Source organism: Convolutriloba macropyga, chromosome 2, assembly GCF_964194025.1.
Source record: "Convolutriloba macropyga chromosome 2, txConMacr16.3, whole genome shotgun sequence".
Taxonomy (NCBI): Eukaryota; Metazoa; Xenacoelomorpha; order Acoela; family Convolutidae; genus Convolutriloba; species Convolutriloba macropyga.
In genome coordinates, this window is record NC_134469.1 from 61397247 (window position 1) to 61469335 (window position 72089).

Consider the following 72089-nt stretch of genomic DNA (forward strand, 5'->3'; position numbering starts at 1 on the left):
CTACGGTCTGTCCTAATTGTGGCAATGCGTGGTCCCCTATTTATAATCAAAATTACCGAGCTGGGGGCAAAACACGCAAAAGTTTTGGCATTAAAAACCACTTTGCCAAAGTTTGTCGAAAACAGAGAAAAAATAGAAAGCCGAATTCTCGAGTGAACAATGTTGATGATACCTAATCTGAAGCTGCATCAGTAGGAATATCACCGTCTTTTGACAATTAGATCAATAAAATAGATAATGTGCTAAAACAACAAAACCTTTATGATGCAAACTACCAATCGGACTACGATGAGAAGAGGATGGTTGCGTAATTTTTTAAATTCACCAAAATTCCGTACGGTGGAATCAATCAACATACAAATACTTTCATGAATTTTCAAGAAAAGGCGCTAGTGGATTCCAGCAGCGTTTGCACGGTTATACACAAAAAAAATTTCGCAATTGCTGTGGCCAGGAATCATGCAAGACCGACAGTCAAAACTCGGTAACAAAAAAAGGATTTGCGGGATGTTTCTGACAGTGTCTTCACAAAACAAAGAAATGTAACATCCAATCGCTCTACATTTTTAACAACGAGGCAACTCAAAGGATAACCTGTAGAAAATTTCTATGGAGTTTTGAGTAAATTTTCCTATAACTGTGATCTCGTTAAAATCTGAAGCTGCATTATTAGGGACATCGCCGTCGGTGCATGATAATTTAATCAAAAAGAAAATATGCTAGAAAATCATAACATCTATGATGCAAATAATGATAAAGATCACGATGAAACCGAATGCATTCGCGTAGCAGTTTTCACATATGACCTCAATCTCAGAGAGGTAGAACCAGTCATTGTACAAGTCACTTTTGTAGTTTTGAGAAAGAAAAGTTTGTTGTTTCTGGCAGCGTATGCACGTATATATAAAAGCCTAGCGAACTCAGTGGTTTTGAACAACAAGAAGAGCTATTGGGAAAAACCGTCAGCAATAGACGAATTATCAACATTTTCAAATGACCTAACAAAGATAGTTCGTGTCATTATCACTACTGTGAAATGCATCAAATGGAGGGGCAAGGATGTTCAAGTTACAGTATTAGACAAAGGACATAAACAAATCACTGGAAGATCTCTCCGCTGAATTAAGATCATCTTTGAATCAACCAAATTTTATCTTGAATCGCACTAGAAAGCGGACGGGTAATAAACAATTTAGAACCATTAGTCAAAACTGAACTTAAAGAGCCAATTGAAGAAAAACCCATCATTCCACTTAATAGTTGTTGCAATCAAAATTTTATTTCTCGTTTTTTATTTACAGTTAAACGAGATAAAACTATAAAACTTGCTCTACATTCTAAAATATTAAATAAATCTATTCCTAAAATTTAGTATCAGATGACTAAAAATGAAATTTTATTGGAAACTATTCAACAAAATTTTAGCGCATACGCGTCAATAGAAACAGCACATTTCACAATGCTGGATTTGAAATACGTTTACTTCCAAACAAACTTAGACCCGGAAACTTCCCACCAAAGCAATCTCAAAAAAACAAGTGGCGACTGTACAAGTACTTACCGTTTTATATATAGTTTATATGGTCTCACTGACATACCGGCGGCATCCCAAAAAGTAATGGATCTTACGTTCACTGGATTAAAAAACACTTATTGCTTCTTAGATGATAATATTATTGTCAGTAGAGAATCTATGGAAGAACACCCAAAACTAGTTTACCAATGCCTTAAAAACTCGACGAGGATAACCTCCAAATTGACGTTCCAAAATGCCGCTTTGCCAAAACAGAAAACGAACGGCTAGGCTATAAATATAGTCAATCAGGCATCTTTTTTGTTTGAATCAAAAACATCAGCAATTCTCAAATTCTCAGCAACTAAAAGTCTTAAACAATTACGTTTCTTCTTCGGCTCAGTGCATTATTTAGCCCAATTCATTCCCAATTTGTCAAAATGAAAATAAAACTGTCCTTTACAACTGCTCTTATAAAATAACACAATGTTGAAAGGGATGATGAGTTAAAATCACAATTCCAACAAATTCAAAAAACAAGTAGCAAATACAACCGAGAATACACATCATAATCCACATTTGGTAACCCGCATCAAATGCCACCCGTCACGTTCAGGTTTAGGTGCTGCATTAGAGCAATGATCATCGACAGGTTGGCACACCATAGCATTCACATCACGTTTCCTTGAAAGCAATGAGGAAAATTTAGTGTCATTAGATTTTAAAACTTGGCGGCAGTGTGGTCTCTTAAAAATATCAAATATTAGTTTTTTGGGAAGTCATTGACTGTTATCACTGATCAGAGAGCAATATTACCAAATATGAAAGAACAGCAAACTAATAAATCTTATATTAGTCGTCTAACACGAGTATTACCTTGTGATTTTAATATTGAACATATACCAGGTGCCAAAATGGGACTGATAGATTACACTTCTCGCCAACCAAACCAAAAAGCAAAATTTACAAAAAGCAACAGTGACAAGAATATTGCGGTAGCAGCAGTCGCCCGCATTTGTGACGCTATTTCATCAAGTTAAATAAATATCGCAACATCAAATTTCCAAACGCTGCAAATTAACGCGGTAATTAGAATGCATTTCACTCGTGCCCTTAATACGTAGCAAATAAACAATTCTGAATTGTTTTTGCCGTAAATCGTTGCACTGAACAATTGCTGCGTTCTCTCTCTCTCTCTCTCTGTCTCTCTCCCTGCAAACACAGCACTAATCCAACCACAAAAAATCAAAAACATGTGCAACAATATTCCAGCCCCACAGACTCCATCAACGCGTAACCTTTTAATCAAACCCAATTCAGATATAAATACATCTTGTTCGAACGAGGAACAAACCACGTCGTATCTGGAAATATCAAAAGAGGAATCATCCGGAAACAACCTCAACCAACTCCTCACGAAAAGCTTCCTTGCGGTGTTGACCAAAAAGATGCTGTACCGAAGGATGTTCTTGATTGCATCTTGCAAATGACGAGCAGCGTTACAAAGATGTCACCACGTAGATGAACTCTTACTGGCGTGGATTATATGTAGAGTCAAGGTGCATGTGCATTGATGAAAGGGTAGCTATTCTGATATCAATTCAGCAGGCGGTACTGAAATCCCTCCGCCAAAACAATCCATGAAGCAGGGGTGATTTCTTTTGGCCAGAACGCATTCTTGCCCTTTATACACCGTGAAAATTTATTTAAAGCGGCCCAATGTTCGGATATATGCTAGAACCTTTAACCTGTAATCCCTGCGTCAAAATGGAAACCACAAGAAAATTGTTCTGCACCTCATGATGAAACACAAATAGATTTCGGAGGTCCTGTAACTAATGGAGAGATCAAGATAAGCATTTTGTAGCATGTATCGATTGCTTTTCCATTTGTCCAACAGTAGAAGTATTCGAAAAAACTAATGGTTCTAATGTTGTTGAATGTTTAGATGAGTATATTCAAATTCATGGAGTACCACGAAATATTTGTTTAGATGAAGCCCGAAGTTTAATAGGAAATAAAGTTTAAAAGCTTTGTAAAACTAGTAATATTAACATAATCACTTTATCTGCAACCAATCATTGAGCTATTGGATTAGTATAACATTTGATATAAACCATTAAACGATGCTTAAAATGTATTAAAATAGCAAGTAAACATGAAGCAGTCACAATTAAAAAATCAATAAAGTCGCATTACACAATAAATACGCATTTGTAAACAAAAGACAACAAACGTAACACCTTTTCAAGCATATATTAGCAGAAAACCAAACGAAACACTAAAAACATAAGTACAACGCTCAATTTAAACAATTTAACATATGCATGGATTTTAAATCACTATTAAGACGCAGAAACAGTTCCGGCTACCTTGGTGACAACAGATGGCTCTCTGCAGAACGAAGCGATATCAAGATAGAGCAGGCTATGAGGTTTGCTCAGGTAGACGCCGGACGCAGCTACAACGGCGATCAGAATAAATCAGCGTCGTTTAGTTACACCGCAATTTAACCAGCCCTTTTCTGTGCATGGAAAATCTTTTGGAGTTAAACCTAGCTATAAAAGTTACCAAACAACCCAAGAAAGATCTCCGTGGTTTTTGGGATACCCCTGCACCTAGTGGTGTAGTGACACATACATCAACAACAACAACAACAACTGTAAATCAACCGCCCGTAGTATCCGAAGTTACGGTACGGAAGCATGACATAGCTGAATTCATTACCAAAGCTGATTTCATGACCAAAGCGTTCAACGTAGACCCCTCCCGTACAAAAAACGACGGAGGAGATGATCGCACAGCATATTGCAAATCTCAAAAAGCAGTATAAAGTAGGTACTGAAAAATTTCAGAGATGCTGACAGTCATTTGGGACTTTCGGCGCAAAAAGCAACATTTCAAAGGCAATCTCGGCCCGATGACCTACAAAGCCACATCCACTGACCACACGTGGAAGAATTACCCCCTCCTATTACTTTTGCTGCCTCTCCCACCTTTGCACCATCCACCTCGACCGGTAAAAGTACTAGAAGAGCACCTACATATGACGGCTTTGAAAATTCAGTCTGTTCGGTTAGTGAATCCGAACCAATTTCTGTTCCAAAACGACAACGAAAATTCGGTGATAGCAACAACCATACAGGAAGAAAGCAAACAACCACCAGCGGAGGAAACAAAATTCTAATTTCCCGTGGTCTGTCCTCCAGGCCCACGAATCCGGCCAGCCACTTCTCCAATTATGATTATTTCAACTATGAAAGGGAGATTAGCATGTCAGTGTTTGACGCCTAAAACCAAATTTAATTTAATCAAAGACTTAAAACTTTTTCATTAAACTCATCAATTAAATCTTCAATTTCATTAAAGCTCAGTTCCTTTCATATTGACTCCATTCCATTGCTTATTTTTTCCATATTTCAATCGTAACAGTTTACCTTCTCATTTCGTTGAACCTCAAAGTGCTCCAATTTGAAGTGTTAATACTACAATTCGTTCAATTAATAGTGGATATTGACCACAATTCCGTTAACAGTTTCTATATGTGTTCTTGTGCCAAAATTAGTGTTCACCAAAAATTACCATCGAGAGCAACACATCAAAATTGTTCTCTATCACTAGTTATGATAATCAGCAAATATAAAGTTCTTATATATAATAACAAGTAAATGTTGGTACTAACTTATACGCATATTTTATTTAAATATTGATGAATTCTTAATACTTTATAGATACTCATATTTCCATTAACCAATTATTGATACTCCCGGAATTTTGTTAAAGCGTTGGATGTGGTACGATTGGGAAAAAATGTACTAGACATTGACCTCAATGCACTGAGGCAGGATATAATCATTACTTGTTCACCTGATGCCATTTTGCCTCTGCCTAGAAAGGATGTATATCTGTTCGTACCGCCCAACTTTACTTAATTTTTCAATCTTCTCTTTAACTTAATTCAATTCAGTTGCTCTTCTCCAGCTCTTATTTTGAGCCAAAAAAATTTTGAGTGCGAACGCACCACGTTTTCAAGGCGAATTCGCATAGCGAAATTGCATCGGCTTTCCATTACAACCAACCTATCTAAACTAACGTGTGATTGTAAAACAATTGTTAGTCTACTCATAGGGCATTCAAACAACTAATGGTTTTCATTAATGCTCAGACAACAAAAAATGTGGATTCAATTCCACATTTGTTCAAAAAGTCACCGTCAGACCGATAATAGGTTTGCAGAGTTAGACACCAAAATGACAGTAAAAGATTAGAAAAAGACTCTGAAACGTCGAATGTTGAGGTTCTATTAAGAAAACAATGACTTTTTGCAAAAGGATGAGTGATAACACAATTGAAGCTTTCTAGTGATACTATATCAAATCCTCTCTAAAAAATTTTTTTTGATCGACTAAAAATCCAAGTTAGGCATATAGATCCTCCCACAAAATTGTTGTGGGATAAGTTATTAAAAAAGATATCATTGTTCCGAACCCACTCAGTGGCGTTAGGAACTATATTCTCAACTGCTTATTTGTAATTTTCTCAATTTTCGCCGATCGTTATATTTATCGTGCAGTTTTGTGAGTTGTCTTATTCGAAAGCTTGTCAGGCAGGGAATTGGAAAATAACAAGATAATTTTTGCTTTTTTATCAAGGTCTACATTTTTTGTGAGCAATTGAAATTTTGTCCCGCTTTAGCTTAGTTTTAGATTTTTTCAAGTTTTTTTTTAAATCAAAATATTATTTCAAACTATTTTCACCACTCAAATAGGTATTAACTACGTTCTATTTATAGACGAATTTTAGCTTAATCTTAAATTAGTTCAAGATTTTTTAAATCAAAATGTGAATTCGAACTATTTTTAACACTCAAATATGGATTAATTATATGTTATTAATAGACGAGAAGAATTGAAAAGGTTTCGTTTAGATCTCACCGGAGGTTTTCTTCCCATCAAAAGGATTGGCAATCAATTGGAAGGTTGTGTTTTTAAATCGTTTCACGCCTTTTCAGGTTTTTGTTTTCTAATCTCAAATGTTGTCCCGTCAATTTTGTTAAATTAAAGTTCGATTAATGCCTTATATTTACGTTCAAATGAGGCCCAATATAATTTGTTTTCTGGGAAAATTTGTATTCTTAAGAAATTTGTATTCTTAAACATTTTGATTGCGAAAAACATTCCTACAACTAGCTCGCATATTTCACACAATCGTTTTTGACAAAAATTGAAGTGTTAGGAAGCTTCACTCTGATGACATACTAAAAATGTTAAATATGTAAATGTGATAGAGCCAAGACTCGGTTCTCCAAAAGCTGAAAAATGCTATGAGTACTTCTAATAAAGTAGAAAAGTAAAAGAAATTTAAGTGTAAAAAAGAAAAGTGCTGTAAAAGCTGAAACAATTTTCGTGATCATAGCGCCTAAAATCAGATTTTGGATGTAAATTTTTGGATATTCTTTCCGAAAATGACATTACATGCCCAATAAAAATTTCCTACGACTCCAGAAAATTTTTAAATTGTCCCTGCTTTTGGTATGACACCCCTTTGGTCGCATCAACCAGAAGAGCAGCAATAAGGGAACAGATAATGAAGCGACCGCACAAAGTACAATTCGAGTCTTCTCAGAAGTGAAACATTGTTCCCAGTTCAGCCAGTGTATTGTCAGCCAGGTTTTCAGAAGAAGAGTCCAAACGAAAGCTCCACTCCTGTCATTGCTTTTCCGCTGTTTGGCCAGCTAATTCATCACTTCGTAATTTTATACGGGAGAACGGTGGCGAACAACATCCACGAAGATGTCAAAAATATAACAACTTGACAGTGTTGAAAACAGACACTGGTGATTAATGTGCAGTACCTCCATGAACATGCTGCCCCAAATCACAAACGCTTTCCACTATTTTGATCTTCTAATGTGGCCTTACGGCAACGACAAATCAGAGGGTGCCCAGTTCAAGGTTTGTATGCAACAGGAGAAACGTTGTACTCGGAGCTTTGAAAACGTTTGGGCGTATTTGAGCAGAATAGGCAACAATTACCGAAAAGAAAAAAACACAATGATGATGCGACAATCGGCAGAGCGCTGCACTTCACTGCCGGCTGCCGAGGAACCTCAAGACTTAGGAAGATTAAGAAGCTCGAAGTTGTGAAAAAGTTAAAAACTTAGAAATTACATCGTTGGCAATTGCAGGGTCTCATAAGGAGTGCACCGACGGTGGTTCACATATTTCACACAATCGTTTTTGACAAAAATTGAAGTGTTAGGAAGCTTCACTCTGATGACATACTAAAAATGTTAAAAAATGTAAATGTGATAGAGCCAAGACTCGGTTCTCCAAAAGCTGAAAAATGCTATGAGTACTTCTAATAAAGTAGAAAAGTAAAAGAAATTTAAGTGTAAAAAAGAAAAGTGCTGTAAAAGCTGAAACAATTTTCGTGATCATAGCGCCTAAAATCAGATTTTGGATGTAAATTTTTGGATATTCTTTCCGAAAATGACATTACATGCCCAATAAAAATTTCCTACGACTCCAGAAAATTTTTAAATTGTCCCTGCTTTTGGTATGACACCCCTTTGGTCGCATCAACCAGAAGAGCAGCAATAAGGGAACAGATAATGAAGCGACCGCACAAAGTACAATTCGAGTCTTCTCAGAAGTGAAACATTGTTCCCAGTTCAGCCAGTGTATTGTCAGCCAGGTTTTCAGAAGAAGAGTCCAAACGAATGCTCCACTCCTGTCATTGCTTTTCCGCTGTTTGGCCAGCTAATTCATCACTTCGTAATTTTATACGGGAGAACGGTGGCGAACAACATCCACGAAGATGTCAAAAATATAACAACTTGACAGTGTTGAAAACAGACACTGGTGATTAATGTGCAGTACCTCCATGAACATGCTGCCCCAAATCACAAACTCTTTCCACTATTTTGATCTTCTAATGTGGCCTTACGGCAACGACAAATCAGAGGGTGCCCAGTTCAAGGTTTGTATGCAACAGGAGAAACGTTGTACTCGGAGCTTTGAAAACGTTTGGGCGTATTTGAGCAGAATAGGCAACAATTACCGAAAAGAAAAAAACACAATGATGATGCGACAATCGGCAGAGCGCTGCACTTCACTGCCGGCTGCCGAGGAACCTCAAGACTTAGGAAGATTAAGAAGCTCGAAGTTGTGAAAAAGTTAAAAACTTAGAAATTACATCGTTGGCAATTGCAGGGTCTCATAAGGAGTGCACCGACGGTGGTTCACATATTTCTTACCTAAGATCAAGTACGGAGAGCAGTTCGCACGCGTAGATCAGAGAATTATAAGAAGTGTCCATCACGAGAGAAGTCATGTTTGTCAAAAAAACGAAAGGTAGTGACCAGTACTTATCCATATACACAATTGAAATCATCGCATGATATTCGGTGTCGTCGACTGCGTCGCCACAGACTGTTCAAAAGCCAACTTATTTGTATGTATAGAAGCATAAAAACTTAACCTCATGGCTGATTGCAATGCGCGACATGCCAAAACTTTTCATGGCCGTCAGGTGGTTTTGCTGCTCCTGGCGTTGTGACTTCGTCTCTGCAACCTTAAGTTTTCATAGCGCAATTGAGAAGTCAGATTCTGTCATTAAAGCAGCAGAGGATTGAAAGAAATGTTCTCAGCAAGAAATAACTTTGGTGTCATTGGCCGTTCAAGCGCTGGGTAGTTTGCCTTAAAAAAGTATAAACAAATCGACATACTTGGAGACAAGACGCTATCAGTGAGAGGGATTTTCTATTACATTACACATGGTGGGATTGGTGCGCCCAGTAGCCGCAATTCGTAGATCTGCTATGATGATGTTAGCCCGCCTAACACTAACAGTTATCAGACTAACAGTCACGTAACTGTGCTCGAAACGCGAACTTTGTCACTAAATAGGAAAATCTGCCGTTCTAGAATCTGGCACTACAGAGATCTGGAATTTTATACGTTGCACGCGTGTGTTGGAAGAGAATAACATGGTTCCGATACCTAGAGAAATCTAGACCTGGAACGATCAGACATGCCCACCTTACTTCAACATGGAAGCCTTAATGGCTAGTGAGAAGAAGCTTCCGTTGATACAGCTGATAATGACTGCAATTATCACAACGGGGATGCCGGCACTCCCTAACTGGTTGACATACGCTCTGGACACGAAAATACATTGACTGAGGGCGCTTTAGATCACCAAATTTAAATTAGCGTGACAAATTTAACAGAAGTCGAATCGGTAATCCGAAACCTAATCAGATAAATGCTTAATTTAGATTGACATGTCCCAATTTTAGTATTGCTAAAATTCATTTGAAGGTAATAAAAACTCGTATAAAACAATTCTATACTCAAGAGTCTATAAGCCGCTTCTAACGGCTTATAAAAACTTCTACAAAAATTTTGTAGGCTGGACAGCCATGGCAAACATTGCAATCGATAATTGAGCTGATTTTCTTAGTGGGAAAATTTTGCCATTCGTTAGTGACCTTTATCAAATAATGTCCTCTAAATTATGGCGTTAATAAATATTTGGACACGACCATTTATCTGTAAAAGGGTAACAGCTCTCCATTCGTGTCAAATATTTTGTTCCTCGCTCGATTGCGCTGCTAGGTTACGAAGAGATTGTGAAATTTGAAAAAGAGTGGATCAAATAAGAGTTATTTTCAACTTCAGCATCAAGTGAATAGAAGAGTGAACTATGAAAATGTATTTATTCCTATTGCACAAAGCTTAGTATTCGGAAATGTAATTAGAGTAGTGGTAATGTTGTATACTATGTGTATATATACGTAATCTATAGTTTAGGAACTAGTTCTAGTTTTATCTATAAGCTAACATCTATGGCGCAATAATACTTTTATGCTTCCCTCACAGCAACTTCCCAGGCATTTTGAGGAGTGACGTAGGATAGTAGTGGGTGGAAGGAGGGCATCGCGGCGAGGGGTACGGGGAGGGGTTGTGGTGGGTTATGAATGTAGTTGTGGTAGCAGAAGGAGGTTATATATCAATATGTGTGAAGAGTAGATATGCAATGCAACAAACGCTAACTAGTTGGAGCGGTCCCCCCTCTCCCCTGGAAAGAACATGACCTTCTCCAACTCATTTTCATAACCTCATCATATATCATGGGTTAACTCTTATGACTATTACCACCTATTATTGTGCTAGAGAAACCATTATCAGTGAATATGAAAATTCATTTGTTTGTTCACAGTCTAAGAAGGACAAATTTTCATAAGGGTAGGAGGAAACAGACCACTCCAACCATTACACCGCAGAGGTATACCCAAATCGTCACGGGCGTGTAAATGCCCGATGCGTGTATCTCGAGTTCGTTTTTACTATGTTAATAGGAGGTTAGTAGGAGGTTGGGGTATACCTCTGCGGTGTAATGACAGTGCCTCCAGCGGGCAAAAAAGGATTCCAACCCAGGCATGGTGATGTTTAACTAAATAAATAGTCATTCATTCATTCGTGAAATAGTTTAAATATTACTCTCAAAAGCATCTCAAAATGAATGAACAAACAGCTCATAATTATGAATACATAAATCCAGCGGTTAGTTAATGTGCCTGTGAATGTATTAGCAATTAATAAAACAATGTTGGTAAAAAAGCACAGCAATGAACGCAAGAGCATCTAGGTACAAGATAGAAAGTCTGTCTTAAACACAGGACCACCGCACTTAGTTTCAATTACGTGCGTAGTTTGTTCACGTCGCACTGCAAATTAAACAAATTTTAAATTGGAGTTTTGATTACACCAAGCTGACTGGTAGCTCTCACGTAACGAACTTATTCAAATTGTACTTCAAAGAGACAAATTTCCATGGTCAGTCAGAGCAGTTTAATTTTTCTTTTAATGCAAACTGCATGAAACAAGCAAAATTTTCTATCTCTCAAAATCATCTAGCTGGTCTATAGTTTGTGGGAAAATATTTAAAAAAATGTTAGCTAAACTACACAATCTAATCCTCTACCCTAATTCGAGATGGCGCTCTTTCTAGGGATATCATTCTTCGACTTTCAGTAAGCCTTCTTGCATACTTTCAGTTACAGGAGAGCACGAAAATAGAAACTAATCAACGGTCCAATGTTTACATAGCACTAGTGTATTAAACAGTCTTGTCAATGAAATCGAGGAGCCAGTATTTTAGTTTTAATTTACATAGGGTAATAGATACGCGGGAACACGTCGTACTTTCCAAGTTGATTCAGTTCTTCAGGCACAAAAGGTAATGAAGCTGATCAAAGCAGCATCCTTGTTCAGAACACTGATTCTTTTGAGTTACCTTCTGCCGTGTTCCTTTGTATTAACCAGAACAACAAAAATCCACAAATGTTATAACTAAGGTACGTGAGGTCTATTAAACTAAACAATGCTTTAGATAAGAGCTTCTCAGGCCACACTTATTTGGTTCACAATGAAGAGAAAACAAAGCGAAAATCGCCAGAAGGTTGGCAAATATTCTATCAGTTTTTTTAATATGCGCTCCATGTTATTTCTGAGCAAAATATAATTCAAAAAAAGTTTGAAGTTTTTAATGACATGCGCATGTCAGCATATCTACCACCAAATTAACACAGCACCACGTTTCAGTTCATATTCCTTCATTTGTATTAATTAATGTTGCCCTCGCTCTACATTTGTGTCAGTGGCGCATATTGCCTCTTTAGTACTGATAGGAGATTTTTTTGCCATATACTCCATCTACTGTATTGTGTTGGTGAAGAGTGCAGTTCTGCTGCGCGTCCGATTGTCAATAACGTCATCCTGGTGATGGTGGTGGTGGTGATGGTTACTCTCATCCTCGTCCTCTGACTGATTCATGGAGCTGGCCATCAGTCGGTACCTCTCCAGCCAAAGGTCGTTCATGTGGTGCACGAGCGGGTGCGTCCCCGAGGAGGGACAGGGAAGTGGGGTTGTTGTAGGGTTGTGAGGATTGTTAGAGCTGTTACTGGACAAAAATCTGGCCACAAGTATCCCACCAGGGGTCACTATGCAGTCCAGCATCTGATTCAACAAGATGTCTTCCTGGCCAGCCTGAAAACAACTTCAGTCATAAGTTTTTGAATAGATGTTTACTAGCCAATGACTTACCTACAGGCCTTACATGTAACCTTACATGTTTCAGAAAAGCTATTTTAAACTAATCCGGTTTCTAACTAGTTGAAATGTTGTTTCATGAAGCTTCATAGATTTAAACAATCAGTACTATTTTTTGCTGAGGCGCTTAAACGCGGGACATCGTCTCACGAGTGTTGGCCCACGTTAATAAAACTCGTGGGCCAATAAATAATGACATTGCGAATTTGTTGCAGCAACTGTAGATAAGTAATGAAAGCATAAATCATCCAACATCAGACGAATTGCTCTCGAACAGCAGGCAGGGCCAATTTAATTTAGAGGGGGGCTAACGTTTTATGGACGCAAAAAAATGAACCCACAGGAGTTCCAACCATTGACCTCCAGGTTGGCCGTCTGCCACCTTAACCACTAAGCTACAAAGGCTTTGATCCTCAACCCCTCTCATAATTGCTTTTATATTAGCAACAAACAATGAGAGCAAATGAGATCACTAAAACTGAAGGCAAAGTGTGAAAAAGTCACTCAAAGTCGAAGAATGTTCTAGAACAAAACCGCAAAAACGATCAAGCAAAATTTTGCAAAAAAGACCAACATGAAAACTCTGACATACCAAAACAATCAGCAGTTCGGATACTGATTCAATATATCTTTTTTCTTTCGTTCTATAGCAAGGCACTATCGGGCAAAAACGTAAGCTCCAACAACGTATTAGCATTAATATAAAAAGTATCAGCATTATATCTGCGCTAGCAGCAAGAGATCTCATCTCAGACAGTTTGTTCCAGGCTTTAATGGTTTTTCGTCTGATGTTATTGACGTCAAAATCAAAATCGGTTCATAATCGGCCAAGAATCGACTAGAAAACCTAAAAAATATTCAATCGAAAACCACAATAATCGTTATATATCGTGGTTATATTTCTAAAATTAGTTCAAACAAACTTTTTCTGATCATTCAACGTAAATTAGAACGTAATTTATTCTTAATTGGAACGATTTCTATACGTAATTGTTATTTAGAAAAACTCGACTCTGATTGGTTAATATTCGTTTATTTACTCAATAACATCCTCCGGCCTGGATAACGTTTGGCAAAACGGAGAGTGCGACGCTATCGGACCGTAACGGAGTTCAACAATCCGAGAGGTTGGGTATCAAACTCTAGGGTGGGTTTCCTCAACTACCGAAACCAAGTCACCGGTCTTCAGGCGTTGCCCGGCATGCGTCTGCCACTTACACCTTCGGTTCAACGTCGGTACGTAATCTGGGATCCAACGCGACCAAATAGCGTTAGGGTACGACCGAGCACGCCGGTGATATTTACGATCTTCAAATTCATTGCTGCCAACAGCAGACCGATACCCTTGGAAAATTCTACCAGAATGTGGTTTGGCGTTACAACAATCAAATTACTAGGATCTGCGCTTGCGGGCGTTAGCGGACGCGAATTAAGGGCATGCTCCAGAAAACAGAAGGTAGTGTAACAGTCAGTCAGTCGACAAGTGCCGAGAATAGTTTAAAACAAGCGCTTGAAACTGCGTAAAAACCTCTCCCAGATACAACCCTGATGTCGTGTGCTGGGGGCTGAACCTTCATTTCATACCTGTGTGATCAATCTCAATTCCAAAGTTTTACTTTGCAATGTTTTCACGGAGCTTTTTCTCCGCTCAAAAAAAGTTGGTACCATTGTCAGACCAAATCATGGTGGGTGTACTCCTACGTGACGCACACTGCTCAACTCCCATCACACAAAAACTGATGTCTATTGACGTAAATATCTCAACATGAACAGCGCGACTAGTAAGACAAGTGAAGAGGAATCCCGACCTTTTTTCAGTAGCGCGGCGGATAGCAACGCAAAACATCCCAAAGTAGTCAACGTCAGAGTTTGTGAAGGGAGACTGATAAGCAAGTCTCTTCATAGGTAAGTCAGACATTATTGGTTTCAAATTTACGAATTGGAATTCGCTCTACCTCAGGCAGTGTGCTTTGATGGAGCCAAAGATGATCTTAGTTTTAGTACTGCATAATTTATCATACGTTTTCAACGCCCTAATTGTAATGCTTTCCATGAGTTTGTTCAAAGAACAATTTTACAAACGGATGACGTGCATCTATGACGATTGGATAGTATACGTTAACACCAAATTCCTTTAACCGCTTGATGCGGCCAGAGTAACGGATTAGTCCATTTTAACCAAGAACGGCGAGTGGAGAGCGACTCGGCTATGCGTAACAAATCTTTTGGTTTTTCATTCAATTTCAAAGGACTCTCTTGTTACCAAGTACTGGACATGACGCTCAGCTTCGTCGAGCTCAGTAGGATCAGTACTGATACCACCAAGCTTAAGGTACCCGGCATGTTTCGGCAGGAGCCGGAGAACGTATGCGTCAATGCACAAATATTTTTGACAAGTACTAAACTTATCAAACGGGAAGAACGAAGGAACTGGAGTTGTCTGTTTTTAATAGATGTAGCCAGAGATACAACCTCTTCGATAGCGAGTGCTTTGTTGGAGCCAAGTTTGATGTTACTGATGACTTCTTTGATCGGTACGAACCAAAAAATTGAGATATTTAATAAATGTGGACTTTTGACCCAAATGCTTAAATGCAGAACTTCAACGGAAAATTTAAGCGTACAAGATTCTGCTGGATTTTCCTTAGTTGCGACATGGTTCCACTGGTCAACGCTGGTATACTCCAAAATTTTGCAAGCGCGCTTTGTCACGAAGATTGGTTGATTTTCAATAGATTTAATCCATTGAAGAACAGTCGTGCAGTCAGTCCACGTGATTATTGGGTTAACAGTTACATTAGGTTCCCAATTATAATCTCTTTCCAGCCAACCGGCATTTAGAGGTGCTTGCAATTCCAGTTTAGTTACAGTCATCACCTTCCAGTTTAGTTAAAGCCACGCGCGCATTCCCCCGTACAAACGCAAATTCTGTTTTTTTCCTTGCCAATAGGAGTTGTGGCTCGCAGCAATGCGTCGTCACTGAGAACATCCTGGGAACTGTCACCGAACATATGAAACTCTCTGTTATCAAGGGGTCGGGTAAAATAACTTCGGGGCATTCTGATGTCTTCAGGTTCTCATAAGTCCGCACGCCAAGACACGAGCCTTTGAATCTTGTCCTGCGGGAGACCATCATCCCAATGTTTTTCTGTACACAGCAGATGTCTTTTCAGAGCAGTCTAGCATCAGTGGTAAACGGAGAGACAACACCAATGGGGTCAAAGAACTTCAAGAGAAGAATTAGGAAAAAGCGCTGAGTGACTGTCTAGGTAATAGCACAGCTGGTACCCCTACTCACAATTAAGGTGTCATTCGTGTGGTCGAATATTAGCCCAAGCACGTGCGATGAATCCTCCTGGCATGAAACAACAGCCTTGGAATCAGTAGATGGAGGGGCACCATCAATTTGTTCAGCCAGATTGGACTCATTGCTGACAAACTTAGTAAGCTAGAACACATTGAGATGGAGAAGATGTACCAAATCCTCCGATCTATTGATCGATTTCTCAGCAGACTCTACTGAGTCAAGGTAACCATCCATGTAAAAGTTTACGGGGACGGCTTTAACAGCGTCGGGCTGAAACTTGTTATTGTCCCGCGCAGTGCGTTGTAGCACAAAGTTAGCGCAAGTGGCGCATATTGATACACTTTAACGTTTGTTGTGAGGTTCTTCCGCCACAAAAAACTAACTGATGGCTGATCCGATGGTAATACGCTAAACTGTAGAAACATTCCCTCGATGTCGGCAGAGATGGCGGAAGCAGAGTTTACATAAATGATGTTTTGGAGCAGATCAGAAACAGTGATCAAAGACTTAATCAACGAGGCACCTTAAAAATTTGCTGCTCCGTTAAGCACCCTCAGCACATGTCCCGGTTTGTTCGAGTTTAAAACCGGACGGTGTTAGGTACCCTTGTTTATCGGACCGGTTCTGACTGTGAGCGTACGGAACCTTGCCTGCGTACCCTTTATTTACATTTTCCCTGATGTTTCAATATACTTTTCCCTCCTGATCTCAATCATTGGCCAGTCATATTCCCATAGATACAAATTGCAGACGGCGGGAAACGTAAATATTTGTGAGCTGAATGTCTGCCGCCAAAAGCATTCCGAAGTTGTACTTTCGGCCATCAAGCTTGATGGTACTCTCTAAGATATCTTGAGCCCGTGCATCCGCAGCAGATTGCGGAACGACATGCGGGCTGGCTCCAAACATCTGCATATCGTACCACGATTTTACCTGGCTTCCCAGTTCATTATCTTGTTCAACATCCACTTTAAAGCACGTTGAGGTTAAACCCGAACTCGATGTTAACGGCCGCTTAAGACCCAAACTACGAGCAAGCGTACCGCAACGAATAAAAGCTTCTTATCAGCAGCAAAATATTTTAACGGGCGGATAGCCAGAGAGACATTCTGTCAAATAAGCAACTCAATTTCTTTGTATAAACAAATCAAAGGATCAATGACCGCTCTAAGTGTGGGTATGTCTCCTGTCGGGCCTGTACGTTCGAAGTTCTGATGCTCTCTTGGTTTCACAGTCAGATCGACAACCCTAGTGTCAATGACTTGCTCCGTATTTACACCCTTGTCAATTAGTTTTAGTGGTCGGTCTATCGTGCAAACCGAGTATATCTGCGAGACTACCGTCCACCCAAGAGTAACTGCAGGCGATCACAAAACTAATGTCTAAGTCTAAACCAGAATATTTGACCGGTTCTAATTCAGTGACCTGAGCGAGTCCCTTAACGTCAGTAAGAGAAGACAACATTCTGGTCCAATTAGAGGGCTGTTGACTAGTGGCTGCTCGTTTAAGCTCTTGCAAGATTGCTGATGAAAATTGGAATTTGTTTGGATGGTTAGACCCTATCTGCTCCAAGCAATAGCAAGATATGTAAACTAATGCACCCTTCTGCCCGGCACTTTCTTGGTTGAGGACATTGGCGGAATATCTGCTTTTCCCGTGAGCACGAAAGGCAAAGCTAATTATCCGCCAACAACTTAGCTCGACGGGTTGGAACCTTTTCCTTGAAAACTTGACACTCCCACAAGCAAGGGTTACCCTTGCATACAAGATAGCGATAGTATTGGCCTACAGTAGGTGATAGCATTTTCTTCTTTGTTTCCTTTGGTGGGAGTTTGATGCAAACTTTTCAGGTTGTTTTGGTCTTGGTTACCTAAGTGTTGTTATCTTCAGGTTTTGCTTGGGTTGCACTTTGTTTCAAACGATCGTGTGCCTCAGGCTTTTCTTTCAGACAATAATTAGGGGCGACGAGAGTTGGCTCAATACAAAGCTTTTTAACCGTAAAGAGTGACCAAGACTAATGTTTGGTTGTAGCTATGGTACCGCTTGCTAGAAAGCACTCTTCAAGTAGTCATACCAGAGGGACCTGAAAAACCCGACAAGGCTGGATAATGCTGCAAAAGTTTATGCTGTTATCACTATTGTGCATTATAAAAGTCGTAAAGTTGCTTAGTTTATCAAAGTGAGCACTTATGACTGCCTATGGCCGGCCAAATTACTTCTAAAAGTCCGTAGTGCATCCTTGTACATCACATTACAGTAGGCGACCTCGGCAAATACAATCACTGCTTTAACATTGACGAGCGTTTAAGGTATGTCAGATTATCGTCATTAGTGAGTGTCTTTGAGTCAATCGCGCTTTAGAATTGATTATACCACCCGTGCCACTGTAACAAACCGCCATTATACCGAGCAAGTTCTACTCGAGCAGGGAGTAATTTTTCTTGCGGGGTAATTGCGTCAGCCACTTCCCTTATCAATGACGCATTGTGTGCTATCGGAGGGGCAGGTTCAGGCACCTGTGGACCACTCCAACTACAAAGAAAGGGCCCAACATAACCATATGTTGGCTGAAGAACCGGAGTTAAGAAATCAGGTGGGACATTACTGGCGGTTGCGGTCAAGTTTTCCTGCTGCATGCTTAATGGTGAATGCATAACAATCGCAGAAAGTGATCTCTTTGGGACAGACTCGTGAAAAAAATTTAGTGTTATGTTGCAATATGTTCCAATGTAATTGGAGGCACACTGTTGACAGTAATGCCTTGGTTGACTATTGACGGTCTGTGCAGTGCAAAACACCAAACACTAAAATTTGGTACAAATTGTTAGCCAAGAGGGATATTGGGCATATTATGGTCAGGCGGACCAGAGGGGTAGACGACTTTATGTATTTGTTTATACCGAAGACTGTGACAATTCGCGGATGCCCAGAATATGTCCCATATCCTTCTTGGCCAACAATTTGTGCCAAAATATGAGTTTTTGGCGTTGAGACTTTGAGCTTGCAGGGGCAGTGATAAAAAAGGGAGCATTTGTTGCGGGACGGAAACAGTTCTTCCCGAAAAGAGGAACTCGTTTGGAGCTTGAAGAAAAGCACTCATCACATACTAACACAATAGATAGAAGTACAAAAAATTAGACGCAAAAAAAACAAAAAGAGGCTTTGGGAGAACAAAGTTAAAGGAAAAACGAAACACGGAGAATTGGATAATTAAAAGGACGAAACACACGCGGACGATGCGGTATTGAAACAAGGGAAGAGAAATTGTATTAAAGCGAGCATTTTTTTTGGACGCAGGAGGTTCTTAATTTTTTTAAACATTTTCATTTTTCATTGTATTGAGCAACCTCAATTGGCCAACCTTCAAATTGAAAACCAATCGATTTTGCCAATTAGTCAAGAAACTATGCTGATGATATTATATCAGCACTGAAAATTCTTGAAATACCAAAACAATCAATAGTTCGCACATAAAATGAATTTATTCTTTTTCGTTCTATAAAAAGGCATTATTTGCCAGAAACGTAAGCTCCAACAACAAATTCGCATTAACGTATAAAGTACAGTTTACTACCGGATGCTGTGTTAGGCACTACTGTTTATCGGACCTGTGCTCAACCCTGTGAGCGTCCAGAACCTCGCCTATATACCCTTTATTTAGATCTTCCCTGAGTGTTCATTCTACATCTACCTCCTGGTCTTCATCCTTGGCCAGTCATTTTCCAATAGACATAAGTTACAGAACGCGAGACACGTAAATATTTATGTGCTGAATGTCTTCCGCCTAAAATATTCCGATGTTGTACTTTCGACCATCAAGCTTGGTGGTACTCTCAAAGATATGAGCCCGTGCATCCACGACAGATTGCGGAACAACATGCTGGCTAGCTCGAAACAACTGAAGATCGTACCACAATTTCACTGGCTTCCAAGTTCATTATGTTCAATAATCAATTTAAAGGACATTGAGGTCAAACCCGAACTCGATGTTAAGGACCGACTAAGAAGAGCCAACCAATGGGCAAGCGTAGGGCAACGAATAAACTCTTCTTATCGGCAGCGAAGTATTTTAACGGTCGGATAGCATTAGATACATCCTGTCCGAGTAGCAACTCAATTTCTTTGAATAAATCAAAGCATCAATGACCGCTAAATGTGGGCCTGTAGGTTCAAAGTTCTGATGGTCTCTAGTTTTCACAGTCAGTTCGACAACCCTAGTGTGAATGACTTGATCCGTATTTATACACGTGTCAGTTAGTTTCAGTTGTCAATTGTACAAACAGAGTCTATCTGCGAGCGAGACTACCATCCACCCAAGAGTCACTGTAGGCGATATCACACAATACTAATATCTTAAAGTCTAAACCAGAAGAATTGCCCGGTTGCAATTGAGTCACCTGAGGGAGTCTCTTAACGTCAGTAAGAGACGACATTGTTGTGGTCCTATTAGAGGGCTCTTCACCATTGGCTGTTTTGGTTTGAGCTCTGTTGCAAGATGGCTGATAAATATTGGAATTTGTTTAGGATTTGGATGGTTAGACCCTGTCTGCACCATGCAGTAGCCAGATATGTAAACTATTGCACCCTTGGCTGAGGACATTGGTGGAATATCTGCTTGTCACGTGAGCACGAAAGCAAAGCTAATTATCCGCCAACAACTTAGCTCGATGGGTTGGAACCTTTTCCTTGAAAAGTTGACACTCCCACAAGCAAGGGTTACCCTTGCATACAAGATAGCGATAGTATTGGCCTAAAGAAGGTGATGGCATTTGCTTATTTGTTTCCTTTGGTGGGAGTTTGATGCAAACTTTTCAGGTTGTTTCGGTCTTGGTTACCAAAGAGTTGTTATCTTCAGGTTTTGCTTTGGTTGCGCTTCGTTTCATATGATCGTGTGACTCAGGCTTCTCTTTCAGCCAATCATTTAGGGCAATGAGAGTTGGCTTAATCCGAAGCTTTTCAACCGTAAATAGTGACCAAGACTCATGTTTGGTGCTTGGTAGAAAGCAATCTTCAAGTCAGTCAGACGAGAGGGACTTTAAAACCCCAAGGCTGGATAATGTTGAAAAGCGGTTTATGCTGTTATCACTATTATGCATTTTAAAAGACGGAAAATTGCTTAGTTTATCAAAATGAGCACTTATGACCACGTGTGGCTGGCGAAATTTACGTTCTAGAAGTCCTTAGTGCATCCTTGTACATCACATCACAGTAGACAACCTCGGCAATTACAATCTTTGCTTTACCAGCGACGAGCGTTTGAGGTATGTCAAATTAACGTCATCAGTGAGCGGCTGTGAGACAATCGCGCTTTTCAATTGACTATACTACTCGTGCCACTGCAATGGAGGGGGCAGGTTCAGACACCTGTAGACCAAAACAATTCCACGGAATAGCTCAACATAACCAAATGTTGACCGAGGAACCAGTTAAGAAACCAGGTGGGACATTACTGGCGGTTGCGATCGGTTTTCCTTCTGTATGACTGATGGTGACTGCATAACAATACAAAGAGGTGAATTTTGACAGACTCCTGCTGAAACTTTAGCGATTGATGGTGCAATATGTTCCTGTATAATTGGAGGCACACTTGACAGTAATGCTTTCGTTGACTTTGATGGTCTCTGCTGTTGAAAACAGCAAAGACTCATATTTGGCAAGAGTTGTTAGCCAAGAGGGATATTGGGCATATTATGGAAGGAAGAAGCATCAGGATAGACGACTTTATGTATCTAATAATAACGGAAACTGACAGTTCTCGGCTGCCCGGAAAATGCCCAATATCCCTCTTGGCTAACAATTTATGCAAATATGAGTTTTTAGCGTTGGGTATTTGAGCTCGGAGGGGCGGTGTGAAAAAAGGATCATTTGTTGCGGGGATGAAACATTTCTTCCCGGAAACAGTAAGAGTGGCGTTTGGAGCTCGAGGAACAACACTTCATGACATACTAACATACAACATCGAAGTACAAACAATTAGACGCAAAAAACAAAAATTCAGGTTTTGGGAGAAAAAGGTTAAAGGAAAAACCAAACACGGAGAATTGGATAATTTAAAGGACAAAACACACGCTGACGATGCGGTATTGAAACACGGGACGAGAAAAATTGTATGAATGCGAGCATTTTTTTGTACGCCGGAGATTGTGATTTTTTTACATCTTTACATTTCTCATTGTATTGAGAAACCTCAATTGACCAACCTTCGAATTGAAATCCAATCAATTTTGTCAATTTGTCAAGAAACCAATCCGATGATAAAATATCAGCACTAAAAACTGATATACCAAAAAAATTCAATAGTTCGCTAATGAAATGAAATGATTTTATCTTTCGTTCTATAACAAGGCATTATTCGCCACAAACGTAAGCTACAACAACGTATTAGCATTAACGTATAAAGTAGAGTTTACTACCGGAAGGTGAGGTAGGTATCACTGTTTATCGGACCGGATCTCAAACTTGTGAGCGACCAGAACCTCGCTTACATACCATTTATTTAGATCTTCCCTGATGGTTCACTATACTTCTCCCTCCTGGTCTTCATCCTTGGCCAGTCCGTTTCCAACAGACATAAGTTGCAGAAGCCGAGAAACGTAAATATTTATGAGCTGAATGTCTGCCGCGCAAAATATTCCGACGTTGTACTTTCGGCCATCAAGCTAGGTGGTCCTCTCAAAGATATCATGAGCCCGTGCATCTGCTACAGATTGCGGAACAACATGCTGGCTAGCTCCGAACAACGGAAAATCGTACCACAATTTTACTGGCTTCCCAGTTGATCATATTCAATATTCACTTTAAAGAACATTGAGGTCAAATCCGAACCCGATGTTAAAGACCGATCAGCCAACCTAAGGGTAAGCGCACGGCAACGAATAAACTTCTTATCGGCAGAGAAATATTCTAACGGGCGGATAGCGTGAGAGAAATCTGGTTCGGGTATCAACTCAATTTTTTGGTATAAATAGGTCAAAGAATCAATGACCGCTAAGTGTGAGTATGTCAGCCAGATCCCTTATCAATGACGCATTTTATGCTATCGGAGGGGCAGGTGCAGACACCTGCGGACCACTCCAACTATACAGAAGCGGCCCAAGATAACCATATGTTGGCTGAAGAACCACAGTTAAGAAACCAGATGGAACAGTACTGGCGGTTGCGATCGAGTTTTCCTGCTGTATGCCGGATGGTGACTGCATATCAGTGAGGTGAATTTTGAGATTTGTTGGGAAAAATTAGTGGTTGATGGCTCATAATGTTCCTGTATAACCGGAGGCACACTATTGACAGTAGCAATGCCTTGGTTGACTATTTATGGTCTGTGCTGTGGAAAACACCAAGGACTCATATTTGGCACAAATTGTCTACCACGAGGGATAATGTGCAAATTATGTTCAGGAGGACCAGCGGGGCAGACAACTGTATGTATGTGTTACATCTTTACATTTCTCATTGTATTGAGAAACCTCAATTGACCAACCTTCGAATTGAAATCCAATCAATTTTGCCAATTTGTCAAGAAACCAATCCGATGATAAAATATCAGCACTAAAAACTGATATACCAAACAAATTCAATAGTTCGCTAATGAAATGAAATCATTTTATCTTTCGTTCTATAACAAGGCATTATTCGCCACAAACATAAGCTACAACAACGTATTAGCATTAACGTATAAAGTAGAGTTTACTACCGGAAGGTGAGGTAGGTATCACTGTTTATCGGACCGGATCTCAAACTTGTGAGCGACCAGAACCTCGCTTACATACCATTTATTTAGATCTTCCCTGATGGTTCACTATACTTCTCCCTCCTGGTCTTCATCCTTGGCCAGTCCGTTTCCAACAGACATGAGTTGCAGAAGCCGAGAAACGTAAATATGAGCTGAATGTCTGCCGCCCAAAATATTCCGACGTTGTACTTTTGGCCATCAAGCTTGGTGGTCCTCTCAAAGATATCATGAGCCCGTGCATCTGCTACAGATTGCGGAACATGCTGGCTAGCTCCGAACAAAGGAAAATCGTACCACAATTTTACTGGCTTCCCAGTTGATCATATTCAATATTCACTTTAAAGAACATTGAGGTCAAATCCGAACCCGATGTTAAAGACCGATCAGCCAACCTAAGGGTAAGCGCACGGCAACGAATAAACTTCTTATCGGCAGAGAAATATTCTAACGGGCGGATAGCGTGAGAGACATCTGGTTCGGGTATCAACTCAATTTTTTGGTATAAATAGGTCAAAGAATCAATGACCGCTAAGTGTGGGTATGTCTCCTGCGGGGCCTGTACGTTTAAAATATATGAGCCGACATTCAGACTTTCTTTAACGAAATGGTTGATGGTAAACGGTTCGAAGTTCTGATCCTCTCTTGGTTTTACAGTCAGTTCGACAACCCTAGTGTTAATGACTTAATCTGTATTTATAACCGTCAGTTAGTTTCAGTGGTCTTTCGTGCAAACCGAGTCTATCTGCGAGACTACCGTCCACCAAATAGTCACTGCAGGCGATATCACACAATACTAATATCTAAGACTAAACCATAAGAATTGCTCGGTTGAAATTCAGTCACCTGAGGGAGTCCCTTAACGTCAGTAGACAACATTGTTGTGGTCCTATTAGAGGGCTGTTCACTAGTGGCTGTTTTGGTTTGAGCTCTCTTGCCAGATGGCTGATAAAAATTGGAATTTATTTAGGATTTGGATGGTTAGACCCTGTCTGCACCATGCAGTAGCCAGATATGTAAATTATTGCACCCTTCTGAACGGCAATATCTTGGTTGAGACATTGGCGGAATATGTGCTTGTCCCGTGGCCACGAAAGGCAAAGCAAATTATCCACCAGCAACTTAGCTCGATGGGTTGGAACCTTTTCCTTGAAAACTTGACACTCCCACAAGCAAGGGTTACCCTTGCATACAAGATAGCGATATTATTGGCCCACAACTGATGGCATTTTCTTCTTTGTTTCCCATTGGTGGGAGTTTGATGCAAACTTTTCAGGTTGTTTCGGTCTTGGTTACCAAAGAGTTGTTATCTTCAGGTTTTGCTTTGGTTGCGCTTTGTTTCATATGATCGTGTGCCTCAGGCTTCTCTTTCAGCCAATCATTTAGGGCAATGAGAGTTGGCTTAATCCGAAGCTTTTCAACCGTAAATAGTGAACAAGACTCATGTTTGGTGCTTGGTAGAAAGCAATCTTCAAGTCAGTCAAACGAGAGGGACTTTAAAACCCCAAGGCTGGATAATGCTGAAAAACGGTTTATGCTGTTATCACTATTATGGATTATAAAAGACGGAAAATTGCTTAGTTTATCAAAATGAGCACTTATGACCACGTGTGGCTGGCGAAATTTACGTTCTAGAAGTCCTTAGTGCATCCTTGTACATCACATCACAGTAGACAACCTCGGCAATTACAATCTTTGCTTTACCAGCCACGAGCGTTTAAGTTATGTCAAATTAGCGTCATCAGTGAGCAGCTGTGAGACAATCGCGCTCTTGAATTGACTATACTCCTCGTGCCACTGCAATGGACCGCCATTATACTGAGCAAGTTTCCACTCGAGCAGAGTCAATTTTCTTGTAGGCTTATTGCGTCAGCCAGATCCCTTATCAATGACGCATTTTGTGCTATCGGAGGGGCAGGTGCAGACACCTGCGGACCACTCCAACTATACAGAAGCGGCCCAACATAACCATATGTTGGCTGAAGAACCAGAGTTAAGAAACCAGATGGAACAGTACTGGCGGTTGCGATCGAGTTTTCCTGCTGTATGCCGGATGGTGACTGCATATCAGTAAGGTGAATTTTGAGATTTGTTGGGAAAAATTAGTGGTTGATGGCTCATAATGTTCCTGTATAACCGGAGGCACACTATTGACAGTAGCAATGCCTTGGTTGACTATTTATGGTCTGTGCTGTGGAAAACATTAAGGACTCATATTTGGCACAAATTGTCTACCACGAGGGATAATGTGCATATTATGTTCAGGAGGACCAGCGGGGCAGACAACTGTATGTATGTGACTATAACGAAGACTGACAATTCTCGGCTGCCCAGAATATGCCCCATATCCCTCTTGGTCAACAATTTGAGCCAAATATGAGTTTTTGGCGACGAGTATTTGAGCTTGCAGGGGCGGTTACAAGAAAGGGAGCATTTGTTGCGGGGATGAAACATTTCTTCCCGGAAAGAGGAAGGCTGGCGTTAGGAGCTCGAGGAGCAACACTTCATCACTACTAACATACTACATCAAAGTACAAACAATTAGACGAAAAAAAAACAAAAACAGATTTTGGGAAATCAAGGTTAATGGAAAAACAAAAAACGAAGAATTGAAAAACTAAAAGGACGAAAATCTCGCGGACGAAGCGGTATTGAAACAAGGGACGAGAAAAATATTAGGAATGAGAGCAATTTTTTGTACGCAGGAGGTTCTGATATTTTTTATACCTTTTCATTTCTCATTGTATTGAGCGTCCTCAATTGACGAACCTTCGATTTGAAATCCAGTCGATTTTGCCAATTTGTTAAGAAACGAGGCAGATGATATACCATTCCTGAGCACTCTGATATACCAAAACAATCAATAGTTCGCACATGAAATGAAATCATTTTTTTCGTTCTATAGCAAGGCATTATTCGCCAGAAACGTAAGCTCTAACAACGTATTAGCATTAACGTACAAAGTAACAAAGTAACATTATATCTGCGCTAGCAACGATATCTAAGACGGCAGCGTCTTTTCGTTACTCTTTTACCTGTTTTTTGTTTTGGTTTTGTTTTTAGTTATGGACTTCGATATCGGTTCACAATCACCTAGAAAACCTGAAAATATTAACCCGAAAACCACCTTAACCGGTATATATCGAGATTTTATTTACTTGAAAATATTTTCTGAACTTTCTACGTATATAAGAACGTATTTTATACTCATTTTGAACGATTTCTATACGTGTTTATTATTTAGAAATACTCGATTCTGATTGGTTAGAATTCGTTTATTTACTCAGCAACCATCACCTAAAGATTAACACGTTGACAATAAATGCTTCAAACTTCGTTCAAGAGCGATTCGACTTTAATATTACAAAAGACGACTTGAAATGTCAGATATACGATACCATGACACTGGGAGTGTGTAGACAAAGGGAAAAAAACGATGATTATAGATGATAGAGATACTTCAATACGCAAATACATAGTTTTACAACAAATTTTTTGAATAAGGTTATCAACTTATAACATAGCCGGCAGATTGCCGGAATAGCTGCGAAAGAATAGACTTGCGTGCCATATTATAGAGATAGAAACAGATACAGATATAAGTTGAAAAAGTTATCGACGCCGCTCAAAAAGCTATGTAAAAAATAAACAATAAATTTATAAAGCTTGTTAAAATTCATTGCGCAGAAGCCTTTTCATTAGGGACCCTTATTACACATAAGTTCCTTTGACCTTACACTAATTCAAAATAAACTTAAATTTTAAAGAGCAAAAGTCATTTTTATTGAGTGAGGTAAGTCACTTATGATCAAAATCTAATCACGCAAAAAAACTTTTGCTAGAGAGAGCGAGTGAGAGAAATGACGTCACGCGCGCAAAAGCAGCTAGTGAGAGGAAGAAGTCATTCAGAAAATTTGACTTTTCAGCTTTGAGGTGTGAACAAATGTAAAACGAAAATAGAGCGTCAGACGACGAAACAAAAAAAAAACATAGGACAAGTCCTGACGTACAATTCAAAGAATTTTCATTGACTAAACAAAAAACTAGACCTGGAAAAAACTATTAATAGATTGGGAAAACCATTTAGAAAAAATCCGATCCAAAAAAATCGAAAAAAATAGTAAAAACCAAAGTGAAATTACCGCATGTGAACAAAAAACCACTAGCGAGAAAGCGAATTTTTGTTCCAACGCCGTTTTCTCTCTACTTTAAAATTAGAGCGAAAAAAAATTCCCGCCGCAAAACCACTCGCTTTTTCGCTCCACTTTCTGTTTCGGCGTGACCAAAATCACCACTCCAATTTGACTTCAAAAATCATGAAAATGTGTGAACAGATCTTAAAAAAAGACAGCGCCCCATTACAATTCAAATTCTTCGAATTGTAAAAAAAAACAAAGAGCACCGCAATATAGCTACGCTCAGCTTACAGCTTCGCAGCTATAAAAAGATAGATCACTAGGCACTTGAGAATTCGTTTAGTAGTGTAGTCATTTTTTTCCTTACTGTTCAAAAATTTTCGCCACAATTATGCTCCCTTTGATAAAATCATACCATGCTTAACCAGCAGTTGCAAAAATTCTTGGGTCGCATTTAAGGTCTAAGTGGAGAAAATAACTGGTCATGTTTTCTTTGTATAGCAGCGTCGGCGTCATTATTTTTTGAAAGCGGGTTATTTTCGAGGAACACATTTTGAATGAGTAATTTTTTGCTTGGCGTCCATAACGCATCTGAAGGAAAGCATACGATGCAGACAGAAACTTTGAAACGTGAGATGAGTCAAACTTCTGACAAAGGTTTCTCTGGTTGAAAAAGATTTTGCAAACCAGGTTGGTTGTTTATCAAATTAATTTAGCAATGATCGATTTGTGCCATTTCAATCCAAAGCTCTGCACTACAACTGACTCAATGACAATGCTCTCATCACTTTTAGCCTTGCATGCACAGGAAGATTTCTGGCCGGAAATCAGCAAACATTGCTCAGCAACAGATGGAAAACTTTCTTAGGGCATTAAGCGGTCATTCATTTTTTGGAAGACATGTAGTCACTACCTTTAGACAATCAATAAGTTAGCTTGTTGAATACCATTCAATAAGTTAAAAAGCTGACGTATATGATGCTTTAACTTCACGTCGAGAGATGAAACTTGTAAAATGTATTTCAGTTAAATTGTTTGTCTAATTAACTGAGACTTGATCGACTGATGCCATCTTAGAGTATAGTAGTGCCGTAAAAATAACCTAATAGCAATGTTTCCAACAGTTCTAACCTTGTATGGAGCGAAAACGAGTTTTTAATTGCAAGAAGTTCCTCTTATTCCACAAGCCAATTTTCGCAGCAGACTTTGACTCATTATGATAATTCAAGTTGTTAGCGAAGTAAGAGCCCAATTAATACACTATTCTTTAATGGCACATTTTAACCCTCGATTGTTATAAAATACGATTTTTTTCGATATTTTACAAAAGCGCAGGCTGTTGTTTCCTTCAAAAAGGTTTGGCCTGTTTTGATCAAAATGTTGCTCTAGTTAACCTTGACAATATACAAGGTTTTTGATTTTCTTTCACTTGCATGCAAAGCCTTAGAGTCGTCAGGGGTATTGCTCAACAGCGCATCGGTCGATGACAAGTTTATCTAAGTTTTTTATTTATTAAATATTGCTAATTTTAAGGGACCAAGTAGTGTTTCTTTTGGACAGCCCCCTGACTTAGCTTAATCCAGTTTGATTCAAAATTGTTTATTACCTCTTCTTGAAGTATCTTGTTTGTATTCATTGCAACGCATCGTCTTTAAAATCCAGTACGATTTCAGATTTGCAATTCCTGAGCGCAAAATTTTAGGCAAATAGATAAATGAAATGTTTGTGATATGTTGCTATCATTCAGACAGATGATTATTTGACCGAATCATTCTTTCGCAAAGTTTGGAGAGCGCGCCTGTAACTGAATTGACTGAAAAATCGCGACAATCAATTTCGCAATTAAAGAAATTAGTTATAACTACTTTCAAAGACTCGCTGAGAAAACCTCTCATCTATAACTTAATTTATAAGCATTGTGAGATGAGAAACCACTAAAATTGCCCCACGTTTCAATGCACAGGCCGGGATTATTGGGTTTCCGAGAGAATTGTTGAGATTGAGGTATCATATTATGTATTCTTGCTCCGGAAGAAATCGAAAATAAAATCTTTGGACATTGAGTGGTGACTCTTTCTAGATATTTCAAAATAATTGCAGCTCTCTTGGTTTTTATATAATTGCTAAAAGTACTACTCAAAATTGGAAGTGACGTTACATTTTTTTTTCTTTTTATCCCTGGTATCATTAACTATTTACTGCCATTTTGTTCATTTTCTGTGATCTTAAACACCTCTTCACCAACATAAAATTTTCTGCTCAAAGAACAAACTTTGTTAGTCATTCCTTATAAGGCAAAGCTTCGTTTTGGCATTAATTGTTTCAGCTTATGTATTTTCGTTTTAATAATACTCTTGGAACTTCCGGTGTTCAGCGGTCCACATCAATTGTACCAACCCTGGGAACATCCTCTTCCAACCATACGTCGCCAGCATGGAATTTCTACCAGCATGAACACATAAGATAGTAATGAAAAAAGGTATTAGTTTTGCCAAGTTTTGTCTGTTCTTTTGCTATATGATTGCATTAGAAGAATACTTGTTGAAACCCAGCTTGTTTGAGAAATCGGCAATATTGAAAATCACTGTTTCTGATGGGAGTCTTTTTGTTGCGGGTTTCCAGATTATATTTTGAGAGGATTGCACCCATGAATTCTTTCTTTGTCATCCACCAACTGTGGTGTCTTCAACTTCAAGTGTCTTATTTGAACTTAGGATCTAAAACTTGGTTACTATAGCATCACACTAACAACTTACCTAAGGTAAAATTAGTTTTGACAGTACGATCAGCTCGGTAACAAGTATGAATTTCTTAGCCTATTTCCCAAAAGTTTACATCCTGTTCTGATGTCAGCTAGGTTTCATCATTTAGTATTTCTCCCTGTTTCTCGTATGAGTTCTTTATGTTTTTAAGTTTTTCACAATACTCCTGCAATTTAGGTAACAAAGCTTAAAATTTCGTGAAAAAGTTTAAATCTGATAAATTTGAAACTATTTTTCTCTAGTCAACGTAATGAAGCGCCAAAATAAACAATATTTAACCCTCCTGATTTTGAACTGTCCTCACATAAGTATTAAAAATTCTAACCGTCTTTTAATGGAAAATTCCAGATGTCATTCATCAACCAATGACCGCAAAAAAATAAAGAAAAGCACCAGTTTTTCTCCTTGAAAGAATGGTGCTTTTAATTTTTACTTGTTCAGACGCGAGAATTTGTATGGCAGGAAATATAGACAAAAAAACAAATATTGGACCTTTTCCGTTTGTACCCCCAGTACTTTATGCACCCCCATTTACAGAGCACGTGCCATTACATAGTAAAAACAAACACGAAGAGATTTAACAACAAACACGAAGAGATTTCGGATTTTTTGCAGCAGCAGAACAGACAAACATGCTTTATTGTTACTGAAACATGGATAAACGATAATCAGAAGATACCCTTAAACTTTTTAAGCAACAATCACCACTTTGTCCATCAAAGTAGATCAAAATTGACGCAGTTAACGAGAGGTGGTGGAGTAGGGATATGGGTACCAAATACGTTCAAACATAAAATACGGAATGATCTCAACTCTATTAACAGAAGTTTTTTTGAATCACTATGGCTTGAAATACAAGCACCGTTTAAGGAAAAACTTCTAGTTAACGTTTCTTATTGTTCCAATAAAAACTTGGGTGAATTTTTTCTAGAAGAGTTGACATCCGAAATTTCAGGCGCATATTCAATAACTGATAATGTAATACTATTCGGAGACTATAACATCAATTTTTTCAATCAAAGAGAAAAAGATTTATTGACAGAATTTGCTTCCAACAATGGTCTTGAGATAGTAAATAAAAATACTCCAACTTGGACGAATGGAAATCAGGAAACACTAATTGATCACTGTTTAACAACGAAACATCAAATTTTTGATACAACTGTTATCGAGCAGTTATTTGGAAGTGATCACTTTACACAAGTTTTCCTTTCGTCACTGGACATTGATTATGAAAACAACAAAACGCAATTTTTTTACCGGGATACTAGCAAATTTACTAGAGCTAATCTTAACAAAAAAACTGCATCCGCGGATTGGAGTTTCATGTATCAACAAAACAATGCAAACTCAACTTTTGAAAAATTTTCAATTATGTTTGAAAATATTCTGAATAGTATAGCTCCCATCAAAATAGGAGAGCCATCATCAAAATCAACGAAAAAGAAATGGTTATCCAGAAAAATTTTGAATCTAATCAACGAAAAGCACAGGCTTTTCAATATTTGGAAGATAACAGCAGACGTTGACACATATAACTCATACAAAAGAATAAGAAACCATACAAACAGACTACTTAGAAGAGCGAGTCACAATTATTCACAGAAATTGTTCGAAAGTCTTCCCGATTCAAAACAACAGTGGAAATTCATTAAAACAAAAATAAAACACGAGGATAAAAATGGCGAAATTTCTAGAATTCGGTTCAAACAAGATATTTTAAAAGACAAAAAAGAAATCGCTAACACAATTAATATTTGTTTTTCTAAATTAGGTTTATACGAAGGCGAGACAGAAAAAGTTGACCTACCGGACTTTGCTTTTGACAAAACTGAGTTTTCCTTCAGACATATAACGAGAAAAGAACTGTTTACTGTAATTGATCAATTACCACAAAGCAAAGCAGCGGGTCCTGGATTACTTACTGCATGGTCCTTCAAGTGTAGCAAAATGTCTATTGGAACACATCTACAGTTTGCAATAAACGAATGTATATCAAAAAATATTTTTCCTGACATACTTAAAAAAGCATATGTAACTCCAATTTAAAAAAAGGGAATCCACTGGAAGCAGGAAACTACAGACCAATTTCAGTCACACCGACTCTTGCGAAAATTTTTGAAAGACTTTTGCTCCAACAAATGCTAGAACATGTTGAAAAGTATGAAATAATCAATAACAATCAATTTGGGTTTCTGAAAAGAAAATCTTCGAATGACACAGTAATATCGTTGACAGAATCAGTGAATAGTTTGTTAGAAGAAAACGAAACCGTTGTTAGTATATTCTTGGATTTAGCCAAAGCTTTTAACTCAATATCTCACAAAATTTTTCTCGAAAAAATTACTAAATATGGATTTAGTACGGAATCAATTGCAATGCTAGAATCGTTTTTGTCTAACAGAAAACAATGCGTAAAGAACGGCATAGAATATTCGAACTGGGTGACAATAAATCATGGAGTACCTCAAGGAACAGTTCTCGGACCTTTAATTTTTTTTAATATATATCAACGACTTCCCTGAAAAAATGAAAAAAAGAGAGGACGTTTTACAGTTTGCAGATGACACATGCATAATTTGTCATCCTAAATCCGATGAAAATCTGTTATGCGAAATTAACAGTGTTTTTGAAAGTACTGACAGTTATATGAGGCAAAATATGCTAACTTTAAACAGAGATAAAACAGAAATTGTGGTTTTTTCAAAAAATGGTGAATCAAAAATTGAACAATTTCATTATGATGGAATTTACATAGAGCCAAAAACAAGTTGTCGTTATTTAGGTATAATGATTGATAACAATCTAAATTTTGACATTCAGCTGAACAAAACATTAACAAAAATGGCAAATGCTATTAGGTCAATTTACTTAGTAAGACATTTTCTACCACTAAAAGCAAGAATCGTTCTTTTTAAATCACTTGTTTTGTCCCATCTCAATTTCAGTGCAATTTTTTTTTCAATCGTTGTCGGTTATGTCACTTCAAAGAGTTAATAGACAAATAAATTGGGGAATAAAGGTTTGCCACCTGCGCAAAAAGTTTGACAGTGCAAGAGATCTATTACTGAAAGACAAAATTTTACCAGCAGAGCTTTTCATTAAAAAAGTTTGTTTTCTTAAATTTTTTGACCTCCTCTCACAATATAAACAGAGTAGTCGAGAAACCAAAAACTCCTCTTTCAGGATTCTTGAAAAGTACGAATTGACCAAAAACTGCAGAACTGTCCAGTTTTTTCCAAAGAATAAGTGCCAATCCAAATGGAGTGACAGGTCACTGATCAGAAATTTTTCTAGGAAGTGGAATAATTTGCCAATTGAAATCCGAAAAGAGAAAACTAAAAACAAATTTAAGGAAAAACTGAGCAGCGAAATGGTCAAACTGCATGAACGTGTTCCAATAGATAGACAAGTAAGAGGCTTTAGGAATTTTTTCTACTGAAGTATAAAGACCAAACTATTCATATATTTACGAGGCGATTTTGAAAATGTAAATATTTAACCAAACGTTGTTGTTGTGGTTATAACTTTAAATTTACATTTTTGAAGATTAAAACAAATCATTATGTTAAAATATGGCATGTGCGTTTTGGGTAAAATTAATATGCACTCACTAAGCTTGGGAGGTTCTTTTCTTTCTGTACCTCTTCGAAACCTTCTTTCAGTCCTAATAAATTCGGTTGTAAATCACTTGAATGTTTCAAAACCAAAATAGCCAACAAAGGTTTAAAACTGCGCGATAATACTGAGTGACTGTTTCTAGCCTACCTCAGAGTTGAGGAGGAAGTGTACTGGGAGTTGGGCGAGGTCTGCATCCACCAGGGGCAGGTAATAGTTGGGGCTCTCGAACTTTTGAGGATTGTGAGGGTTTGGCGATGCAGCACGATGAGCTGCACAATGCTGCATAGGGGCGTCATTTTGCTGACTGTACACAGTTCCACTTGAGCACACTGCAAAAAATATATACTGTAACAGTTCATTTCTTATTTGGGTTGTGATAAGCTTGTTACTTAACACTGCGGGTAACAAAACACCCATATTCAACTTAATTGGGCAGTGAGAAACCGGTTATTGAAAACAAAACTACGGGCAGCCGAATTCTCAACTGATACAGAGAACAAAACATGATAGTAAAGTTCATACTGTTTAGACCAAAATATCGAATAACATAGCCGGCAAACTGCCGGAAAAAAGCCGCCGATGACTCGCTTGACGAACATCGGGATTGAAACAGAAAACATACCCGGCAGACTGCCGGAAAATAGCCGCCGTTGATTCCAATAAGCATGATTGGGATTGAAAGAATAGAAGATATTGAAAAAAAAAATTTTTTGTACAAACTCATTTTTTAAGTCCAATTTATTTTGATGGCATTTCGTTGTTGAACATAATGTACTTCTGTTTCTTAGAGAGAAGCTACAGGGGCTACTATCAATACCAATAAGCATTAGAGATGGTAACTAAGACTTATAGGAACGACGTTCAAATAGCGGGCATCTAAAATAGGGCTTTATGGGTTTATCCCGTTTCTACTTGACTTCAATTTTTTATACTGACTCTGTTCATTTTGAATTGCTTTGCTGAGCAACTGATGTTCAAAATCACTTTTAGCAGAATGAGAGAAGAGAGAAACTAGCCTAGAGAAGTCAAAAAGATATCACGCAAAATGTTGAAAAAGCGGCAAAATGAGGTAAAGCGAAACATTTTTTTATTCGACGAAGAAAAAAAACATAGCAGGACAAGCCCTGACGTACAATTCAAAGAATTTTCATTGACTAAACAGAAAAACTAGACCTAGAATGGACTATGAGTGAATTGAGAAAACCATTTTAAAGAAATCAGATAAAAAAATAAGAAAAAAAAAGAGAATCAATGTCAAAACGCCGCATGTGAACAAATAAACCATTAGCGAGAAATGAAAATTTAGTTCAAACAAAAAACTAGGCCTAAAATGAGCTGTGAATGGATTGGCAAAACCATTTAGAAAAAAATCCGATCCAAAAACTCGAAAAAACAGTAAAAATCAGAGTGAAATTGCCGCATGTGAACAAAAAACCACTACCGAGAAACCGAATTTTTGTTCAAACACCGTTTTCTCACTCTACTTTAAAATTAGAGCGAAAAAATTTCACGCCGCAAAACCACTCGCTTTTTCGCTCCGTTTCCTGTTTCGGCGTGACCAAAATCACTACTCCAATTTGACTTCAAAAATCATGAAAATGTGTGAACAGATCTTAAAAAGACAGCGCCCCAATACAATTCAAATTCTTTGAATTGTAAAAAATAGGAGCGCTATAATAGCCGACTGAGAAGATGAGGGCGGCTATTAAAAATAAGAGATACAAATTGACAGAATATGTTTCTAAGTCGCAAAAAGTGTTCTAATTTGGTGTAATTAGATTCTACAATTATACTTAATTCAGCTTCTAAACCGAAGGCTATTAAGCTTAATACTAATACCACAATCGCTCCAATGAACTTTGAAAGCCCATTGCACTATGACAAAAACAGGGCTTTATCAATTTTAGTTTGCTCTTGTGACTTTGACCGGGTTCACTATTGCGTAATTCAATGAATGAACGAATTTGTAATCCATTCAGTTGCAACAGTTAGTGACATCGGTCACGAGTCAAACGTGAAAGTCGTGAATTAAGTAAAAAGAAAACGTGATCAAAAGGTAAAGCGAATTTAAAAAACAGCAGAACTGGCCACAATCCGAATTTTTATTCGCAAAATAAGACCTAGAATGGAACCTAAACGGATTGTAAAAACCAATTTAAAAAATATGATAAAAAACTTAAAACAATAAAAATTAAAGCAAGGTCAAATTGCCGCATTAAAACACTCGCAAGAAATCGAAAGAAATCACTCTCGAGAAATCGAAATTTTGTTCAAACGCCATTCTTTCAATCTACTTTAAAATTAGTGAAAAAAATTGACGCCGCAAAACCACTCACTTTTTCGCTCCACTTTCTGATTCGGCATGAAAAAAAAACAATTTCCTCAATTCGACTTCAAAACACGGTAATGTGGGAACAGATCTTAAAAAAGACAGCACCCGAATGCAAATCAATTTCTCGGAATTATAAAAGAGAGCGCGTAAATAATAGCCGTTGAGAGGTTGACGGCGGTTACTAAAAATCCAACAAGCCATCGACATAGTACGTATATTGCCCAAAAACAGAATTGATTACCCTAAAACATAGATGACAACGGATACTGATATGATTTTTGAGATTATGATGCGAAAAGGCAATTTAAGAATAGGTCATAAAAAACTATTAAAAATTTCTCAATTAAGAAACATTATCAGTAAACCCTATTACAGAGCAAACCAGTCTTGACCTTGCTATGGTATAGATTAACCTCGAAAAACCTTAATATTTGTGTTTAATATTTATGTTTATTTGTCCTTAATATTGGCGATCAGTTCTCTTCGTCAGTAGCGGCAGTCTAGTAAAGCTAGCTTTAGCTTAATTTAAGTGGAGTGGGCGGCGAGCAGGGCGGGGGAGGGTAGAGTGTGGGGTGGGGTAGAGAGCGTGGGATGGGGGGGGGTTACGGCTGCAATAAGGAGGAGGGGGCGGAGAAGTGAGGGGTTTTAAGAACCACCCTTCTTCAATTCATATATTTGTCTCGTAAAATGATTCGTTGTATAGCATCTAATTCATAAGGCTCTAAAAGAACTTTATGCCCTCAGGTCTTCACCTATTTATTACACTTTTGAGGAATAAAGCTAGACGAAAAATCGGTCACGCAAAAATGCGTTAAAACAGCCGATGCAAAAAAAGGACCTTGAATTTTACCGGCAGTTGCGAATAATTATACAATAGAAACTAGCAACTTTTAAAGTCGAAAGTTCAAAAACTGATGTCAACGTTCTGAAACAAAGTCAATGTTCAAAACAGAAGTCAAATTTAAAGCCATGGTTATAGTGTTCTCAAGTGAACTTGAAAAACTTATCACACAGGTCAGCTTAAAACTCACTGCCCGTTAGTTAAAGAAATGACGTCACGCACATAAAAGTAGAAAAAAGGCAATAAATTGTTCAAAGCTTGCTGCGTCAAAAAATGTAAAACGAAAAGAGCATCGCACGATGAAATAAAAACAAAAGCCAAGATCAACGCAATATAGCTATGCTTAGTTTACAGCTTCACAGCTAAAAAAGCGAGACAACGGCAACAAGCTCGGCTCAGCATACAGCTATAACAAAATGCCAAAAATAGTACCTTGGCACTGAGCGTCAGTCGAGTTGGGGGTACCAGATGAGGCTGAGAGACCCGAAGACGAGGCTGTTGGGTTTTCTAAGGTCACTAGAGCTGAGAAGTGTCCAGGTGTATAGCTCAGACAGATAGGGTTCCGGTTGCAGAAGGAAGCCTCCCACAGCAGAGGTAGATAAACACCCTCAAACCTATTCACAAATCAGTATACATAAGACTATGTACTCAGGTAATTCAGTGTTTCTTTTTTATTATCACTTCAACTTCTCAATAGCAAGGCAATTTGTTTATTAAAACCTAGTTAATATACAAATAACCCGCTGAAAATGTTCCAGCAGTCAGAACACTGTTTAATGTACCATATAAGTAAAGATTTCGACATTAAGTTAAATATAAAATTCCCCCACACCGCAGCTTTGATTGAAAATTGATTCAAGGGATTAATGTTAACGCATGTTAACATAAAATCAAGTTCTCCAGCCACCATTTGCATTGTTGCAAAAGTGCATAAATTAACATCCGATGTTTCTAATGCTTCAGCTTTTTTAACAAGGTATTTTGCAGCAAAAAACTATTTCCTGTTTCTATTATCGCTCCACCAACTCATTGAGTCAAACGTGAAAAATTTCCCATAATTCGTGGTTGCTTAAAGAATAGAAATAAAGTTCAGCGCTTTCTGATGCGTTTGTAGACCAAAATGCAGATGGAAGGCTAAAATTTTTGCGGAAATTAGCGAAATTTATATTAAGAATTCTTCTTCTTCCTTTGAAACGGCTGATGGGGAACCTCTTCCTTTGTGCATTATTTGTCCCGTCAAGTGACAAAGCCACTTAAATTAATATCAGAATTAACCATCAGATATTTTCAATCAAATAAAAAAACTCAATATAAAAGTAATATTCCCAAACAACCAACTAACGTCAGGAGAATCGCTCTGAAACCAGTGGCGAGCGGTTGACTTAGTCAGTAGCTAGTTGCGGCTTATGGAGGCTAGCATTAACTTTATTGAGGCAAGCGCGGGTGAAATGAGGTGGAGTGGGGGATGAAGTGGGAGCGGAAGTCAGAGAACTATAAGAGAACTGAATGCACTCCGGGGGCTTTACCTGTTTACCCCTTTTTGGGGACAAAAAATCAAAGGGTCAGACAAAAACCGATCAAGAAGTCGGCAGTACGCGAATTCTCAGTAAAAAAAAGACCAGCAGGACTAATATAATTGATACAAACTTCGTTTGAGAGCAATTTAAAAAAATGACTCAGATGCAGTTCTTCACATTAACAGTGTTAAGAGTGGGTTTGTAGCATTCCTACAGCTTTCTAACTGATTATTGCACCATTACATAAATTAAGAAGCCTCGAGTTGCGAACGCATACAAAATATGACACCAAATCAAAATCTGCAGGCGCTAAGTACAATATTTAAAACTACGATAATTAAAAACTAGTCACAGAGCACTGCCATTTGACGGTTGTGATAATCATACTTACTTTGCAGGTGATATCTCCTCTCCACGGAACGACTTGATCATCCTCACCCCATACACAATTATTGGTCTGCGCAGAATGTGGGCCAACACGAAGATGTGCAGCTGCTCCAGAGGCTGCCCAGGCTGTGCCGCCAGTCTGGCCAATGTGGCCCACTCTTCCTCCAGCTGCTTACCATCCAGAGAAAAGCCAACCTCTGATGCATTGCGTACTTCCTGCTCTGCCCAGCGCTGATATAGAGCCCTATCAAAATAGCGCACAACTTCAGTTAAGGCCACCTAAAAACTACCGTTATTTTCCACGTTGGAAAACCTTTGGAAATTAGAGCTCAGGGCAAAGGGCACTTGCGCATCAACCTGAATTCGACTGGCCGAACGATTCCCAGAGAAATATTCTAATTTTCATACACCAATTTTGCTGCATCTTGAGGCATATGAAAATAAATACTGAAAAGAAAAATTGAGTTAACTAACTATGATACCTAAAAACAAACATAGTCGCAAAATTTGGTGGAAAATAGCCGGGACAAAACTTCTTGACTTCAATTGGAATTGAAAGAAGAAAAAAATTAACAGCCTCTTATCGAAATCTAAGTTCGATGTGTGTTAGAAGAAGTGTGTTCATAGAAGAAGTTAGGGGTACTAAAGTTCGAGGATCGGTTTTGGTATACTATTGGCCTTCGTTTAACATACGAGTTAAAATTAAACTCATCAATTGTAGGCAGTCATTTTTTTAATAGTTGAGTACTTATTGAAGTCAGTGGCGTCAAAGTAAGAAAACAACACAACTACATACAAAAATTCTTAACGATAGCAGAAAAAATTTTAGAAGTCACAAAATACCTTTTAGCAGATATAATGCCTAAAAAAAGCAAAATGAATTTATGGTAAATTTTGGGACTCAGCAAAAAGACCACAAAAGCATGTAAGACCACAGAAGCACGTAAAACAAAAGCACGTAAGACCAAAGAATCCAGTTTTCTATCTCGAAAACCCGGTGTTAAAATCTTAAAAACAATGAATTTAAGCGACTGATTAGATTCACCTATCACTCCATAGCAACCGATGAAATCTACTATTGATGAATTTAAGAGATAAAATAGCAAAAAGTAACAAATACCAACAAAATTAGTGAATTTTTTTTAAAAATAACCGCGCATAAATTATGAAAAGCAATAGCCATGAATAGAGATTATTTCAATTAATTTAGTCACCCTTAAAAACAGATGATACTTGTCATTAGGGAGACTAAGAGAAAAGACAACAAATTGAGCAATAAAATCTCGTACACCTCAAAAATTTGATAAAATTTCGAGAAAACAATAAAAGTCGAAGTCATAGAAAGATCTCGCTTTGAACTGTAAAAATTAAACCGGTTGAAACAGTTCATATTACCAACTAATGAAACCTAACCTGTCCCTAGTGAGATCAATTGATCAGACAACGAAAAGTACAGCAAATACTCTCAAAACCTGTCCGAAACCAATAGTCAAAAGCTCAAGAACTTAATTAGGTTCATTTGAGACTCATTATCAACCAACAATAATGTCATTAATGAAGCTAGGTGAAATAACAGAAAAAAAGCAAAAATCAACCTTTCAAAAATATGACCACAAATGTTAGTGTCCATGTAAAAAAAAACATTAGCTGTCCGTCGATGAGTTCAATCAGTTGCAAACAGGCAACAAAACATATGTATCATAGTAACAGCACCCAAGAAAAGAAACACAGAAAACAGCAGTCAAATCGTCGCACGTGAAAAAACTTTCAATAACCTAATACTTGTTGAGAAGCCAATTTCTTACTCCAGTTCAAAGGTACTTGGAAATATCACGCCTCAAACCTACTCGCTTTTTCGTTTTCTTTGATACTGAAAAATTCCAAAAAGTGGGAACAGACTGCACACCAATACAAGCCAAATACTTTGGATTGTAAAGAAAACGAAGCCGGAACGATTCCGGAAGCAACTTGGAGTAGAAATATGATCATCCTCACTGACCTGACGCAACACCTTACTTAGTACACAACAATTTGGAACAATAACAAAAACGTTACATCAAGTTGCGACTCCGAAAGTACAGGGAAGACCTGGTACCACAGTGAAACAGGTAGGTCGAAACATAATATCAATTGAAAGACAAGGTAGCAGGCTCAAAGCAAAAAAAACCTAGCAAATGGAAAGTTCATGCCAAAATAAAACTCGAAAATTATTATTATTATTAATGGTTTTGGCACCATTTAAAATCTCAGTGAAGGAAAATTAAAGCAGATAAGTTTTGAGTTTTCGCCTGAATAAAATTGCAGACCAAAGAGTTTATTCCACTCAACAGCGACAGCATGCGAGAACGAACGTCTTCCAAAATTAGAGCGAAATTTGGGAAAGAGTAAATTGTAAAAACATTGAACCTTGTAACCGTCGTGTTTCGTTTCATTAGTTCCGATACATACAGTGGGAGTTTGCCAGGCTGATTTACAAAGCGCTGCGCATGCAATATGGTTTTGAACATAATGCGTTGCCTAACTGGTAACAAGTGTAGCTGCTTCAGGTAAGAAGAGGTTGGTGTTGAAGGCGACAATCGAAAAATCAAACGCGCGGAAGAGTTCACTATTCGCTGAGGTTTTGCTAACAAAAAGTTTGGCAGACCATAATAAAGAGAACTACAGTTGTAAACATGTGATAACACTAAAACTCTAATTAACTCAATTAGGACTGATGTTTTAACTTGATCACGAATTGACCACACTTTACGGAGATAATAAAAAAGAATTCGAACAAACAAAGTTGACCTGTCGTTGCAGAGTAAGTTGACAATAAATATAACAACCTAGAACTTTTACTTGTTCATAGTAGTCACTATGTTCTGGCAAACGTAACAGACCATGCTTAACTATTTGACATTTCCGAATAATCATATACTCACTCTCATCCGCATACAATTTCAATTTTGCATTGCTGAACCAACGTTGATTCGAGGTCAAAATATCATCAAACATGCATTGACTGAGGGTCACACCGAATACAAAATAAGGAACGGTATCATCTGCGTAGAAACGCTACTTTATTCACAATTCTTTCAGATTATCCTCTTAAAGGCAGCATGTAACAGGAAAAAAAGTAAAGGAACAAGAACTGACCCTTGTGGCACACCCGTCTTAACTTTAACATCACCAGAAAGACATCCTTTTATGATAACTTGTTGCGAACGATAATTCTTAACAAACAGTAACAACACCGATTGCAAACGAATCTTTTTCGCTAATATATCAAATAAAAACTGATTATCAATAATATCAAACGCAGCGGACAAATCTAACCCAATATACATCACGGAGCACGAATCGTCCAGATAGCAGAGAAGATCATTAAAGACTTTAAGCAAAGCCGTTTCCGTTGAATGCGAGCAACGAAAAGCCCTCTGATATTTGCTCATGAGATCATTGAATTCCAGATGGAAATTAATTTGCTCAAAAACAACTCTTTCAATAAATTTTAACAGGATTCGTAGATTTCTCACAGCGCGATAACTCAACAACTCAGGATCAAGGTTAGACTTCTCTATGAGCGGCCTCACGACTCCTTGTTTGAATTGATTTGGAAAGTATCATGTCTGGAGAGTTAAAATAATTAACACAATAAAGTAGTCCGGAGAATTTATCACAATTTTACATAACTTCGCTGGTATTACATCACTTCGTGCCGTACTGTTCGAAATTTTTGTAAAGTAGTAATTGCAAATCGCTCAGTGTGAAAACCTGAAAAGTGTTCAGGGTAGTTGTATGTGAATCACTCTATTTTAAACCATTCGTTAGATGTATTGAACCTAATACGGTTTCCATTTTCTTAACAAAGAAGGCGTTAAAATTCTTTGCTAAATATTTAGGCTTCCCTAGTGACTGCGCAGGACATTTTTTCCTAAGAAGCGCTGCAGCATAGAATACCTAACACGCCTCTTTTCACTTACGACACATTCTCGCTCTTTTCATCGTTCTTAGCTCATGGTTTAAGAAAGGGCACGTATGATTTCTCACATATTTAGTTTTCAGAGCATGGTTCTAATCAAAATAGCTGATTTCATTCATTCAAACTCTGTTCCAAACAATTTCAGGATTATCTCTGTCGATAGGAGCAACAACAAATTTCTGCAAACACTACCACGTCCAAATTTCGCCATTTTCTGCACGAGGCCTTCTGTAAAGCTAAACTCTAGTGCTTTTGCAGAAGGTCAAAGTGCACAACTCCAAGATCAGAGCTTGTAACGAAACTTACAAGAGGTTCTGATTCTTCAACCTCCTCGGATGTAATAACCTAGTCTAAGATTCCACCACTTTTGTGAGTTGGCACAGTAACTTGCTGTTGCAAACAAAAATCAACCAAAAAAGAAACCCAATTTCTTGACGCATCATTTGATAGCAGCATAGAAATATTGATATCACCTACAATAAATAACTTTTTGAATAAAAGCGCTTTCTCCTCAATAAACGATGCTTACTCACTTATAAAAACACGTATAATATTATTTGATCGACGGTATATACAAACCAAAAGATACACTGAATTACCCACCTTAAATTCAAGAAAAGCTGCCTCCGCGTTTGTAAAACACTTGTTTGAAAAATTATCGACACGTAAAGTTTCACCATAGAACACCGGTAATCCTCCACCACTTTTTTCTTTTTCGGTTTGCACTCAAGTAACAATAGCCATTTGGGCAACACTGCTGGAGATAGAACATATAATTTCAGTTATCTTTGATCCACGTTTCTGTTAAAGTTATGAGGTTATTAACATTAGCTTCAATAAGATTTCTCATTTGCAAGGTCTTGTTGTGAACCGATCTTGCATTATGTAACATACTTTTACACGGTCATTGAAAGATTCGAGATTAGATAGTCGTGTATCAAAGGAGGCCAGCCATTCCCTCGCTTTCTGATTTAAATAAAATCGTGAAAATGACAATCGAAAAAAAAACATTCTCTAAATTTGAACAAAAATCTTAAAAAAACCGATTCCAGACAATATTCGATAAAATCCTGAAGAAATTAGAGAATTTTGAATCGCTGGTTTCAGTAAAAGGTGTCCCGCCTTGCTTTTAAGTGACACTTCATTGTAGGATCAACTAAAAAATTGCTCTAAATTAGGAATTGATTAAGATACGACAAGAGAACCATAAAATTGAAGAAACCGGCAAAAAAAATTTGACAAAAATTGCTTAATCAACTCAGGCAAATTTTCGCCAGCAAAAATCAATTGAGCAACATGAACCAATTTGATCTGTTGTCACGCATTTCACAACAAAAGAAAAGTTAACCAAAAAAATTAACGAAAAACATAACCGAACAACGTCGAGCGAATTGCTCTCAAACGACCGGCGATCGTTGGCTTCGTCAGTAGCTAGCTACCGTTTAATAAGGCTAGCTTTAGATTGATTGAAGGTGGGCAAGGTGAACGGGGGAGGGGCGAGTATTGCTGCGCGGGGCCCAGTCCTTCCGGCCAGAAGGATTTGTAGGGTTGAAATTGTGTTTCCAGGTTCAAGTGGGAGAGGGGTAAAGTGGGAGTAGAAGTTGTAGGGGGTGTAACTCCTAGAACCGCCCTTCACGCCATGAATTTACGTCTCCAATACCTTTTCAGTGTATCACATACTTGGAGAATGGTAAGCTGAAAACTCTCAGAGGACTAAATCTCTCTGAGCGTTACCTATTTATCTCGTTTTTAAGGACGAAAAGTCAAATGGGTCAGAAAAATAATTGCTACAAACTTTATTTGAGATCAAACAAGTAAATTTCAAACAAGTACAAACACGGACGAAAAATATTTTGTGTAATGAAAACTAGTGGTCTAATTACTTATCAACAAAGCCCTAATAAGCTTACAAACATCCCGAGGAAATGGAAAAAGTTTTCAAAAATGTGTAAAATTCATAATATTTTTGTCAAATTTCAAAGCAACTGTAACATAAAAAACCTGTATCCTTGCCAAAAAACGCGAAAATAGACATAAAAGCTAAAAAAAATAGAAAACATTCAAATTGATATTAAATTCAGCTATTCACAAACCAAACTTAGCTGAATAAAATTACTTTTGTCCGGAATAAACTGTTACACAACATGAAAAACTAAAAACCAAAAAAGACAGCTTCAAAAAAAACAGAACGAAAATTTACTCGCTTAGCGAAAATTTTTTCACACCAATATTTTTCGCTCTTTCAAAAAAAGGTATGAACAACATACTCGCTCCCTATTATTCTCCACTCTTCACTGAACTAAAATTTTCAAACTTTATTCCTGAAATTCCAGTTTTCTTGATCGCTCGCTTATTAAAAAAAACATAAAACCATAACGCCTCGAGTCGTAAAACATAACCGACTAACGTCGGACGAATAGCTTTCAAACGACCAGCAAAAGGTTGGCTTCATCGGTAGCTAGCTACGGTTTAGTGAGGACAGCTTAAGCTTAATTGAAGGGGCGTGAGGAGAGGTTAACAGATGACATTGAGCCACATAACAGCAGCTGAAGTACGGCATCAACAAAAGAGATAAAGGAGGAGGAGAGAGAGAGAGAGCATGAGAGAGATAAAGCGTGAACAAGAGAGCGACGGAAAAAACCTCAACCAACAGAGACAGACAGAGAGAGAGGGAGCGCTAGGAATATTTTCCATGATGAGATTCGACTCTGCAACTTCTATTACTTGAAAGTGCGAAATTCAAAGAAAATTCACATTTCGCGCAAAAAAAATGTTTGAAACCATTTTTTGTCTCTGGCATTTTTTCATGTAACCCATCTGCAAGACTTAAAGATTCGTTGGCCAGTAGTGATCGTTAAATTCTGAAAAGGGAGAAAAACTCAAAAAAATTTAAAAACAATTGCAAAATTTAACAAAATCTCGCTAATATTCTTGATATTAATATCTTCAGAAACATTTAATTGTCTCAAGAGACTATCCAGTATCCCTATTCCCAGCCTTAAAAAATTCACTGGCTCATAAAGATCCAAACACTTGGAACAAGATATTTTTTCTAAAATTTGAAAATCATTTAACTTTATCAAAAAATTGATACAACACAAATTATTAAAATAGTGATAATCACTCCATTAACACCAGAAAGTATGCAACAGCTTATGAATAGCTGAATATTGAATGAAATGAATATTGCAAAAAACGAATATTGCAAAAAAAATTTTTAAATATGAATACTGCAAAATTTTTTTAAAAATGAATATTGCCAAAAAATTTTTTAAATACTTGCTTAAATTCGTGATTTGAAAATCTTTACAAATATTCTTACACATCTCAAAATTATGCAGTAGCTCACTACCAAACCATTAGAGGAGATTTCTTGGCTCTTGAGGCTGGAGGAAACGTCAAAAAATTGCAACTTTTATCAAAAAAATTGCTACAATTTGTGATATTAAAAAGTTGAAAACTATACAATGGACAATAAAAAAAAGTTCAGCAACTTATATCAAACCCTAAAGGACAATTTTTCGTCCTTGAGGCTCAAAAAAACTGACTATTGACAAAAAAATGTCACATTGAAAAAAATTGCAGGTTTTGTCAAAAAAATGCAAAATTCGTGATGTTAAAAAGTTGAAAACCATTCCATTACCACTAGGAACTATGCAGTAATATGTTATTAAACCCTAGAGGAGGTTAGTTGACACCTACGGCTGAAAAATTCAAAAAATTACAATCATTTTCAAAAAAACTTGAAAAAATTGTGAAATATAGAATAAATTTGGGTTTTGCCTGGATTGCTCAAACATTAAGCTCTTAAAATGGTGATAAAAAGTATTCATGTCTTGCAAAAGACCTTTATCAACTTTAACCAGCCTGAATTTTAGAGTGATCCAACAAAAACTTCGAAAAATGACGAAACACGAAAAATTACATTTTGGGCACAAAAACTCCTAAAAATGAGCTTTTCACTTTAAACTACGGTCTTCCCGGTAGCTTCATCACGCTTATTCTTGAAGGACTACTTAACGCAGCTATTGGCCTCTAATGAAACTTAATGCCCGCTGGGCGCTACCTGTTTATCCCGTTTTTAAGGACAAAAAGTCAGACGAAAAATGGGTCAGACGAAAAATGGGTCAGACGAAAAAATTGGTCAAGCAGAATCGCATTCAAAAAAGATCATCAGGACTAATATAATTGCTACAAACTTCGCTTTGGAGCAATTAAAAAGGAGCTCAATAATGGTCTGATGAGAAGCTGAGAGCGGCCGTTAAAAAAACTCAACAAAAACTTAAGCAGCATATAGACAAAAACACTTTTAAAGCTTTAGCAGTCAAATTCAGTGACGCAAACTCAGTGTCGAAATACAATCGCTTACAAATTGACGCTTTACAAATTGTCAACTTACCTGTTAGTTTGGAATTGACTAGGGATATTTTCTAGACTGTGCGTACTATTAGCGGTAGCCCCAGCCGCAGTCGAAAGTTGAGTCTGTGTTAGATTTAATGCTGATGAACTATTTGTGGATTGACAATGCGAGGGAATGGATGTTATTCTAAGGGTCTCAGCCAACGATTTACGCAATAAGTTCTGTGAGTCAAACACTCCCCAAGTCGCTTGTAATACAGCGTCCAACAAACAGTCACCCGCTGTCCGGTTCCACAATGGACGCAGTTTGCTTTTCAGCTTCACAGCTACTTCCCGACTCCAGTTGATGACACAGTTCTCTACTTCTAGCTCCCTTTTAACTGATTGATCAAGTATTTCGCCCATTAGCATTTTTTGGATAATGCGCGGAAGACGGTGAATTTCTAAAAAAAAAACCAAGAAATATTCAGTTAATCTAAACACACGCAAATTTCCCCACAATGGCCGAGGCCCCAAAAACTTCACATGACAATTGAATTATGAAATTATTGACTTAATATATTTAGATCAACCACCTTTATTACCTGCTGGCAGACCAAATGTCTGTACGTTATCCTGAAAGACTGCACATTTGAAGCTTCCGCCTTTCATTCGCATGCTATTGCTAATGGTGCGCATGATCTGGTTCGTTAAATCGCTCGACACAGCACACGCTGGGTACCTGATTGGAGAATTCAAAGTGGTTGGCTTCTCATGAGACATCAGCATCTCAATTATTCTTGGTCGCTTGAATAAAATTGCTATCATTGTTAAACTAAGACGTTCCACCACTCCTGGAATGTCGAGAACTGTCGCTTCGTATGCAGACAATGCCCGCTTTTTGTCTCCTCCCGCTGCTAAATAAGCTTCAACTGGGTCAACGGCGCCAACCGATATGGCCCAACATGCCTGTAAATACATCCAGTCAAGCTTGCTCACTGAAAAGCGGTTGTTGCTCTGGAAATACTTTTGCTCATGTGGCTGAGTTATTTCTTTGCCATATGGCTCGCCCGTAGGAATTGCTTTCTTCTTAGACTCTACAACTGGCCCTCTCTTTTGAACGCTCAGCTTTTTCAAGCGTTCATCAATAGTGAATACAGCTTCTCGGGTTCTGGGATGCGTCTTTCCTCCCCCTTTCCGGTTAATTGTAACTGGGGGCGAGATTTTTTGACCATCTCTATTTTGTTGATCGTCTGGAACTGAGAGCACACGTTTCTTACCACAAGTTACACATTTAAGAACCTTTCCTAAATTATCACAACTACAATATATGCATTGCCATTTCTGCTTTGTTAATTTCCTGGCCGCTTTAGGATCATTCAAAGATATCGACGACCCTCCGCTTCCTTCGTCGCTTGATACGACCTCAGGAGACCTAGATTTCGAGAACGAATCACTATTGCTTGCGTCCCCACTGGGATTTCTATTTTTGGTCCAGTTAGGAGGAGCACGACATACAACACAGACACGACTTTTAGGCCAATTATAGAAAGTACACCGCGGACAAGACCACTTCTGAGAAGAATCCAAAATGATATGTGATGCCTGGTTTGATTCAAGCTCGTCGGCCAACGATGCACTATCAATTTTCGCTTGAGATGATATTGCAACTGATTCGATCAGTTCCATAGTCTGAGGACCTTTGGGATTATTTACGCAAATCGGTGCCTCTTGGTCAAAGTTGTTCCTATTCTCCCCTACATTGAACCCATCGAGTGATGAGGAACTCCGGAAAGTTGGCTCCACGCATGATGAAGATGGAACTGGGGATGGGTTGCGAAACTGTGCTGCACTTTCGTTCTCCAATTTTGAGGAAGATATCTGATAGCAATTTTCTGCTTCAGTTGAATCACAAGCCAATGGTGCTGTGCACATTGAACACCTGGTTGATTTAGAATAATTGATGTACGTGCAACGAGGACACGCCCATCTTCCATCGTCTATGACAACTGCTGATTGACCAGCTGCATTCCACTTGGTTTCACTATCTAAAGCTTGTGGCAATGCTTCTGATTCCACTCTCAATTCACCTCTATTTACCCCATCTTTGTTACTTTCGTCATCTGCTTTCACGCCATCATTTTGGAGCATTCTAAGTTCTAAAGATTTACGCCTGAGTGGTCGCGCGCTCCATCAAAAATTTGGATCTATTCTGTCCCTCCCCCCAAAGTTTTTCATGGCCCACAGTTACAAATTTTCAAAAATCTATAGAAAGGGGGCTTGCTCTTCAGCCGCGTAGGACAATCCCCCTACTATGAGGCATCACTGCAACGAATATAATTTTAAAGACAAGGCACTACAGCTCTATTAGAGCTGCGTCATGAGAATTAAATTTCTATAAAAACTTAGACATCACTGCATCGTATCTAATTTTAAGGACAAGGCACTAACATAACCGACTAATGTCGGGCGAATTGCTCTCAAACGACCGGCAAGCGGTTGGCTTCGTCAGTACCTAGCCACTGACATTCTACTTTTATCGAAATTGACAGAAGACGATAGCTTTTTACCAATGCTGAAACAAAATTCAGAAAAAGGGAGAACAAATGAATTATTCAAGCTCCCGAAAACCAGAACCGAAAAAGCTAGAAATGATTTCTTTTTCCGTACATGCAGACTAGCAAATCGAATAGAAAAATACATTGAATTTAATACGAAAAAGGGCCTTAAAAATCTAGTTTAATTTCATGTGGAAGTTTCTAAACGAGCGATTCGACGAAAATAACATCTGTAGCTGGCATCTATGCTGTGACTGTTATATCTGCAGACATAATAGGACAATTTTCTAAGACGACGACTGGGACGGAAATCCCCTCAGTGAAAACTGTAAATCCCCAACAACAACAACAACAACAACAACAACAACTGTTTAGTGAGGTTAGCTTTACATTTATTGAAGGGGCGTGAGGTTAGGGTTATAGACGACGACCTCACGCCACATAACAGCCGCTGAAGTGCGGCATCAACAAGAGAGTTAGGGAGAGAGAAAGAGTGCGAGATAAAACGTGAAGAAAGAGAAGGAAAGAAACGCCAAGAAACACACACAGAGAGAGAGAGAGAGAGAGAGAGAGAGAGAGAGAACTAGAAATTTTTTCCATGATGAGATTCGACACTAAAACTTTAAGGTTTCTAGCCTTGTTAGTAACTAAATCATTTGAAAAAACTGAAAGTGCAAGATTCAGAAAAGTTTCCACATATCTCAGTGAAGAAAATGTTTATAAACCTTTTTCGAATCTGGATTTTTGTCATTTAACCCATCTGCAAGACTTAAAACGCTTCGTTGGCCAGTAATGATTAAACTCCGTAAAACTCAGAATAGGACAAAGATATTCAAAAACTTTAAAAACAAAATCTTGCTAAAATTCGTGACATTATTGTCTTCAGAACACCATTCCATTGTCTCAAGAGACTATCCAGTATTAATCATTCCAGCCTTAAACAGTTTCACTGGCCAGTAAAGATCCATACGCATGGAACACAATTTTTCATAAATTTTTATAAACAAAATTTATCAAAAATATGCTAAAATCCGAGTCAATAACATAATGATAACCTTTCAATTAACTCTGTAAACTAAGCAACAGCCTACTATCAAACCTCGGAGGAGGTCCCTGGTGCACGAACAAATAAAAGAAAATCAAAAAGCATTCAAAAAGCTTGAAAAAATTGCATTAGATTTTTAAAAAAATTATTGGAATTTGTTATATTAATATCTTGAAAAACAAAACATTGCATCCGAAAACTCCGCAGTAACCCATTACCAAAGCCTAAAGGAGTTTTCTCATGAGGCTGGAGAAAAACTAAAAAAAAAACGATTTTAAAAAACAAGATTGCCAAAAATTTTCAAAAAAAATTAAAACTACTGATGTTAAAATCTTTAAAAACACTCCATTGCATCTAGAAACTACACAATCATCTTTTATCAAACACTAGAGGAAGGTCCTTGGCTCTTGAGGCTAGATTACCGATAAAATGACAAAAACTTTCAAAAAACTTGAAGAAAATGGCAACTTTATGAAAAAAAAAGATAAAATTTGTGATATTAAAATGTTGAATACTATTCTATGGGCACTGAAAATTATTAAGTTAGGTATCATCAAAGCCTACAGGAGGTTTCCTGCTTCCTGGGGCTAGAAAATCTTCGATGATGACAATAAATCTTGAAAATTTGAAAAAAATATCAAGTTTTATCAAACAACTGCTCAAGTTGGTGATGTTAAAACGTTGAAAACCCTTTCATTACTCTTAGAAATAATGCAGCAATTTTTATCAAAACCTTAAGGAGGTTTTTTGAATCTTAAGGCCTTGAAAAAAGACAACAAATGTCCAAAGACTTAAAATGTGCTAATTTTGTCAAAAAATTTATAAAAATCAAAGTGCGAAATTTTTGAAAAATTTTCAGTACATCTAGAAACTATAAAGTAACCCATTATTAAATCCCAGATGAGGTTCCTTGGCTCTTGAGGCTGGATAAACCTAAAGACGACAAAAAATTTCCCAAACCTTAAAAATTTTTTTCAAGTTTTGTCAAAGAAATGCAAAAAATCGCGATGTTGAAAACATTCTATTATCACTAGAAACTAAACAGTAACCTAGTATCAAAACCTTGAGTGGGTTCCTTGACATTTAGGGCTGTTAAACTCAAAAGAAAGACAAATTTTTCAAAAAGCCTGAAAAAATTTTCTACTTTTGTTTTAAAAAAAATGTAAAAAATCCCGATCTTGAAATGTCGAAACCATTCTATTAAAACTACAAACTGAGCAGTTACCTATTATCAAACCGTAGAGTGGGTTCGTTGACATTTAGGGCTGTTGACACTCAAAAATGACAAAAATTTTCGAAAAAAAATTGAGAAAAATAGTGAAAAATATTTTAAATTTGAGTATTTTTAGAGAGCGGTTGTTCCTCAGTAGCTAGTTACGTTGGGGGTGGGGGATGGGTCACCTAGGTGCTGATGGGTGTGGCAACAGTCGGGTGTGGGCAACAGCGCGGTGGAGGGTAATAATGGGGGCGGGTCAACAGTTCAACAGTGGGGGTCTTCAACCTCTAAGAAGATCGGTGGTTCGTCAATATCCACGGAGGGGGGGGAGGAGAAGGGGATTGGGGTGCACTTGGGAGCTGATGGGGAGGGAGCAGGATTGGTCAGCAGAGGGGTGAAAGGGGGGAACAGCGCGGTGGGGGTGGGGGCAGTAGATGAGGGTGTCAACAGTGGGGGTGTCTTCAACCTCTCAGAACCGCCCTTCAGACAATAAGTATAAATCTCCAACGATGCACTATCAATTTTGGCTTGAGATGATATTGCAACTGATTCGATCAGTTCCATAGTCTGAGGACCTTTGGGATTATTTACGCAAATCGGTGCCTCTTGGTCAAAGTTGTTCCTATTCTCCCCTACATTGAACCCATCGAGTGATGAGGAACTCCGGAAAATTGGCTCCACGCATGATGAAAATGGAACTGGGGATGGGTTGCGAAACTGTGCTGCACTTTCGTTCTCCAATTTTGAGGAAGATATCTGATAGCAATTTTCTGCTTCAGTTGAATCACAAGCCAATGGTGCTGTGCACATTGAACACCTGGTTGATTTAGAATAATTGATGTACGTGCAACGAGGACACGCCCATCTTCCATCGTCTATGACAACTGCTGATTGACCAGCTGCATTCCACTTGGTTTCACTATCTAAAGCTTGTGGCAATGCTTCTGATTCCACTCTCAATTCACCTCTAATTACCCCATCTTTATTACTTTCGTCATCTGCTTTCACGCCATCATTTTGGAGCATTCTAAGTTCTAAAGATTTACGCCTGAGTGGTCGCGCGCTCCATCAAAAATTTGGATCTATTCTGTCCCTCCCCCCAAAGTTTTTCATGGCCCACAGTTACAAATTTTCAAAAATCTATAGAAAGGGGGCTTGCTCTTCAGCCGCGTAGGACAATCCCCCTACTATGAGGCATCACTGCAACGAATATAATTTTAAAGACAAGGCACTACAGCTCTATTAGAGCTGCATCATGAGAATTAAATTTCTATAAAAACTTAGACATCACTGCATTGTATCTAATTTTAAGGACAAGGCACTAACATAACCGACTAATGTCGGGCGAATTGCTCTCAAACGACCGGCAAGCGGTTGGCTTCGTCAGTACCTAGCCACTGACATTCTACTTTTATCGAAATTGAAAGAAGACGATAGCTTTTTACCAATGCTGAAACAAAATTCAGAAAAAGGGAGAACAAATGAATTATTCAAGCTCCCGAAAACCAGAACCGAAAAAGCTAGAAATGATTTCTTTTTCCGTACATGCAGACTAGCAAATCGAATAGAAAAATACATTGAATTTAATACGAAAAAAGGCCTTAAAAATCGAGTTTAATTTCATGTGGAAGTTTCTAAACGAGCGATTCGACAAAAATAACATCTGTAGCTGGCATCTATGCTGTGACTGTTATATCTGCAGACATAATAGGACAATTTTCTAAGACGACGACTGGGACGGAAATCCCCTCAGTGAAAACTGTAAATCCCCAACAACAACAACAACAACAACAACAACAACTGTTTAGTGAGGTTAGCTTTACATTTATTGAAGGGGCGTGAGGTTAGGGTTATAGACGACAACCTCACGCCACATAACAGCCGCTGAAGTGCGGCATCAACAAGAGAGTTAGGGAGAGAGAAAGAGTGCGAGATAAAACGTGAAGAAAGAGAAGGAAAGAAACGCCAAGAAACACACAGAGAGAGAGAGAGAGAGAGAGAACTAGAAATTTTTTCCATGATGAGATTCGACACTAAAACTTTAAGGTTTCTAGCCTTGTTAGTAATTAAATCATTTGAAAAAACTGAAAGTGCAAGATTCAGAAAAGTTTCCACATATCTCAGTGAAGAAAATGTTTATAAACCTTTTTCGAGTCTGGATTTTTGTCATTTAACCCATCTGCAAGACTTAAAACGCTTCGTTGGCCAGTAATGATTAAACTCCGTAAAACTCAGAATAGGACAAAGATATTCAAAAACTTTAAAAACAAAATCTTGCTAAAATTCGTGACATTATTGTCTTCAGAACACCATTCCAGTGTCTCAAGAGACTATCCAGTATTAATCATTCCAGCCTTAAACAGTTTCACTGGCCAGTAAAGATCCATACGCATGGAACACAATTTTTCATAAATTTTTATAAACAAAATTTATCAAAAATATGCTAAAATCCGAGTCAATAACATAATGATAACCTTTCAATTAACTCTGTAAACTAAGCAACAGCCTACTATCAAACCTCGGAGGAGGTCCCTGGTGCACGAACAAATAAAAGAAAATCAAAAAGCATTCAAAAAGCTTGAAAAAATTGCATTAGATTTTTAAAAAAATTATTGGAATTTGTTATATTAATATCTTGAAAAACAAAACATTGCATCCGAAAACTCCGCAGTAACCCATTACCAAAGCCTAAAGGAGTTTTCTCATGAGGCTGGAGAAAAACTAAAAAAAAAACGATTTTAAAAAACAAGATTGCCAAAAATTTTCAAAAAAAATTAAAACTACTGATGTTAAAATCTTTAAAAACACTCCATTGCATCTAGAAACTACACAATCATCTTTTATCAAACACTAGAGGAAGGTCCTTGGCTCTTGAGGCTAGATTACCGATAAAATGACAAAAACTTTCAAAAAACTTGAAGAAAATGGCAACTTTATGAAAAAAAAAGATAAAATTTGTGATATTAAAATGTTGAATACTATTCTATGGGCACTGAAAATTATTAAGTTAGGTATCATAAAAGCCTACAGGAGGTTTCCTGCTTCCTGGGGCTAGAAAAACTTCGATGATGACAATAAATCTTGAAAATTTGTAAAAAATATCAAGTTTTATCAAACAACTGCTCAAGTTGGTGATGTTAAAACGTTGAAAACCCTTTCATTACTCTTAGAAATAATGCAGCAATTTTTATCAAAACCTTAAGGAGGTTTTTTGAATCTTAAGGCCTTGAAAAAAGACAACAAATGTCCAAAGACTTAAAATGTGCTAATTTTGTCAAAAAATTTATAAAAATCAAAGTGCGAAATTTTTGAAAAATTTTCAGTACATCTAGAAAATATAAAGTAACCCATTATTAAATCCCAGATGAGGTTCCTTGGCTCTTGAGGCTGGATGAACCTAAAGACGACAAAAAATTTCCCAAACCTTAAAAATTTTTTTCAAGTTTTGTCAAAGAAATGCAAAAAATCGCGATGTTGAAACCATTCTATTATCACTAGAAACTAAACAGTAACCTAGTATCAAAACCTTGAGTGGGTTCCTTGACATTTAGGGCTGTTAAACTCAAAAGAAAGACAAATTTTTCAAAAAGCCTGAAAAAATTTTCTACTTTTGTTTTAAAAAAAATGTAAAAAATCCCGATCTTGAAATGTTGAAACCATTCTATTAAAACTACAAACTCAAACTGAGCAGTTACCTATTATCAAACCGTAGAGTGGGTTCGTTGACATTTAGGGTTGTTGACACTCAAAAATGACAAAAATTTTCAAAAAAATTTGAGAAAAATAGTGAAAAATATTTTAAATTTGAGTATTTTTAGAGAGCGGTTGTTCCTCAGTAGCTAGCTACGTTGGGGGTGGGGGATGGGTCACCTAGGTGCTGATGGGTGTGGCAACAGTCGGGTGTGGGCAACAGCGCGGTGGAGGGTAATAATGGGGGCGGGTCAACAGTTCAACAGTGGGGGTCTTCAACCTCTAAGAAGATCGGTGGTTCGTCAATATCCACGGAGGGGGGGGGGGAGGAGAAGGGGATTGGGGTGCACTTGGGAGCTGATGGGGAGGGAGCAGGATTGGTCAGCAGAGGGGTGAAAGGGGGGAACAGCGGGGTGGGGGTGGGGGCAGTAGATGAGGGTGTCAACAGTGGGGGTGTCTTCAACCTCTCAGAACCGCCCTTCAGACAATAAGTATAAATCTCCAAAGCAAGTTGAGCTGAAACAGAGCTGAAAGGCTCTAATAGCACTTTATGCCCACTGGGTGCTGCCTGTTTATCCCGTTTTTGAGGAGGAAAAGTAAAAAACGTCAGACGAAAAATCGATCAAGTGAAAAATTGTATTAAAAAGGCCGACAGGACTAATAAAATTGCTACAATATTCGTTTGAGTGCAATTAATAACTCCTTTAGAGCTGCGTCATGAGAATTGAATTTCTATATAAATTAAATTTTTTGAATCTAGTCTCTCCTCCCGCAATATGACACTGCAAGAACTATCAATGTCAGTCGCTCATTTGGAACCAAAGCACCCTCTGTGGCATATGATAGCGCTGCGCAGGAGATCAAATCTTATTATCTTATGTATGTAATTGCTTCCGAGTATGATTCGTATTTCTTTCCAGCCAATTTGCCAGCTAGTTGTTCTATAGTGCGCGTTGCAGACGCTCCTGCTTCCCCCATACAGGAAACACGAGCTGAACGAAGTTAATCTTCTCAACGTCAAGTATTCGTTGCTCATAATTGAGGCACTTCAATGACTCATATTTGTACGCTTCTACCAGAGTTTTTGGGCGTGACTTGTTAAGTGGTTTGGAGATCTTTACGTGGAAGAAATAACGGCTGAACCTGGAACCCATAGGCCATTCGATTTTTTGTTTAGTCTCTCATACTAGTAGTTTTGTGTAAAATGCATTCGCCCTGAAGCAACTCGATGTAGTCGGCTCAATCTAAACATCAAAGCAAAGGTCAAACGTCATGCATGGTCTTAGCAAAGTGTCGATGATCTCGTTGTATCCCTTGTGTGTGTACCCACCCTTCACACAGCGCAGAGCATGTGATAGGGTAAAATTTTCTCATGAACAATTAAATGGCGTATTTTTGACCGCAATGTTATGTCTAAAGCGAAGCCCGTCTCTAAATTCGAACTTTGTTACAATGAAACCGTGAGGACTAAGTTGTAGAGCCGTGAGCCAGTTCGAGGCGTCTTTTTCCGAAGCCCTTTTTTTACGTGCCGTTGCTCGGTCTGAAGGCTTTCCATGAGATACATCTTACGCGAGCAACTTTTGTTCAGGCATGCGGTTCCTTGGTCATGCGATATGCGTCATTTGGTGACATCCTCATCTTCAAGAGGAGCATATGCGGTCAAGGAAGTGGAGTACTCCGTTTCGTAATCTATTGGTTCCTTGATATCAAATTGGCCTTCCCGGGCTGTTAGCAGATACAATCGCCAAGACTCTTTTACCATTAATTGAGACTTCGGGATGTTTACGGTGTAGCCAAAATAGCTACCATGTTCAGTCAGTTGTTTGAAAAACTACTTCTGTTCTGCAAACAACTGACTGACTACTCCATTCGTCCTAATGCGCTACCGTACCATTTTTGCGACAAGTGCGTTTTCGGGACAAGACTGAGCAAGGGACGGGGGGCTACTCAATACATTGCCATAGCAATCCATGGCCAAGGTCCTTTTGAATTGTGCCCTCTATTCACTACATTGTTTCACCAGCAGCGTATAAATTGGACGGGGTTGATATGAGTTTTGAACAACAATACCAAACATCGGATAAAGTCTCTTGACATTTTTAACTACCAAATTACGCTTGAAGCGCTTAAAGGCATTTTTTGCGTCTTTTGGAGAACCACTTTATAAAAGACCCATCTTCTGAGCCCGCAGTTTAAAATTGTATGTTGTTATATAGCACCTTACTTTGTAAGAAAAAAACAGGTGCGCTGGTGGATCATAAAAGATCTTTGCTCAGTAAACTGGCTCACAGTAAAATCAGTCAAATATAAACTGAACCAACAATCTGGTTGGAAACTTTTCAGCTTGCTCCAAATCTTTGTCTTCTACTAATAAACACAAATATCGAACTGAAAAACATCGAGAAACAGTTACTAACAAAGGTTTAGTGGAAAAACTTTGAAAAATTTTACTCAGAGGTCAACTCATGGACCCTGCTCTGCAACTGTAACAGAGTTCAGAAAGTTATAAACTATTCAATGACGGGAGCAAACCTTTGCATGAGTTACACAGAAACCTAAACTCCATCTCTCTCTCTCTCTCTCTCTCTCTCTCTCTCTCTTTCGCTCTCTCTATCTCCCTCTATCGATAGCTACATGATGTTGTTGTAGCTGTCTTGCAAAGTTTCATTTTGCAGGCAAGTTTGGCGGGATGTAGGCGCATATTGCCGTTTTTAACTGGCACCCTAGTTCCATTTGCATAGTAAAAATAATAAATATATTAGCAGTATTTTGTGACTGCTTATCCACAATTTGCTTTCGGCAACATTTCTGCATCTAAGCCATGTTGAATGAAATGCGGTCCCCGTGTAAGTGGGAGCAGGAGGGACATCGTCAGCATCAAGGGAAAATGGCAAGGAAGGCGGAATATTCTGTGCAGTGTGGTTGTTTAGGACTGATGGTATTAAGTCCACCAGTTTGGCTACCTCTACATGTTTGTCCCAGAATTCAATTATTTCCAGGTGTCTGCTGTTCTCACTGCACTTTGAAATGTAGTTTACGTCAGGTGGTGCTCAATCACATTTAGGACAGCGGCTATCGACATTTTCAAAGATCCTTCTCAAGTGAGAGTTTACCAGGGGCAGTGTCCAGTTCTCATTTGTGCTTAACGAATACGTGCCATTTGTGGCAGCATTTAATCTTCTGCCGCTGTCTTTGGCAAAGGTGTAACTTGTTGCTTGCTGTCTTTGTTCAATTGAGTATAGACCGTGTGTCTATGGACATTTTTGAGCGCTTTTTTGTATTGTTTGCGATTTTATTGTTCTTTTTTGTTTGCGTATTGTTTGTGTGTTGTACATATAAGTAGCATTCGTTGTCGGTTTCATGAAACCAAAACTGGTTGAAGAGTTTTTCTATGATCAACACGACGGTTCTGATAACTGCCGGCTAGAAAAATACTTAGTAACTAATTTTATACTATAACTAGTAAATAATATTTCGGTGTAAGCCCTGACAGACAACATTTCACCCTCGTTTTGTAAGTCATTGATGTTGGACATTTTTGCACTGCCATTAACTGCTCAAAGAGCAAGGCTTTATTGAGTTTGCAGGTGGTGGCAATTAGTATTGCTGATGGCGGAAGTCCAAACGGGACCACAGTTTTTCAAGACGCTCCGACTGATAGCTTTTTCACTGAGAGTCTCTTATTTGTGCAGCCCCAGCTACTAACAGCATTATTTTTCAGTATGATTTTGCGCTTTTGGATATCTTTTTGGTGCTTATTCCTTGCTCTCCAAAATTGAGCATAATATCGAATAAAACACCCAGCGTTTTGACTTGGGATTTTATTGGCATTAGCAAATTGTTAAAAGTGAGTCGTGGCTCAAATTTGGATCCCTTGCTGCAAATTGTGAACACAGTTGCATTTCATTTCCAACTGATACCTTAAGTTTTCTTGATTTTAGCCAGTCGTGTTAGTTATTTAGGTATGGTGTTATCATGTCACGTAATTCTGCAACCTGTGGGTGAGATGTAGGTAAAGTTATATCACTACCGTAAGACGCTATGCTTATATCATTCGAGAATAGAGGCAGCTGTGGTATTAGATTGTATTCAACTGTGTCAAAACGGCGGTGAGGTCTAAGGCTAATAGTAGAGTTTGGTTGTAGGCTTTCTTTTGATTAAGGTCTTTTTTACAAATAGTTGATGACAATATTGAGAGCTGTTGTTGTGCAGTGCTAAGGTCTAGGACTGTGCCGATATTTTTAGTGTATATTTGTGTTACTGTTGTTGGTTTTGCAATGGGGAGAGGAGTGCAATTAGTCTGAAGCATTTAGATTCGTCTATGGATTTTCACAACTTGTGTAAGGGTATAACCCGGCCATTCTTCAGATGTTCAAAATTTTTGTTTACACAAATGTTTATGACGTCAGTGAGGTATGTCACTGCTATTCGTGCCTATGAACATTAGAACGACTACTAAGAGCGGCAAAAGGTTTCTATTAAAAACTTAAGCCCGCTTAGCATTACCTGTATGTCCTGTTTTGAAAACTCAAAGTCAGTAAAAGTGTTGGGAAAATTTCACAAAAAATCACAGCAACACAAGTTTTAAAGTACAATATTAATAATTGAATAAACGTTAGAATTACTTTACCTGACCAGCAGATCAAATAAACAGCGCCTGCCAAAAGGAAAAAAAGAACAGTCTCAAAGGTTGAGTAACCAAAACGAAACAAACTGAACAAGATTTTAATCAATGCTAAAACTCGTAAGATTTTCAGCCTGATGAACAAATTCGATCTAAATAAAAATGCTCATCTGCACAGATCAAAGCCTTAAAAGATAAATTGGACAAAAAATAGCATCAGTGAAAAATATGGAGATTTTCAGAAATATGGCAACAATTGAGAAATTTATTGAAAATTATTTTTGCATTGTTGAAGAGTTCAAAAACACCTCGTTTTCTCTGAAACCGCTACAAAACCTGCCTTGAAGACCACAAAAAGTTTCGTTATCTCAAAAATGCTTCATCAATCTTGAAACTGACTAAAACTACAGAAAAATTGTAAACAATTGCAAAATTAAATGATATGTTGCTAAATTTTGTGGCATTAAATTTTTGAAAGTCATTCCATGGCCAATAGCATTTTTTTCCATTAGTATAAATTTAAACCATAGAGGACGCTTCATGTCTCCTTGTTCGCAAAGTATTATTTATTTTCAACAAATGCTAAAAAAATATGAGAAACCTTTTTTATCAAGTTTTTGTTAAAAGTTGGGATGCTAATATTTTGAAAACTATTCAATTATCACTAAGCACTATGCAGTAACCTCTTGTAAAATCCTAGAGTATACTTTTTGAAACCTAGGGCTGAAAACTTAAAGTATGACAAAAATTTTCAACAAAATTTGAAAAAATTGAAAAAAAGAATTCGTTTGAACTTGCCGGTTTATGTTTTGAGTAATATATATTTTGAATGTTTTCAGTAAAAATATACTTAAACATATATATCTTTAATTGGTTACCATATAAAATTTATTTAACGAAAAACAATTTTATTAACTTTTACAGACCTCAATTTTGAACTGGACCGACAGAATTTATATTAAAAATACAAGAAAACTAAAAAAAAATTGCAATATGTTTGGGCTCAAAATTCAAAAAATTAAAATTTCAACTTTGAATTACGACTTCCAAGTAGCGTCACACCTTTAAGCATTTAAAAGATTACTAAAAGCGGCTAAGGGTTTCTTTTTAAACCAGAAGCCCGCTCAGCGTTACCTGTTGATCCCGCTTTGACAGCTCAAAGTCATGTAAAAGTTTGGGGCATTTTCACAAAAAACGCAGCCGGACAAGTTCTGATGAACAAATATGATCCAACAAAATATGCCCACCAGCACAGGCCGAAAATTTGAAACATCAATTGGCCCATAAAATTAGCAACAATTGAGAAAAAAATAAATTAAAAGCGGATAATGAAAATTTTTTTCCACTGTGTTGAAAAGATCAAAAACACCTTGTTTTCTCCAGAATTGTTCCAACAGAGCTGGCCTTGGAGACCTTAAAAACTTTCTTCGTGCCGAAACGCTTCATAAACTTAACAAACTGACTAAAACTACAGAAAAATAGTAAATAATTGCAAGTTTTAATGAAGTGTTGCAAAACTTGCGGTACTAAAATGTTGAAAATAATTCCATGGCCAGTAATTTTTTAAAAAATTTATCATTAAACCAGATAGGAGGTTTCATGTCTCCTTTGTTTGACAAAAAAAATTCTATAATTTCAACAAATGTTAAAATATTTGAATAACAGTTTATCAAATTATTGCTAAAAGTTCGTACGCTAAAATGATTTAAACCATTTTGTTACAACTAAATACTATGCATTATCTTCTCGTCATTCCCTAGATAAGATCCAGGACACCTGGGGCGGAAAATTTCAAAATATGACAAACATTATCAAAAAAAATTGAAAAAAATGTAAGAATCCTTATAAATTTGCTTGTTTACGTTCCGACTACCGAAAAATATAGCTCTTAAAATGTTGGCACAAAAGTAAATTATTTCCCGCAAAACAACTTTTATTAACTTTTACAAACCTGAATTTTAAGCTGCATCAACAACATTTTTTTAAAACACAACAAACGCAATAAATTGCAATAATTTGGGCACAAAATCACCTAAAACTGATACTTCAAACATGAATTCTGGCCTTCCAAATGCATTCACGCCTTTGAGCATTTGGAAGACTACTAAAACTGGCCAAAGATTTCTATTAGAGCCTGAAGCTTTCTTAGCATTACCTGTATGTCCTGTTTTGAAAACTCAAAGTCAGTAGAAGTGTTGGGAAAATTTCACAAAAAATCATAGCAACACAAGTTTTAAAGTACAATATTAATAATTGAATAAACGTTAGAATTACTTTACCTGACCAGCAGATCAAATAAACAGCGCCTGCCAAAAAGAAAAAGAGAAGAGTCTCAAAGGTTGAGTAATCAAAACGAAACAAACTCAACAAGATTTTAATCAATGCTAAAACTCGTAAGATTTTCAGCCTGATGAACAAATTCGATCTAAATAAATATGCTCATCTGCACAGATCAAAGCCTTAAAAGATAAATTGCACAAAAAATAGCATCAGTGAAAAATATGAAGATTTTCAGAAATATGGCAACAATTGAGAAATTTATTGAATATTATTTTTGCATTGTTGAAGAGTTCAAAAACACCTCGTTTTCTCTGAAACCGCTACAAAACCTGCCTTCAAGACCACAAAAAGTTTCGTTATCTCAAAAACGCTTCATCAATCTTAAAACTGACTAAAACTACAGAAAAATTGTAAACAATTGCAAAATTAAATGATATGTTGCTAAATTTTGTGGCATTAAATTTTTGAAAGTCATTCCATTTTTTTCATTAGTATGTCTTTAAACCATAGAGGAGGCTTCATGTCTCCTTGGTCGCAAAATATTAATTATTTTCAACAATTGATAAAAAAATATGAGGAACCTTTTTTATCAAAATTTTGTTTAAAGTTGGGTTGCTAATATGTTGAAAAACATTCCATTATCAATAAACACTATGCAGTAACCTCTTGTAAAATCCTAGAGTGTACTCTTTGAAACCTAGGGCTGAAAATATAAAGTATTGCAAACATTTTCAACAGAATTTGAAAAAATTGAAAAAAAGAATTCGTTTGAACTTGCTGGTTTATGTTTTGAGTAATATATATCTTGAATGTTTTCAGTAAAAATATACTTAAACATATATATCTTTAATTGGTCACCATATAAAATTTATTGAACGAAAAACATTTTTATTAACTTTTACAGATCTCAATTTTGAACTGGACCGACAGAATTGATATTAAAAATGCAAGAAAACTAAAAAAAAAATTGCAATATGTTCGGGCTCAAATTTCAAAAAATTAAAATTTCAACTTTGAATTACGACTTCCAAGTAGCGTCACACCTTTAAGCATCTAAAAGATTACTAAAAGCGGCTAAGGGTTTCTTTTTAAACCAGAAGCCCGCTCAGCATTACCTGTTGATCCCGCTTTGACAGCTCAAAATCATGTAAAAGTTTGGGGCATTTTCACAAAAAACGTAGCAGGACAAGTTCTGATGAACAAATTTGATCCAAAAAAATATGCCCACCAGCACAGGCCGAAAATTTGAAACATCAATTGGCCCATAAAATTAGCAACAATTGAGAAAAAAATAAATTAAAAGTGGAAAATGAAGATTTCTTTCCACTGTGTTGAAAAATTCAAAAACACCTTGTTTTCTCCAGAATTTTTCCAACAGAGCTGGCCTTGGAGACCTTAAAAAATTTCTTCGTGCCGAAACGCTTCAAAAACTTAAAAACTGACTAAAACTACAGAAAAATAGTAAATAATTGCAAATTTTAATGAAGTGTTGCAAAAAATTGCGGTACTAAAATGTTGAAAATAATTCCATGGCCAGTAATTTTTTAAAAATTTTCATGTCTCCTTTGTTTGACAAACAAATTTCTATAATTTCAACAATTGTTAAAATATTTGAATAAGATTTTATCAAATTCTTGCTAAAAGTTCGTACGCTGAAATGATTTAAACCATTTTGTTACAACTAAATACTATGTATTATCTTCTCGTCATTCCCTAGATAAGATCCTAGACACCTAGTGCGGAAAATTTCAAAATATGACAAACAATATAAAAAAAAATTGAAAAAAATGTAAGAATCCTTGTAAATTTGCTTGTTTATGTTCCGACTACCGAAAAATAAAGCTCTTAAAATGTTCGCACAAAAGTAAACTATTTCCCGCAAAAAAAAAAATTTTATTAACTTTTACAAACCTGAATTTTAAGCTGCATCAACAACATTTTTTTAAAACACAACAAACGCAAAAAAATGCAATAATTTGGACACAAAATCACCTAAAACTGATACTTCAAACATGAATTGTGGCCTTCCAATTGGATTCACGCCTTTGAGCATTTGAAACAGTACTAAAACTGGCCGAGGATTTCTATTAGAGCCTGAAGCTTTCTTAGCGTTACCTGATTGTCTTGTTTTGGAAACTCAAAGTCATAAAACATGTTGGGAAAATTTCACAAAACATCATAGCAGCACAAGTTTTGAAGTACAATAGATATAATTGAATAAACGTTGGAATTACGTTACCTGACCAGCAGATCAAATGAACAGCGCCAGCCAAAAGGAAAAAGAGAAGAGTCTCAAAGTTTGAGTAACCAAAACGAAACAAACTGAACAAGAATTTAATCAATTCTAAAACTCTTAAGATTTTCACCCTGATGAACAAATTCGATCTGAATAAATATGCCCATCTGCACAGGCCAAACCCTTGAAAGACAAATTGGGCAAAAAAATAGCATCAATGAAAAATATGGATATTTTCAGAAATATGGCAACAAGTGAGAAATTTATTGAAAATTTATTGAGGAGTTCAAAAACAACTCGTTTTCTCTGAAACCGCTACAAAACCTGCCTTGAAGACCATAAAAATTTTTGTTTTCGCAAAACGCTTCATCAAACTTGAAACTGACTAAAACTACAGAAAAATTGTAAACAATTGCAAAATTAAATGATATGTTCTAAATTTTGTGGTATTAGAATTTTGAATGTCATTCCATGGCCAACAGTATTTTTTAATTAGTATATCTTTAAACCATAAAGGAGGCTTCATCTCTCCTTGGTCGCAAAAAATTAATTGTTTTCAACAATTGCTAAAAAAATATGAGAAACCTTTTTTATCAAAATTTTGCTTAAAGTTGGGATACTAATATGCTGAAAACCATTCCATTATCACTAAACACTATGCAGTAACCTCTTGAAAAATCCTAGAGTATACTCTTTGAAACCTATGGCTGAAATTTTAAGTATGACAAAAATTTTCAACAAAATTTGAAAAAATTGAAAAAAAGAATTCGTTTGAAATTGCTGGTTTATGTTTTGAGTGATATATATCTCGAATATTTTCAGTAAGAATATACTTAAACATATATATCTTAAATTGGTCAACTTTTAAAATTTATTTAACGCAAAACACTTTTTATAATATTTACAGACCTCAATTTTGAACTGGACCGACAGAATTTATATTGAAAATACAAGTAAATTAAAAAAAATTGCAATAGTTGGGGCACAAAATCACCTAAAACTGATTTTTGAACCTTGAATTTGGCCATCCACGTGGATTCACGCCTTTAAGTTTTTGAACGACTACTAAAACTGGCTGAGTTTTTCTATCAGAGCCTGAAGCTTTCTTAGATTTACCTGATTGTCCTGTTTTAAAAGCTCAAAGTCCTTAATTTTCACGTTGCAAAAAGCATAAAGAGCTCAAATTCAGAAAATTCGACAAAGAATAGCAGAAATTATCTATCATATCTAAAGTACAATCGATATAGCTGAATATACCTAAGAATTACGTTACCTGATCAGCAGATCAAATGATCAGCGCCAGCCAAAAAAAAACGAACAATCTCAAAGTTTGAGTAAACAAAATGATATTAAATAAACAAGAGTGTAACCATTGCTAAAACTCTTTTGGTTTTTACCCTGATGAACAAATATGATCCAAATAAATATGCCCATCAGCGCAGGCCGAACCTTTGAAACACCAATTGGTCGATAGAGTTAGCAACAATTGATAGATATGGCAAAAAATATATTAAAAAAATGGAAGATTTAATGAAGAAATCTTATTTCTGCTGTGTTGAAAATTCAAAAACACGTTGTTTTCTCAAGAATCTCTCAAGAATTTGCATTGAAGATTTTAAAATGTTTCATTGTGCCGATACGCTTCATAGACTTTGAAATTGACTAAAACTATTGAAAAATTGTAAACAATTGCAAATTTAAATGAAATGTTGCTAAAACTTGTGGTATTAATATGTTGAAGTTCATTCCATGGCCAGTAGCATTTTTTATTAGTTTATCTATAAACCATATGGGAGGCTTCAAGTCTCCTAGGTCGCAAATATTTAAATAACCTCTTCAATTGATAAAATGTTTGAAAAACTTTTTTTTTCAAAACACTGTTTAAAGTTGTGATGCTAAAATGATTAAATTTATTTCATTACCATTAAGCATTCTGCAGTTAGATCTGTAAAATCCTATAGGATGTTCGTTTAAACCTAGGGCTGAAAAACTCAAAGTATGACAAAAGTTTCAACAAAAAGGAAATAAAATGTAAGAAATCGTTTGAACTTGCTGGTTTAGGTTTCCAGTACCAAAACATATATATCTTAAAATTCTCAAGAAATAAAATTTGTTTCCCGCAAAAATACTTTTACTATATTTTACAAACCGCAACTTCAAACTGGACCAACAGAATTTTTTTAAAAAGAATTCAAGAAAAACCAAAAAAATGCAAGATTTATGGCTCAAAAACACCTAAAACTAGAATGTCAACCTCGAATTACGGCTTTCCAAGTATCTTCACGCCATTAAGCATTTGAATGATTACTGAAAGCAACCAAGGTCTTTTATTGAAACGTGAAGCCCACTCAGCATTACCTTATTCTTCCCTTTTTGAAAGCTCAAAGTCATAAAAAAGTTGCTGAAACTTTACAATAAAAATCATAGCAGGACAAATTCTGAAAAACAATTCAAATATTTGAATAAAAGTTTAGAGCTATGAAGAACTAATTTACCTAACCAGCAGATCAAATGAGCAACGCCAGCAAAAAAAAACAATCTCAATGTTTGAGTAACCAAAATGAATTCAAATAAACAAGAATATAATCATTGCTAAAGCTCTTGAGGTTTTTAGCCTGATGAACACATATGATCCAAATAAATATGCCCAAGAGCACAGGCCGAAACTTTGATACACCAATTGGCCAAAAAAATTAGCAACAAATAAAAATTATGCCAAATACATAAAAAAAACATATGAAAAGTGGAAAATTTTATGAGGATTTCTTGTTTCCGCTGTTTTAAAAAACAAGCTCTCCAAAGCTTGCCTTGAAGACCTTAAAATGTTTCATTGTGCCAAACGCTTCATAAAACTTTAAACTGACTAAAAACACCGAAGAAATTGTAAACAATTGCAATTTATATTGAATGGTTGCTAAAACTTGTGGTATTAAAATGTTGAAAGTCATTCCATGGCCAGCGTTCTTTTCTTAGCTTATATTCAAACCATTTAAGAGGCTTTATGTCTCCATGGTAGCAAAAATTTAAATAATTTTAACAAATACTAAAATGTTGACAAACCATTTTTATCAAAATATTGTTGAAAATTGTCATGCTATATTGATGAAAACCATTTCCTTACAACTAAAAGCTATGCAATGATATCTTGTAAAATTCTAGATGATGTTCTTTGAAACCTAAGGCTGAAAAACTCGAACAATGACAAAAAAAATTCAAGGAAAAAATTTGAAAAAAATTGCAAGAATTCGTTTATGTTTCGAGTACCAAAACATTTATATACATATATATATATATATATATATATATATATATATATATATATATATATATATATATAAATATATATCTTAAGATGGTCACCAAAAACAAAATTATTTCTCAAAAAAGACCTTTATTAACTTTTACAAACCTCAATTTTTGACTGGGCAAAAAGAGTTTTTTTGAAAATACCAGAAAACACAAAAACTGCAACATTTTGGGCTCAAAAACTCCGAAAACTAAGAATTCAATATGGAATCTGAATATATAAGGTGGAGGTTTACCCTATTCACAATTCCACAATTGTTCCTAGAATCTATCTTTAGAGAAAACTACTGGTCTGGATAGTAATTTCACAAACCTTCAACTCTTAACTAGACTAAAGGGTTATATCAAGCCCTCCGTTCAAGTCCTGAAGAACGTATATTCAGTAGCTGTAGTCAATCGCCAATAATAATGATGATATTAGAATATATTTGTAATGCTTCTCTATGTTATATGATATTTTAGCTTCTATGAAGTGTTTTACCAAATGAAATAAATTGGTGACTCATACCAAGATTGAGAAATATACCAGGTCCTCAATTCACTTTCTAATTAATCGATCAACCAATATACTTAAAACCAATAGTAGATGACGTGAAGAACTCGTCGGTGTTCATTCCACAACCCAACCAGACGAGTATTAACAAACTTGATAGAACGTTAAGACATTGCCCATCAGGTACTTCAGGTTACTGCAGAACTTTTTAATTGTCTACTTGGTTCACCATTCCATACTACTTGGGTTAACTTAACTTGCCAAATCTTCTACGAGCAGGCAGGCCTACCCTCAGAGTGGCTTCACTATGCGGTCTCCTAGAGGGAGCTTGGCCCATTAATACTCTCAGAAATCAATCGTCTTGATGTTGTCCGGGATTCGATGCTGTCCTCCAGTTCGTTAACCTAACTTAACCTAATTATTGATTGGTTCAGAAATCAATCGTCTTGATGTTGTCCGGGATACGATGCGGTCCTCCAGTTCGTTAACCTAACTTAACCTAGTTATTGATTGGTTGATCACTACTTTACTAGTCACCAAACTAATTTAAATCCAAAAAATTGAAGCTAAATTGAGTATGATTTCAGATCCTTAGAGATGTATTGTGAAGTTACTAATGTTGTACAATTACGCTGTTGATTAACAGAAAACCAAAAGAAACGATTAAGTCTTACCCAGTCCTAATGATTACAGGCTATGGTTCCTTCGGAACAACTAGAGTTACAAATGCCTATGAGTGCCAAGTATCAAAGCGTTTAGCAAATACCTGTTAGATAACAGTTTAAGCTCTACTAAGTTTTAAGAAAATGTCTAAAAAATGAAAGTAGTTGAAAATTTGCTAAGATAATTTAACGAGAGTATAGTTACCACAGTATACTAGTTCAAACAATTATTATAATTTTCAGTACCGCGGAAGAGATCTGTTAACTCACTCGTCTAATAAAATTTACTCTGCAATTCGGATTATCACGACAATATAATTATTTTCAGACTGATTTTGGTTACAAAAATTGGCTAAAATTGAGCCATATATATACTGCTTATCTATGTTTGGTTATGATAGTTTAGTCCTATTTTTACCAAATGTTCCGAATCTTTGTGTGAAAAATGCCTTTTTGGGAAAAGTTTTCAGAAGGTCAATCATGACTTTGATAACCTAGGCCCCTAATTTGGGTTTCTAATCCAATATCACGTGGGTGAGAATTTTGTTGTTCAATCTGTGGTACAATCTTTATCAGAGTCCATATTTACTTATTCAACCGTTCTCATCAGTTTAAGTTTCTTCACCATTATTATCTTTGTACAGTTCAAATTTAGAATTCGCTTTTGTGTTGGGAATATTTCAAGGTCAGTATTAATTTGGTTTTTTTCCGAAAAACGCTTAAGTTTAATATCCATTCCTACATCCCACCCATCCGGACTAAACTATTCTCCTGAATAGTACAATACAGTGAAATTAGTAACAAGTAAAAGTTCATAAAAGCACAATCACCATATTTTGGTACGACAGTTTCTTTTTAATCAGCGTTTGTCTCCTCATTTCGCATTCTCTCAACTAAGTTCAGTCTGTCTTCAAACTGCATGTGAGTTCCGATATCTCGTTGATCATCGTTGGACAAATTGTGAATATGTTTTGTAGTGTTTTTGGACTTGTAACACTTCTTCTCTGCCCAGACAGCCAAAAGAACAAATGCAAGACAACTTAAAAAGAAACCAAGCAGACCAGCCAGCTCTTTAAATATATGCAGTGTTGACCCATGGCGAAAGGATTTGAAGTTGTTTTCTCAAAGAGTTGTTGATGGATTTTGTCTACCATCTCACTGACTAATTCAGGCGTGACATCAAGCGTAGGGACATCCTTGAGTGCCGACCTGATCTTATGCAACATCAAATTCCGACTCTTTTGTAGTAGTGACCGCTGGAATGTTCGGGATGTTGAAAGCGGTATCCAGTAGTTCGGGGGTTGTGATTGTTGTTATTAGTCCACTGTGTTGAAGACAGTATGTTGGATCGGGCAACATGACCAGTCCATTCTTCGGGTGAACCAGTTTTCCATCGCAGGGGGGTGTACTAGGCAACATTTACAGGCTGGTACACGGTTTGAAAACTGTCTGCCCCCACTTCACGTTATGTTATAAAAAATTATTGATCGTCTGCCGCGTTGAGGAGGTACATAGAGTTCCCAAGGTAGATTGCTGTCGGTAAAATCGGCAATTCGGTTACTTCTCGTTTGCAAGTCTTCACAGCAGCTACCTCGTGATTGTATAGGAGTGAATCCAAGCAGAGTTGATCTTGCGCGCTCACCAACGCTACTGGCTTGGTGCAAAATATCAGCAATTGTGTCCCCAAACAAGACAGATATTCCTCAATCTTCATTTCGGCATAGCTTTCTTCTCGCGTTGATACGATCAAATAGTTCTTTTCTAATTTTAGAGTTGCGGCCGTCGTTGTGTTCTTGATTGGTTGTGGCAGAAGGATTGTTTTGTAGGCGTCGTGAATTTGTTCACCACTGTATACTGGCACCTCCATTGTGATTAACAGTCCGTGTGGATTGGAAAAAACATTTCTCACTAAGGGCAGGCTGTAAAGTAAACTTGAGTGGTCGTATGGTATAGAACACTTTTTATCTCCCAACTTCAGAGTGGTAATTATTTTTCGTAAATGCTCTTAGGGTACTAATGGGGCTGGCAGTATTCCCTTGGTTAGCACTCCAATGCTTGTAATAAATATGTTTCTCTGTTCCGTCAAATATAGTGTTTGTAATTGTAACTCACTGTGCATATCATTGAGAGTCCATGATACGTTGTTAATTGCACTTTGGGCTTGAAAAGCATACATAAAAACATCAGACCTTCGATGATCACAGGCTTGGGCTCTCTCTATTTCTTCGATTGTTTTTTGAAGCACCTCCAGATTTGTTTGCAGAATCTCAAAGTTATACTCTGAGTAATTTAGCACTTTTCGTGTGTTTTCATGAAGCTTCAAACTACTGCTGGCCTTGACCTGAACAGACTCTCTTTCTTCGTTGTGCAGGTGAACCACTCGTGATTCCAAATAGTGCAATCACCCTTCAATTGTTT

General features: G+C 37.2%; 1 protein-coding gene across 1 annotated transcript; it reads right to left on the minus strand.

The window, feature by feature from the left end:
- Positions 1 to 11502: 11502 nt before the first annotated feature.
- Positions 11503 to 49741, minus strand: LOC142334578 (ubiquitin thioesterase zranb1-B-like). The gene is made up of 6 exons (XM_075382714.1): positions 48167 to 49741; positions 47623 to 48025; positions 39267 to 39506; positions 37791 to 37972; positions 34333 to 34514; positions 11503 to 12567 (listed from the first exon to the last, which is right to left on the minus strand). The coding sequence occupies exons 1-6, from the start codon at positions 49710 to 49712 to the stop codon at positions 12235 to 12237; spliced, it is 2886 nt and encodes a 961-aa protein (XP_075238829.1). The 5' UTR covers positions 49713 to 49741; the 3' UTR covers positions 11503 to 12234.
- Between the last annotated feature and the right edge of the window lie 22348 nt (positions 49742 to 72089).

Coding starts and splice junctions, on each gene's coding strand:
- LOC142334578 (XM_075382714.1), bottom strand. CDS start 49,712: ATGCTCCAAAATGATGGCGTGAAAGCAGATGACGAAAGTAACAAAGAT. Junction 39,507..47,622: donor AGTCAATTCCAAACTAACAG/GTAAGTTGACAA, acceptor CTATTTTGATAG/GGCTCTATATCAGCGCTGGG. Junction 34,515..37,790: donor GACTGACGCTCAGTGCCAAG/GTACTATTTTTG, acceptor TATTTTTTGCAG/TGTGCTCAAGTGGAACTGTG.